Source organism: Dipodomys spectabilis, unplaced genomic scaffold (genome assembly GCF_019054845.1).
Source record: "Dipodomys spectabilis isolate Male_0828 unplaced genomic scaffold, ASM1905484v1 ptg000096l, whole genome shotgun sequence".
In the NCBI taxonomy this organism is placed as follows: domain Eukaryota; kingdom Metazoa; phylum Chordata; class Mammalia; order Rodentia; family Heteromyidae; genus Dipodomys; species Dipodomys spectabilis.
The window spans coordinates 4,689,126-4,761,214 of record NW_024870773.1 but is presented as its reverse complement, the minus strand read 5'-3'; the positions used below and the strand labels follow the sequence as shown (position 1 = coordinate 4,761,214).

The window sequence follows — 72,089 nt, the reverse complement described above, 5'->3', positions numbered from 1 at the left end:
AAGAGCTGAGGGGCAGCTCCCAAGCCCAGAGTTCAGGCCCCACGACCGGACCAAAAAAAAAAAAAAAAAGAGCCAGAGTACTCAATGAACCTATGTGCAAAGTGAACTAGGGGGATGAGACAGATGAAGGCAGGGACAGAATGATGGAAGGGGGTACACATAAGAGGGCATGTTAAATTGAAACCCCTTGATCAAATTATATGAAGAAAGCAATAAAGACTATATATATATACTGAAAGGCCGGGCAAGGGTGGCTCAGGCCTGTAATACTACTCTGGAGGCTGAGGTCTGAGGATCGGTTTGAAGCCAACCAGCCAGGGCAGGAGAAGTCCCTGAGACACTTATCTCAGATAAATTACCAAAAAAAAAAAGCTGAAAGTGGAGCTGTGGGGTCAAGTGGTAGGGTGCCAGCCCTGAGCAAAAGAAGCTCAGTCAACCACAGAGATCTACGTGGTGTGACCCTGCACGAAGTGACTCGGCTGTTTGAGAATCGGTCTAGATAGATCTTCCGAGACTGAGGAACTGTACCTACCACACGCAAGCTCTGGGCCACGCCAAAGAGAGAGAGAAGGAGGAGGAGGGGAGAGGGGACAGGGGAGGAGACTGACTCAAAGCAGCAACCAAGCTTAGAACGTCTGCAGGACGACTGGCTGCAAACCGGTTACCAAAAACATCGTGCTCCAAAGGGCCAGAGGAAGACGCAAGAACCGGAGTCCTCCTCCTGAGGGCCGGGAAGGCAGGGCGGCGCCTACCCGGCCGGTAACGACACTCGCTAGGAGAGCACCGCGGGAGAGAGGGCCGCTGACCAGGACCGCAGAGGACTCCCGCCCGGGAGCTCGGCTCGGAGCGCCGCCCGCGCCCGCCCGCCCGTCCGCGCCCGCGCCCGCCCGCCCGCGCCCGCGCCCGCCCGCCCGCCCGCCCGTCCGTCCGCGCCCGCCCGCGCGGCCCCGCCTGGGCCCTTCCCCTCCCGCCGCGGGCCGGGCCTCGCGCCCTCACCTGGGACCTCGCTTCCCGGAGGCTGCTCGTCCCTCCCGAGGTCCGCGGCCGCGGGTCCCGCGCTACTGACAAGCCTGAAAACAGGGCGGTGGACTCGACCTCTCCCAGAGCACAGGGACCAGCGGGTCAGCAGACCCACGCCGCGAGCCGCCATGGCAGCAGACAACGCGGACCCCAGAGGTCGGCGAACTTCCGCGCAGGCGCTGTGAGACTGGGGGCGGGGTTGGGGGGGAAATGACAGGAAGCAGCATGGGTCAAACTAGGCGAAAGACGTTCCATTTCTGAAACGAGAGAAGGCATTCGAAGTTTAGAACGGTAATCCTTCACCTCCGCCTCACAAAAGAGGAAAGTTTCCATCACGTTCTATGAATGATCATCTTTACGGAGTTCGGCTTACTTGTTCAGTTCAATAATTTTACAGAAGGAAAAATAAAAAGAATGAGTGCTATGAGTACAGAAGATGAGTTTAGGACACCGTGATCTTTTGAAAATGGTGCCATCCTTGTGGGCTTGCATCACCTAAATATGTATATGACTGGCTCAGCTTTGTTTGTTTGTTTGTTTTGATGTAGTTGCTCCACAGGTTGATGGCTGGGTTTGGAATATGTCAGTTTCCCAACACCTCAGCCCCAGCCATTTCTACCTGTTTCTAAGGAGTAGAATAACTGATAGGACTACATCCCTTGGACCACATTCCTTCACTCAACCTCATAAAACAGGAAAGAGTCAACAAAATGCCATAAATGTCATTGGGAGGGAAAAAAAGAACAAAGCTTAAAAATCCAAAGTAAAGATTTCTAAAGGGCCTCAAACACAGTATATTTAAGATTACTCCATGTTATTATTATGTCACATTAAGATATGTCAATCATTAATGCTTAAGATTACTCCATGTTATTAATATTGTCATATTATTTACAATAGTGAAGTTGTTTGAGGGTATAATGTATTAATACAGTGGTTTCTGGGATACAGAGTATAACACATAGAGGGCTGGGAAGGTGGCTCAGTGGTAGAGTGCTTGCCTTGCATGCATGAGGCCTGGGTTCAATTCCTCAGCACCACATAAGCAGAAAAAGCCAGAAGTGGTGCTGTGGCTCAAGTGGTAGAGCGCTAGGCCTTGAGCTGAAGAGCTGAGGGACAGCGCCCAGGCCCAGACTTCAGGCTCCACGACTGACCAAAAAAAACAAACAAACAAACAGAGTATAACACATAGAATATGTTTTTGTTTACATTGTTGATAGGTATTTCATTGAGATGCCATAAAAATATTTCTAATGCAGATTACCCATTTTAATTGGTTTGTCTTTTTAATGATTGAGTTTTAAGAGTCGTTCATATATTCTGGATAAAAGATACTTACCAAATATAGATTGGCAAATACTTAATCCTATATAGTTTATCCATTATTTTCTTCTTGCCTAACCCAAATTTGTAAAGATTTACTCCTATATATTTCTTTAAGATTTTTTTAATACTTTAATATACATTTACATCTTCAGCCCAACCTGAGCTCACTTTTTGTATATAGAGGTCGGGCCCAAACTTCTCTCTTTACATGTGGATCTCTTATTATCCAGCACCATTTATTAGGAAAAATTCCTCTTTCTTCATTGAATAGTACTGGCATCCTTGTCAATGTCAGTGATTACAAATATCAGGATTTATTTGGGGGTTCTCAATTCTACTGCAATGATCTTAAAGTCCACTCTATGCTAATTTCACCTTGCCTTCATTGCTGTGGCTTAGTAGTAAGCTTTCAAATTGGGAGGTAAAAGTTCTCCAACTTAGTGCTTTTTCAACATTGGCTATTGTAGGTCCCTGAATTTCTAGAGGAATTTTGGAGTCAGCTTGTCAGTTGTGAATAAAAGACAGCTAGTATTATGAAAGGGATTGTATTGAATCTCTAGATTATTTGAGGAGTATTTTCAGCTTACATCAAGTATCCTACAGCTTACTGACTTGCTTATTAGTTCATGTATATGGTACATGAATGGGTGTGTGTATGAGTGTGCATGTACTCAAGTGTCAGTACCAGGGTTTGAATACAAGACCTCATGGCTCTTGCTTGTCTCTGTCACTCATAGCTGGCTCTCTACCACTTGAGCCATGCCTCCAACCTGGCATGTTATTGGTAATTTTGGAGATGAAGTCTCATAGGTTTTTCTTCCTCCAGTATAGCTAGGATTACATGTATGAGGCACCAGTGGCAGGCCATTTATTAGTTCTAATGGTTTGGATTTGGGGAAGGGGGAACAGATTCCTTAGGATTTCCAAGTACAAGATCATGTCATCTGAAAACAAAGATAGTAGTTTGTCTTTTTGGTGGCACTGTGGTTTTAACTCAGGACTTTGCATTTATTAGGCAGATGATTTTTCACTTGAGCTACGCCTCCAGTTCTTCTGCCTTATTCTTATTTTTCTTGAGCCAGTCATGAGACTTGAACTTATGACCTGGGTGCTGTCCCTGAGCTTTTATGCTTAAGGGTAGCACTCTACCACTTGAGCCACAATTCTACTTCCAGATTTTTGGTGACTTTCCTGCTCAGCCCCCTGAGTAGCTAGGATTACAGACACGAGCCACCTTGCCTTAGTTATTTGTAGGGTCTCTGATGGTGCTCAGCTTGCCTAGTCCAATATCCTCTTACATTTCCCTGGTAGCTGGATTATAAGTATGTACCCATGTCCAACTTTCTGTTAGTTGAGATGTAGTCTCCTGAACTTTTTAAAAATATTTCTTCTGAACTTTTTGCCTGAGCTGATATGAAACTTTGATCCGTCCAGTTACTGCCTCCCAAGAATCCAAGATACAAAAGTGAGCCACTAACTTTGTTATTGTTGTTGGTTTGGCTTGATTTGGTTTGGTTTTTGAGACGTGGTATTGTTATATACCCGAGGCTGGCCTGGAACTCATCATCCTTGTGCCTTATCCTGTTCCTAAGAACAGATTTCAGGTGAGAACCACCACACAGTGCAATTGAAATAACAAAACTATTGCAAATAATTTTTTTCCAAGATAGACATAAGAGGGCCAAGAAACTAATCAGGACACCATGTAATAACAAAGACAAAGAGTGGAATTAAGCAGCTGCAAGCTAAAAACATCAGAGATGGCAGCAAACCAGCTGCTTGCTGCAGAGGGAGTGGTGCATGGCCCTGCCAACACCTTGGCTTTGCACTTTTAGCCTCCACATCTGTAAGACAGCATGTTTCTCTTGCTTCAGGCCACTCCATCTGTGATCCTTTGCCTAGGACACTAAACCATTTGTCCTATCCTTAGACTTACTAAGAACATTGTGACAGCTGATCATATTTGTCAATCAAATTCTCTGTATTTCCCACCTGAGCTCATCTGTCTGGGAGATGTCTGGGAGATGCTCTGTCACTACGTGAATGACAGTTCAGTTTCTCTGTGTATCGGAAAGTGTATACGGATATTCTCCAAGTCATTGGCCATGGCTATCTCTGTAGAGGGAATATTGAGGCTGAGGGCATATAGAAATGAGATTTTCAATTTATTGAGTTAAATAAATAGATACACTTTGTCATTAAAAAGAAAAGGAATCTGGGCATGAGTAACCAGAGCAAAAAAGGACTGGAAGTATGGCTTAAATGATAGAGTGACTTCCTGAGTTCAAACTTCAGCATAGAGGAAGGAAGGAAGGAAGGAAGGAAGGAAGGAAGGAAGGAAGGAAGGAAGGAAGGAAGGAAGGAAGGAAGGAAGGAAGGGAGAGAGGGAGGGAGGGAGGGAGGGAGGGAGGGAGGGAGGGAAGGAGGGAGGGAGGGAGGGAAGGAGGGAGGGAGGGAAGCAAAAGAATCCTATTGTAGATTTAAAACTAATTTAAAACATGGAAAATTCTTGGGTTGTTCTTCTATTCCATTTGCTCTAGTAAATTGGGAATGTGCATGATGTAAGACTCATGTGATCTCATAGCCAATCATGCCACTGGGATTATCATTGGTCCTCACTCTCACTCACAGAAATGTCCCAGTTTGGATGACAAACAACATGACAACATAACTACTGGACCTTTGGAGCCTTGGTTTCTGCCTGAGTCACTAGGAGGGATTTTCATGTTTAAAGCTGAATGTATAATGAGAGCATCTCAGCCCGCAGGAGTTACTGGGTATTTTTTTTTTTCTAAAGGGAAGCAAGCAAGCATAATGGCTGAGGCTTTTGAAAGGCATGAGCTGTCAAATTTGGGGGTATTGTGCCTTTTCTCTTTAAAAATCATGGAAAAGAAATAGGTGCCTCTTACAAATTAGTTTACTGATGGAACACCAACTTCAATATTCATTGTTAGAGTTACTAAATAAAACACATAAAGACTAGGGGCACTGTATGACACACACACACACACACACACACACACACACACACACACACACATACACACATACACACACACACATAACATTTGCTTGAATTTCCCTTCTAAGGGAAGATGAAGAAAGCACTGGCAGACTTGGTTGACTCTGAAGACGAAACAAAATAGTTGGACCCAAAACAACTATGGGGTGGGGGAAAGGGGGAGTGTTTACAACTTTTGTATCTTATGAGTGTTTTGATGCCATTAACCATATTACAATGGTAAATTTTATTTTAAAGACTTAAAATGCTTCTTACTTAAAAGATTAAAATGGGCCGGGCACTGGTGGTTCATGCCTATAAGCCTAGCTCTTACAAGGCTGAGATCTGAGGATCATAGTTCAAAGTAAGCCCAGATAAGAAAGTCTGTGAGACTCTTTTTTTTTTTTTTTTTTTTTTTATTTGAAAACATACTGTACAGAGGGGTTACAATTACATGGGCAGGAAAATGCATACATTTCTTACCAAGCATTGCAGCCTCCTCCTTTGTTTACCCTTCACCTCCCTTCCCAGCCTCCCCCCTCCCCCCCACCCAATCATACCCCCCCTCCCTCCCCCCCACCGACATTGTAAAGCTGGTTTTGACATGACATTTTGTACTTCTCATTGTTGCAACAGGTCCACCTGAATCCTTAAACGACTTGTTTGTCCCCGTCTCCTCCACATGTCATTGAACCACCTGAAAACTGGAAGTGGAGCTGTGGCTCAAAGTGGTAGAGCACTGGCCTTGAGTGACAAAGCTCAGGGACTGGGGACAGGCTCTGAGCTCAAGCCCTACAACTGAGGGGAAAAATATAAAATGCCTTCTGCTCTGTAGTTTGATTAAGGGGAGATCCATTGATTAACTAGCTAGTTATCAGGGAAGGTAGACAGACTTACCATTCGTTATTTGCTTGTCTGTACTTTTAAAATCTATTATATGTATGTTCTGCCTTCAGATGCAAAAAAGTTAGCTCCTCTAAACACTTTAGAATGTCTATATAACTTGGTTAATAACTTATTATATACAATTTTTTGTGTGTTCCAGTCCCAAGGCTTGAACTCAAGGCTTAGGTGTTGTCTCTGAGCTTTTGGGTTCACTGTTCTCCCACTTGAATCATACAGTTCAACTTCTGGCATTTTGATAATTAATTGGAGATCAGAGTTACATAGACCTTCCTGCTTGAGATGGCTTCAAACCACAATCCTCAGAACTCAAGCCTCCTGAGTAGCTAGAATTATAGGTGTGAGCCACTGATACCTGGCTAACTTATTGTATATAACTTAAAAAGTAGTTGGCCAGGAACATAGTTCAGAGAGGGAACATGTACTTAGTATGTACAAGGCCCTGGATTCCACCTGTAGCACTGAATGGATGAATGAATGCATGAACAAACAAATAAATAAATGTATGGTCAAATTATTATAAATCATGTAAAAATGTGCAGTTATATATTTAAAATTTATTATAATTTCACCTAACATTTACATATTTTAGGGTGTAAAAAATTATCTCTAAGTACTTGTATCAAGTGGATTCAGTTCAACAGGTCAGTTTATGAGTACAATATATGTTAATTCAGTGTTACCCCTTCCATAGTGCTCCCCCATCTCTCCCACCCCACCCATCACTAGGTACTTGGTTTCATTTTCCCATATACTCATTGGATATTAGTATTGCATTCAACTACCCTTTCTTTCTCCATTGGTCTAACCCTCCTTTCCCAGTATCCCCCACCCTCCCTACTTCTGGACAACACGTATTTCAACTTCCTGAAACTAACGGCAAGTTAGTTATTCAAAGGAGTTATACCACTGGACCATTCATATCTCTACTTTTGTATTCTTATGATTTCGCTATAGCAGTTCTTCAACTGCTACTTGAGCTATGTAGTTCTAGGCAGACATGCAAAGGCTGAGCATCCTAAATATAAAAATTTTAAACATGACAAAATCTGAAATTTTTCTAGCACCAACATGGTGTCACCAGTGGAAAATTCCATGCCTACCCTCATGTAATGAGTCTCAGTCAAATAGGTACATTGAAAGTATGAGTACAATTACCTTCAAGCTATTTATATGATGTTTACACAAGACATAAACTAGTTTTGACTTAGACCTGGGTCTCCTTCTCATTGTATCTCATTATGTATAAATACTCTGAATTAGAAAGGGTTCCAAAATCCAGAACAATTCTGGTCCCAGGCATTTCAGGAAAGGAATAGAGCACAGGTAAAGGTAACCTATACTTTTCAAAACAGAAGCTTAGTTTTAAATCATATTTTCTCTCATTTGATCTTTATGAGTGGATTGTAGGAGCTGAAATAAAATGTATGATATATACATTCATCATCTGACACACCACTTGGATAATGGAGTCCCGGTGCTCATTGTGCAATTTCTTCTGTTTACATTTCTAAAGTCTGAGCCTCTTAGCTTCCGCAGCAGTTCAGGCCTGAATACTGTGGTGATTAATAACTTAAGTATCACTGTGTCAATCCTAACCACTCACTAAAAGTCAGTCTGAAGTTGGATGGAAAGACAAGGTACAAAGAAAATTGCCAAAGTGATTTCTCATAGTTGTAGCAAGCAGATTGTGCCATTTCTTTAGAAGTCATTATGAATCATTCATCAGTTCATATATGTAGACAGGCACTGATAACTCATGAGGGTTTGCTTTTTTAAAATCTATTTACTTGTTGGTGGTACTGGTGTTTGAACTCAGGGCTTCATGCTTCATATGTATGTACTTTGATTTGACGTTTTTGTTGAAGGATACTAAGTCATTTGGAGTTGCGCTAAGTCCGTGATCTGGCTACTCCTTAGCAGAGTACTGTATGTTCAGTTGTCCCTTTCTCATCTGCTGGGAGTACACTCAAAGATCTTCAGCAGATAATTGCAACTGCCATAGCACACCGTGTCTTCTCCTGTATGCACACAACTATGATACACTTTTACCTTTTCACTTAAGGAAATGCTTTTCACTTTCTCTTAGAAATATCCAAATCATCAGACCCATGGCTTGTGCTCTCTGGGGCCTTTAAGCAAAATGAGGATCGGATGAGCTCAAGCATTGCAATGCCGCATTCGTCGATCTGAACACGATTACAGTTGCTAGTAAGTGACTAGCAGGTGGGTAGTATACACAGACTAGACACTGGACAAAAGAAGGGTAGACAAAAGATAGCTGGACAAAAGAATGATTTACATCCTGCAGAGAAAGTGGTGGGACACATGGCAGGAGAGCATGACATTCCATTACACATTACATTCACATTTTAAAAGATGGAAAATAGAATTTAATTTTTCAAAATGAATAATTTCTACTAAAGCAATCACTCAGACCCTCATATACAGGTTGGCAGAGCCCAATATCAGTTCTTATAGGTATATCTGTGTCACAATAATAATCTCAAGAGGAAGATTTTTCCATCTAAACAGTTAACAAACCAATGGAGAAGGAAGAAGAATTAATGCATCTGATCTTTTCTCACACCTGCCCATTTGTTACTGCTGTTTCTATCATGGACACATTGAGGCGCTGTTGAGCATTGGTAGTTTTCCACAGAACAATGTGCTCTTGTCCAAAGCTAGGTGAGTCACAGGAGGCTGCTGGAGTCCACTGTCCTAATACAAATAACTTACATTTATTTTGAACTTACTATGTGCTATTTCTGTGTCTGGCACATTTATTTTTAACTTACTATGTTGCAGTTCCTAGTATTTCCATATCTAGGAAATCTATCCTAATTAGAGGTACACATAAATGTTAACATAAATGAAGATTTAACACCATAATATAAGAAAAATTGGAACAATCAAAATACAACATAGGCATGGGAAAGAAAGAGTTAAGTTATAACCCATCCATATATCAAAATATAATAGTTATATTGATTAAGTGATTTATATTAGCCAGTCAATCGTGCTAAGCATTTTGTTTCTTGGTTCAGTTTAGCCCCACAAGACCTTAGTCTTACAAGTACAAACAATCATATGTTCTAGTCTGAGATAAAACATCCTGGGGCTGGGAAGGTGGCTCAGTGGTAGAGCGCTTGCCTTGCATGCCTGAGGTCCTGGGTTCAATTCCTCAGCACCACATAAGCAAAAAGAAAAAAGCAGGAAATGGCGCTGTGGCTTGAGTGGTAGAGCACTAGCCTTGAGCTGAAGAGCTGAAGGACAGCACCCAGGCCCAGAGTTCAGGCTCCACGACTGGACCCAAACAAACAAACAAAAAATCCTAATATTTTCTGCCCCACTAAGGGAGATGCTGAGGCTGAGAATGTAGCTCAGTTGTAGAACATTTGTCTTGCATGGGTGAGATGCCAGGTTCAATACCCAGAACTGAAGAAAGAAAAGAAAGAAAGAAAGAAAAAAGAAAGAAAGAAAGAAAGGAAGGAAGGAAGAAAGAAAGAAAGAAAGAAAGAAAGAAAGAAAGAAAGAAAGAAAGAAAGAAAGAAAGAAAGAAAGAAAGAAAGAAAGAAAGAAAGAGAAAGAGAGAGCTGCTGCAGATTAAGATACTTTTCTTGTCAGTGGTGAAGCATACTCTGATTATTAGACATATTAAAATGTGAGGGAAAAAAACAACAACTAGGCACTGGTGGCTCATGCCTGTAATCCTAGCTACTCAGGAAGCGGAGCTTTAAAGGATCATGGTTTGAAGCCAGCTTGGACAGGAAAGGCTGTGAGACTCTTCTCTCTAATAAACTACTCAGAAAAAGCTGGAAGTGGCGCTTTGGCTCAAGTGATAGAATGCTAGCCTTGAGCACAAAGAGGCTCAGGGACAGTGCCCAGGCCCTGCGTTCAAGCCCCAGGATTCGGGGAGAAAAAAGTGAAAAAAAGGGTTTTATCTTAGAGCTGATGAGACCATTCATTATGATATAATATTTAAAGTGTTTTAAATTATGATATAAACTCATTTGTATTATCACTTCTCATTTTGTGGGTGAGAGAGTTGAGGCACACAGAAACTACCTAACTTGTCAAAGAACAAAAAGACTGAAAACTCCAGGCAGTATTGTAGTCTGGGGGTGTCCACAATCTCAGCCTTTAGAGACAGGATAATCCTCTCACTGCAGAATGGAATGAGGGCTTTTGGATAGGACATATCTGTTAGGACCAAAGAAACTCTTCTAATCAAGAAATTAAACAGAACTCTGCCCTATAGAGGGTTGTTCACTGGAAAGGTTTTGTGTTTTCTTCATGTCCCTAAAAGATGGCTTATGTTAATTGATGTTACTGACAAATTTTCTTTTCTCTGTCATTCTTATTTCTAAGTTGTTTCTGCTATTTGGGAAATATAAAGATCCATTGGATTTAAAGTCAGGCACTGGTGCTGAGCACTGGTAGCTCATGCCTGTAATCCTAGTACTCGGGAGGCTGAAATCTAAGGATTGCAGTTCAAAGCCAGCCTAGGCAGAAAAGTCTATGAAACTCTTATCTCCAATTAACCAGCAAAAAAGTCCTAAGTGGAGGTGTGGCTCAAGTGCTAGAGACCCAGTCTTGAGGGTAAAACAGGGGATGTGATCAGGCCTTGAGTTCAAGCCCAGTACCAGTAATAATAATAATAATACCAAATAATAGTTAATAATGATGATGATAATGATAATAATAATAATAATAAAGCAAGGTGCTCATGCTTGCAGGTATGTTTGAAAGTGTGGACATTGGCTTTTGGAATATGATATCCATATACTTACAGTTTGACTATGTCTATTCCAAGCTAAGTTTTCTCTTTCTGGAATATGCAGGATTCTAAAACTGGACCAGGGAGCTGACTCTTCCCACACATTTGGACTTCAGGACAGATATTTGTAAACCTAAACAGATAGCCTCTTTGGTGTGCTGACATATAATAGTGGCTCAGAGGCCCATCAACACGTGCGTGAGTACAAGCAAGGCCATTCTGTTTGCTTTGCTGAAAAGGTGGTTTTATCATCTCACCTAACCTAGCAATTGCTAAAATTAAGCACTGTTTCTTGTGGAGAATGGATGCATATATTCTGTTTACTTGTTTATTTTTTACTTTGATTAATTTTACTGGTTCATTCACAATAATTTTTAACTGTGATCTCATTTTGGAATAACAAGTTCTTGAACTTAGACCCTAATAAACTGGAGAACTGGAGGACATAGCCACCAGCACAGAATTACTCACGTATATCTTTGCCACATTAATAGTAATTAATATAATTGATAAGCTTTTTCTTTTTGTCTTTTGCTTTTTCTCCTGTCTTCCTTGCTTACTTGTTTTCTTCCTCCTTCCCCTTCCTTCTTTCTTTTTTCTTTCTTTTCTTCCTTCCTTCCTTCCTTCCTTCCTTCCTTCCTTCCTTCCTTCCTTCCTTCCTTCCTTCCTTCCTTCCTCCCTCCCTCCCTCCTTCCCTCTCTTTCTCTCTCTCTCTCTCTCCCTCTCTCTCTTCCTTTTTCTTTTTTATTTCTTTTTCTTTCCTTCTTTTCAGGGACTCCACCACTTAAACTTCACCCCAGTCCTTTTTCTGCTCTTTCTGTTTGTGTTTCAGATAGGATTTCTGTCTAGCCTAGGACCACAATCCTTTTACTTTGGCCTCCTGAGTAGCTGGGATTATAGGTGTGGGCCACCATGGCTGCTTTAAAGAAAGGAAGAAAGGATGGAAGGAGCATGTTTCCTTTACCATGTGTCTTTCTGCTCAGAGCCACTGGCTCCCTCAGGAAAAGCTATGCCACCCAGGAGTAATGAGATTGTTCCTGGACATGGAAAAGCCTGGCAGGCTGCATGGGGCCTGACATATGGAAATAATCTCATCCCACTTCTTTGGATAGGCCCAGCCACTTCTACTCAGTGTGTGGCATCCCATTTGGGCTGGGAAAAGAGAAGACTGCCTAAGCAGCCTCATGAAAGGGCCCAAAGGCATTAAAAACAGAGTTTGAGCGAAGCAACAGCTAGCTTCTGCCTATAATGCTATTAACTTTGGAGTCTGAGGTCCAGTGGCTCTGAGTGTGAGGCCAACTTGGACAGAATAAACCATAAGATTCCATCTCCAAAACTAACTAGCAAAAAGTGAGACTGGAAGCGAGGTTCAAGCATCAAAGAACCAGACTAGCAAATGTGAGCCTGTGAGTTCAGACCTTGATATTCGATGAGGTACACGCTTGCCTGATCTATTTTCTAAAAGTGAGCACAAAGAAAACTCTTTTATTTATTTATTTTATTGATCTTTTTCATTTGGCATTTGAGGAAAGAGAAGCACAAAAGTCCCTGTCAGCATGTACATTTTAGACTCAGGCCTGTCAGACAGATACTTTGGCTAAGTAAAAGACACTTTGCTAAATCCTACTGTGCCCAGCACTGGCAACTTTCATATGATCTCTCAAGTTGAATATTCCACAGTCTTCCTAGGAGGTGGGCCTGCCTGTTCACCACTGGCAGGACCCAGTGTGAGAAGGACTAACAACCTTTCTGCTGTAGTTATTTTGGGGATAAAATCTTGCTCTTTTTGCTCAGATCTGGCTTAGAATTGTGATCACAGTGCAAAAGACTAGAGGTATGCATGACTCACATGGTAGAGCATCTGCCTAGCAAACATGAGGCCAAGTTCAAAGAAAAGTCCAGACTTGGTGGCTTTTGCTTGTAATCCTGGGTCCTCAGGAGACTGAGATAGAAAGATCATGGTTTGATGCCAGGCCAGGCAAAGAAAAGTTTATAAGACCTTATATCAGTCTATAAAAGTTGGGTATAGTAGCCCACACTTGTCTTCCCAAATATATGGGAAGCATAAATGGGAGGATGGTAGTCTGGTCTAGCCTGATAAAATGTGAAAACCTACTCAAAAAATAACAAGAAAAAGGGCCAGGTGTATGGCTCACAGGGTTTGAACTCTGGGCCTGAGCGCTGTCCCTGCACTCTTCAGCTCAAGGCTAGCATTCTACCGCTTGAGCCACAGCACCACTTCTGGTTTTCTAGTGGTTTATTGGAGATAAGAGTCTCACGGACTTTCTTGCCCGGGCTGGCTTTGAACTGCGATCCTCAGATCTCAGCCTGCTGAGTAGCTAGGATTATAGGCATGAGCCACCGGTGGCCAGCTATGACACTCTTTTTTAAATTTTCGTATTTCATTTTTTAATTTTATTGTAGAGGTGAAGTATGAGGGGTTATAGTTGCATAAGTCAGGTAATGAGTACATTTCTTTTTGAACAGTATTACTCCCTCCCTCATTTTCTCCAGTGTTTCTCCTCCCGATCCCTCTTCTCCTCAAGTTATATAGCTCATTTTCAATATAGCATCTAGTGTGTATAATTGGTTCACCCTTTGTCCCACCATTTCTGTGTTTCCCCTCCACCTCCCCAAATCAGATAAACTTATCTACAAGACAAAGGGTACAGAAACTTAAAAAAAAAACAGTAACAAAAAGGAGTAAATCAAAGAAAAAGGAAAAAAAAAACCTGCAAACAGTACAATAAAAAAACCTCTTGTTTCCATTTTGGAGTTTATTTTGATAAGCATCATTTTATATGATCATATGAACATAACTCGTGAGCTCTTGTGATCCTCTCCTAAGAATATCCTCCTTTGGTCTCACTGTGTGAATGTTTAGAGTCCTGTTTAACTTATCACATCCAAGTGTAATTATTTGTCTTTTACTTTCCATTAGGTTTACTTATAGATTTATAGGCACATTCTGATTATTATGAATGAGGGAAACCATGCACTCTTTGTTTCTTTGGGTCTGGCTTATTTCACTTAATATAATTTTTCCAAGTCTTTCCATTTCCTTACCAATAGGGCAATGCTATTCTTTCTGATGGAAGCATAGAATTCCATTGTGTATACATACCACATTTTCTTGATCCATTCATCTACTGAGGGGCATCTGGGTTGATTCCATATATTAGCTATAGTAAACAATTCTGCAATGAACATAGTTGTGCTAGTGACTTTATTGTGGCCTGGTTTGTGATCATTTGGATAAATGCCCAAGAGTGGGATTGCTGGGTCATAGGGAAGCTCTATGTTTAGTCTTTTGAGGAAACTCTATACTGCTTTCCAGAGTGGTTGAACAAGTTTACATTCCCACCAATAGTGTCATAGCCACATCCCTGCCAACATCTGTTATTGTTGGTTTTCTTGATAATGGCCATTCTAACTGGAGTGAGGTGGAACCTCACTGCTGTTTTGATATGCATTTCTTTTGTGGCCAGAAATATCGAACTTCTCTTCATGTGTCTATTGGCCATTCATATTTCTTCTTCAGAGAAGTCTCTCTTTATGTCTTTAGTACACTTATTAATTGGGTTGTTGTTTCTTTGAAGATTTATTTTTGGGAGTTTAATTTTTTGAGCTTAAAGTATATTTTAGATATAAGGTCCTTGTCTGATTCCATGACACTCTTACTGTCAATAAACTACCAAAAAAAAAAAAAAAAAAGGCAGAAGTGGACTTGTGGCTCAAGTGGTAGAGTGCTAACCTTAAACAAAAAAGTTCAGGGACATTGCCCAAGCCGGGAATTCAAGCCCTAAGACTGGCACTAAAAATGGAAAAGAAAAGAAAAAAACTTTGACCTTTCTCACAGAGACTTGGAATATCTCCCCCAAACCTCTACAAACTATGTAGGACATTCAGCAATTCATTAGGTGGGTATTTCCTTGAAAATGTCCTGCTTCTTATCAGTTTCAGGTATTTTTCCAAGAACTCAAGGGAGATTCATAGTGGAATATCCAGTTCCCATGGTCAAAATGAAACCATAAAGCTTATGATGCAATAAAGCGCGTGTAATTTAAAAAAAAAAAAAAAGGAAACAGGAAGTTTGGTATCTTTAAAGGAAAAACCACAAAGATGGGGCTGTCGCCTGCTGGGCTGCTTACCGGGTTTCTCCACGCAAGGAGTTGGGGTTGCCAACATTCACTAGACATTTGCTAGAGACGGCCCTGTTCCATGGAAAGCAAAACCCCACCACTGTCAAGCTGATAACTATTTCCCCCGCAGTGAAGAGGTCAAACTTCATGCCACTTTAAAAAAAAAAAGAATTTCTCACTCTTTTCTACAATTAAGCATTGAAATAGTACACATGCTTACTGAGTAAGGAAAGTAGAGTGCAAATCACACCGCTCAGAAAATAAACCTGGTATCTGTGTGTTACGGAACACTTAAAATCCACTTAAACCACAAGGAGCAGAGGGGCGAGGGGAGACAGAAACATTATGTAATTGGTTAGACTTACGGAAATAAATAACTTTACACGTATTTAGTTTTGTTGGTCCCCAAATTTGCACTCAGGGCCTCATACTGGCTAGGGTGCTCTATCATTTGAGCCACAACTGTAACCTACAAGATTCCTTTACATCACTTTTTTTTTTTTGTCAGTTCTGGGCCTGGGTGCTGTCCTAGGTCTCTTCAGCTCAAGGCACTTGAACCACAGTACCACTCTGGCTTTCTGGTGGTTAACTGGAGGTAAGAGTCTCGTGGACTTTCCTGCCTGGGCTGGCTTTGAACCATGATCCTCAGATATCAGCCTCCTAAGTAGCTAGAATTACAAACGTGAGCCACCAGCACCTGGCTAAGAAAAGGTCTCAGAAGTGATTTAATCTAGTAACTTCTCCTTGTAAGAGATGAGATGGGTCCAGGAGTGACTTAGGTTCCTATTGCTAATATGTAATGGAATCAGACCCACCATCAGCCTTTGGACCCACAAATTCTATTATTATTCTCACACGTGACTTCTCATAGAAAAAAAGTGATGTAAAGCCAGGTGCCAGTGGCTCATGCCTGTAATCCTAGCTATTTAGGAGGCTGAGATCTGAGAATCACCATTCAAAGCCATCTAGGGAGAAATGTCCATGAGACTCTTATTTCCAATTAACTACCAGAAAACCAAAAGAGGAGCTGCGGCTCAAAGTGGTAGAGTGCTAGCCTTGAGTCAGAGTTCAGTGACTGTGCCCAGGTCCTGAGTTCAAGCCCCACAACTGACAAGGGGAAAAAAAAAAGACATTTTTTGCCTCAACAATCTGTCCACATCAAGGAATTACAAAATTGAAGAAGCATCTATGTAAATGACAAATCCTAGTCATTGAGAGTGACTTTTGACCTACACTACTGACAGGAATCTACAGATAGCATTATCTTTCTTTCTATGAAGCTCATGTCCTCAGAATGTTCAAGAGCATGTCTCCATATCCTCCTTACTTCCTTGAGAAACTGCTCTTACATGTATTTCTTGATTTGTCCACTATCTCTCCATGACTAAGATAGAGACCATCAAGTTTTGTATATGGTTGGTCCCTAGAACTTAGCACTATGACAGGCATGTAATTCACACTCAAATATGTTTTTGAATGGATGAGTGACTGAGTCAGGTTTTTTTAACCAAATAAAAGAACATTTATTTGAAAGTTTTAAAAAAAGGCTGTGAAAATAAGTAGAAAAATCCTTCCATCTGGAGAGGGAAATATAAGAGGAGTCCCCCAGTTGTTATTTTTAATGGCACAGTGGTAATTCCTTTCTTCTTGCTTACAAAAACAATTTTGAAAGCAGGCACCAGAGTTAAAGATAATGAAATCACACTGACTGTGCATTATAAAGAAATTCAGAATAGTGACAGCATTGTTGCTAATCTGTATGTCAGGACTGGGAATAAATTTCATAATCTCTATTTTCCATGAAACATGAACATGAGTTGTTTTTGTAATTAGATGGACGTTTTTAAAAAAAGAATTGGAACTCTTGATGTATTCCTAATTTGATATTACTCTGGAATAGAGTCTAAAGCTCCTCAGTCTTTAACTGGAACCAAGACAATACACTTCATTATTCTAGCTTTCCCCTGTCCCTAAGGAGGTCTGTTCTCCAACACTCTGCTCTGTGAATCTTGGATCTGAAAGGTGAGAGACTGTGGAGCTGACTGAACAGCAGTTTCCTGAGCCAGAACCAGCATGACATTGGTTTCAAGTAAGCAAAGCCAAGATGGGGAGAATAATCTGCTATTAAAGTTAACAGCTATCAGAGGAAGAGGCTGGTGCGTGATTTCTTGGTCCATAGCGGCCCATGGGTGAAATATGTCTATAGCAAATCCCAGAGCATTTTAGTCTTTTGAATGAATGGCTTGGCACCTGTTAAGCCCAAGAATAGAGTAAAGCAACAGTTAATGAATCTTGAAAGCAATGGATGAGTTAGGATGATGGCTTTGTGTGTATTATCTGAGGGATCTTGGACAAATTACTTACCTCTCAATGTCAGATTCCTCAGATGTGATTTACTTATAACAACTTTCAGGGTTATTATTACTGTATTAGTTATAACAACTACCCAGTAAATTGAACCAGTGACAGATTTAATAATTGATTTCACTTTTCTCCTATTAGAAAAGTACACACATTGATATTATAAAACACAAAATGAAAACAAGATTGTTATTCCTTTCTCCCATATGAACAAGGAAACCAAGGCTTCAAGAGTTTCAGTAACTTCAGCAACATGGTCCAACACTAGAGAAGCAGAGATTTGAATCCTAACATACTCCTTTCATTTAACAAGGAATAGTTGCCTCACACTTTATAAGATCCTAGTTTCAGGAGCCCCTATATCTACTAAAAGAAGTTTTGCCAGGTTATAATTAGGAGGCAGGCAAAAAGCAAACAACAACCATAACAACAAAAACCAAGCAGGCAGTCAAAAACAAGCCAGGGCCAGCACTCAGGCCCTGAGTTCAAGTCCCAGGACCTAGACAAGGGTTATTAACTATGAAAAAGGAGGATATGGTGTAAAGACAGAACTTGTAATTTAGAATGTGGCAGAAGTACCAGAAAATTTAATAAGCACTGCCTGTAGGCAATGCAGGGTGGTAAGTGTTTAACAATCATCTCTCTGAAAAATTTGTATGGATTTGTAGTATTTGCTGTTTATTGTGATATAAATATTTCCACAGTGGCATGATTCAAACTCCCAGTGTGATACCACTGGATGAGGTGTATAGAAGCATATAGATACCATAGTGATTGTGTTTAGTCATTATGTCCTAAGAAATAGTAAAAGATAATTTAATAGTCAGGAAGTGGTGAGTATTTAGTGTTTATTACTTTTGTGGTGTGTGTGTGTGTGTGTGTGTGTGTGTGTGTATGTGTGTGTGTGTGTGTGTGTGTGTGTGTGCAGGTCCTGGGGTTTGAACTCTGGGTCTGGGTGTTAGCCCTGAGCTTTTCTTGCTCAATGCTAATACTTTACCACTTGAGCCACAGTTCCACTTGCCACTTTTTTTTCCAGGTGTGGGGGCCGAAGTTTATTGGAGATAAGAGTATCTAGGCTAGCTTTGAACTTTGATCCTAAAATCTCAGCTTCCTGAGTAGCTAGAATTACAGGCATGTACTAATAGGTATTTTATTTCCTTGTATTTTAGGCACTTTTATTCTTTAACAATGGCCAGGTAACTCTCACAGGGCCTGGGAAGTTTTGTTTTTCTCCCTCGTAGCATGCAAACGTTTTATTTTTAATTGAAAACACTATTGTCTTTGTGAATTATTCAGCGACTACAAATGGTTTGATAATGAGGCTTCTGCAGGTAGACTCCTTGTGAGATATACAGAACAACTTTGGGAAGCTGAAACTTCATCAGCCCTGAAGTCCATTTCCAGTGTTGCATTCATCTCCCCTTTGCATTCAAGGTGACTCCTGTAAACTTAGTAGCATTTTGTAGTTGTTTGTCTCTTCTCACATTCCAAGACTCTGAGAACATAGTCTGCATCCTTATTACTAACCTCTTGACATTATTTTTTCATTTTTGGAATTTCTTTTTAAAAATTTTACCTTATTGTAAAGATGCGGTACAGAGGGGTTATAGTTACCTGAGTAAGTTAGTGAGAACATTTCATATCGAGCATTGTTACCTCTTCCCTTGTTGTTCTCCCACTATCCCTTCCCTCCCCCCCTACCCTCACTCCTCCCCCCTTCCCAAAGTTGTAAAGTTCATTTCCAGTATACGATCTTGTGGGTATCATTGTTGGAATGGGTCATCCTGGGCCCTTGTTTCAGCATTTTGTTATTTCCCTTCCCCTCCCCAAGTTAGACAAATGTATATACCAGATGCAGGGCACCAAAGTCAAGTACAGTGACAACAAGGGATATACCATAGGGAGAAGAATATACAAAGGAAAAAAATCACATAGTACATTTAAAACAACAATAAAGAAAGATCTCTTGTGTCCATATCTTGGGGTTCATTTCACTTAGCATCATCTTATATGGTCATATGCACATAGCTTTTGACTTTTTCTGCTCATTTGTTAAAATTATCCTAGATATATACTAATTACTGCAAATGAAGGAAAACATAAGACCTATAGTTCTTTGGATCTGACTTACTTCACTTCATATGATTTTTTCCAAGTCTTTCTACTTCCTAACAAATGAGTGGTGTCATTCTCTCTGATGGAAGCATAGAATTCCATTCTATCTATCTATCTATCTATCTATCTATCTATCTATCTATCTATCTATCTATATCTATCTATATATGTACATATATCATATTTTCTTGATCCACTCATCTACTCAGGGGTATCTGGGTTGGTTCTATATCTTAGCTATGGTAAATAATGCTGTGATAAGTTTTAGTATGGCCTTATTTGTGATCATTTGGGTAAATGCCCAGAAGTGGGATTGCTGGGTCATGAGGGAGCTCTATGTGTAGTCTTTTGAGGAACCTCCATACTGCTTTCCAGATTGGTTGAACAAATTTACACTCCCACCAACAATGCAGTAAGGTTTCCTTCTGTCCACATCCCCTCCAGCATCTGCTGTTAATAGAGTTCTTGATTATAGTCATTCTAACTGGGGTGAGGTGGAATCTCAATGTTGTTTGGATTTGCATTTCTTTTATGGCTAGAGAGGGTGAGCATTTCTTCATGTGTGTATTGGCCATTCTTATTTCCTCTTCAGAGAAGTTTCTCTTTAAGTCTTTAGCCCACTTATTAATGGGGCGGTTGTTTCTTTGAGTACTTCTTGTTGGAGGACTTAATTTTTTGGGTTCCAGGTATATTTTAGATATGAGGCCCTTGTCTGTTGTATGGCTAGTGAAGAACTTCTCCCAGTCTTTGGGCTTTCTGCTGATCTTGCTAGCTATGTCCTTTGCCATGCAGAAGCTCTGCAGTTTCATGCAATCCCATTTGTCCAACCTTTCTTTGATTTGTTATATTTCTGGGTCTTTATTAAGAAAATTTCAGCCTGTGCCAAGGAGACCTAGGGCTTCTCCTATTCCTTTCTGTCATATTTTCAAGCTGTCTGCTTTTACTTTGAGATCTTTGATCCATTTGGAGTTGATTCTAGTGCATGATGATATATAAGGATCTAATTTTAGTTTTCTACAGATGTTAAACCAATTTTGCCAGCACCATTTACTGAAGAGGCTGTCTTTCTTCTAGTCTATTTTTTTTTGTTCCCTTATCAAAGATTAGGTGGCTATAGGTTTGTGGGTTCATTTCTGGGTCTTCAATTCTATTCCATTGTTCCTCAGGCAGGTCTGTTCTTGTGCCAGTACCAAGCTGTTTTGATTACTATGGCTTTGTAGCAGAGTTTGAAGTCTGGTATTGATATTCCTCCAGCACTGTTCTTTCTGCTAAGGATTGTTTTTTGCTATCCATGGTCTTTTATTGTTCCATATGAACGTTTGGATTGCTTCCTCTGTTTCATTAAAGAATGAAGTTGGGATATTGATGGGTATTACATTGAATTTGCAGATAGCCTTTGGCAGTATTGCCATTTTTTTGGGGGAGGGTCCAGTTGTGGGGCCTGAACTCTGGGCCTGAGCACTGTCCCTCAGCTCTTCAGCTCAAGGCTAGTGCTCTACCACTTGAGCCACAGCATCACCTCCGGCTTTTTTTCTTTTTGCTTATGTGGTACTGGGGAATCGAACCCAGGGCCTCATGCATGCAAGGCAAGCACTCTACCACTGAGCCAACTTCCAAGCCCCAGTACTGCCATTTTTATGATGTTAATCCCCCCAATCCAGGAGCTTGGGAGGTTTTTTTCCACTTCCTTAGTTCTGCTTTAATTTCCTTTTTCAGGTTTTTAAAGTTTTTCATCACAGAGGTCCTTCACTTCTTTAGTTAATTCCTAGGTTTTTTTTGTGGGGCTATTACACAAGGAGTTGCTTTCCTGATTTCAGCTGCGCTCTCTGAGAAGTTTTAACACTGCCTCCCAGGAGCTGTACCATGCACTGTGCATGCATAGCACATACAGGCAATTGTTTGCTCATGTTCATGATTACATAGATGTGGACTCCAATCTGTATTTATTAGACACTTTGCTTCTTTAAACTTACACGAATCCTATCTGAAAATGGAAATCAGACCTCTGGGAGTCAGAGAAGAAAGATAATCCATCTAAGGACACTAGCAGAGTAGGTAAATTCCAAATGCAAATGCCATGAATGTTATTTTAATACATTTGGAGTCTGTAATGATGCTTCATGAGGCATCATTATGCTTCATGAAATGAATCAATCAAAATATCTCAGTTCGATGAAAAAAGTCTGATAGACATTCATAGTTTTTATTTTTATTTTTTTGTTGGTTTTGGGGCTTGAACTCTGGGCTTGGGTGCTATCCCTGCGCTCTGAAGAGCGAGAGCTCTACTGCTTGAGTCATAGCTCCACTTCCAGTTTTCTAGAGGTTAGCTGGAGATAAGAGTCTCACGGACTTTTCTGGCAGCACCGGCTTTAAGCTGTGAACCTCAGATCTCAGCCTCCTCAGTAGCTTAGGATTACAGTGAGCCACCGACTCCCGGCCATAATTTTTATTTTTAAAGAGGGAAAGAGGCAATCTTTTTACCTACATTGATGAGATGGAATTTGTTGACAGTTTGTTTTCAGTACTATAAGATAATCCACATGGTTAAAATGAGTCCCCTTTCAAGTTCAAGTGTTTTACAATGTGGTAGAATAAAAACTGTAAGAAGTGATTGTCCAGGAGGGTTCTTCATGAACTCCTGTGAATGGGATTAGGACCCATATAGAGGAAGCATACACCCTTAGGCTTGCTTGCCTTTCTGTGTTCCATGGTGTGAAGATACTGCCTTCCTCCCCTAGAGGGCATGGCATCGAGGAAACAGAGCAGTCTCTTCCCAGACACTTAGCTTGCTGGTCTGGTATCTTGATGCCTGACTTCTCAGCCTCGGGAACTGTGTGAACAAATCCTCTTCCTTTATCGATTACACAGCCTCAGGCCTTTCGGTATAGCAGTTCAAAATGGATTTTTTTCAAGACAAAAAAGTTTAGTATAAAACATATTGCATGTGACTACCGTCATTTTGATAGTGCATACTAAAAATTATTGTTTTTGAATGGTATGATATCCTAGTCTATCCCCTCCCCTCTTTCTTTTCAGTGGAACTAAGGAGTGAACACAGGGCCTAGTGCTTGCTAGGCAAGTGCTCTATCACTTGAACCATGTTCCCAGGCCTTTTTGCTTTTAGTTTGTTTTCAGATAGGGTCTCACGCTGGGGCCAGAGAATACAGACAGGTGAGTAGGTGAGTCAAAGGACAGTGAGAAGCAGATAAAATTGCACGTGGGAAATCTCCACAAATCTGTTTCACATTGGACTCCAGGATTAAGATATGCTACAGAAGGACTTTCCATCTCAGAGGTGGAACAAAGAAGCCCAGAGCTCATTCTAGTTTCTGTTTTCAAAGTGTGGGCTAAGGAACTCAAAATTGGGGAAGAAACAACATTTAGCAAATACAATTTAAACACATACACACACACACACACACAGAGCGAGGGAAGGGGTGACACTGTTCACAAAAAAATGTGCTCATAAAAAAAAATGTGCTCATTACCTGACTTACATAATTGTAACCCCTCTATAGCTCACCTTTATAGTAAAACTAGAAATATAAAGCATTAAAAAAACAACTTACATACAGCACAATGCATTTGAAGCTCTTTGAAGGCCTAACTTCTAGCTTTCTGCACACAAAAACAAGATGATCTCCATTCATGTCCAGCCCCGGTATACATACAGCCTTTCCATTTAAACAACAGTTGTAGGTGAGTCCATTTAGGAATTCCCCTTCTCTACCCAAGGCTTACAGGGGACTTCTCCCCCTCCTATCCCATGTGAAGATTCCACCTCTGCCTGGGGCCCCATGGCCTTTGTTTGGTTGCTGTTTTCACTTTTCACAATAATGGTGAAAAGGTGAGCAGTACAGTGACAGTCCCATAGGGGAGAAAAGGGTGAAGGGAAGAAGATGGTCAGAGAAGACTGCCCCTTCCATGTTTGCTCACTCCTCTCCTACAGTGAATCCTGGGAGAGGAGAAAAGGGGAGATGTTAGCAGGCCAGAAAGTAGCTTTGTATACTGATGAGCTATGAATGTATTGTACCTACTCAGCTCTTCCTTCCCAAAGGAAGACAGTTGGGGTCTGAGGCTCCAGGGCCTGTTGCCTTTTCAGAATTTAAATTTTGCTCCACAAATCTCCATAGATCTTCCAAATCTGTGCTGAGAAGTGAAGGGAGACTGAGTGAGTAAGTCTCCCATCAACCTCAGAGCTACCCAGCACATTACTCCTGGTGATGTGCCTCAGGTGCTAGGGGAGACAGCCTTGTACCTCCACCTCTGTAAGCTGCTTCATGCACGGGCTTCATAGAATCCAGCCTCGTGACTCGGACAATATATAGACATTCTTCATGTTAAAGCTTTATCGTTTAAAAACACTAAGTATGAGAAAGTTCCGTCATTTTAAATCTATGCACAGCATAAGAAACCTACATTTCTCAATGAAAGAAAAAGAAAATCTAGGGGATTAGAAAAAGCCAGTTTCAGTTGCTTAAAATTGGTCAATGTGATCATTGTTAATTTACTTATGTGTGTGTGTGTACACTCTTGTTATCTGAGGGTGATTGTCGAAAGCATGAAAAAGGTTGTAACAAACATCTTTTAAATATATAACTTTCACAGTAAAATCATATAGAAAAAGTTATGCTTACAAAATAAGATTGAGGGGCTGGGGAGGTGGCTCAGTGGTAGAGTGCTTGCCTTGCATGCATGAGGCCCTGGATTCCATTCCCCAGCACCACATAAGCAAAAAGAAAAAAGCCGGAAGTGGCGCTGTGGCTCAAGTGGTAGAGCGCTAGCCTTGAGCTAAAAGAGCTGAGGACAGCGCCTAGGCCCAGAGTTCAGGCCCCACGACCGGACCCCCCAAAAAAAAAACAAAACAAAAAAAACAAAATAAGATTGAATCCCTTCCCTTCTTTTTTTGGTGTGGTACTGGGGCTTGAACTTGGGATCTGGGCATTATTCCTCAGTTTTTTTCCACTAAAGGCTGGTGCTCTGCCACTTGAGCCACACTTCCACTTCTGGCTTTTTGGTGGTTAATTAGAGACAAGAGTCTTCAGACTTTCTGCCAAGGCTGGCTTCAAACTGCAATCCTCATACCTCATAGGAGTAGAGACTTGAACCACCAGTGTCCAGCTAAGAGAGTTCTAGTAATTATTCAATAATTTTCCTTCTCCCCTTGGATGTGCACACTGGTTTAGAGCATTCTCACTGGCATATTTAACACTCAGTTTTGGCTGAGTGTGATGGCACTGTAGTCATGGTTACTTGAGAGGCAAAGACAGGTGTTTAAGATTAGCTGAGCATGCTAAAATACCTTGCCTAGCATGCTCCCAAAAGGACAGGATTGCTTTTATATACAATTGGTATCCAACCTGTATACAGTCATTTTCCCATGGAAAATGGAACAAGTCCCCAAACATTTCTCTTTTCAGTTGCTCTCTACTTTCAGTCCAATCTTTGTCAGATTTTAAACGTGTTTAAAGTGCACATGCATCCCACCAGATGAAATCTCTTCGTGTGTAAGTCAGGAGCAGCTATAAAACCAGCCGTTGCAACAGCTCCTTAAAGCGCAGCTATATTTGGGAGACCTCTAGATGGGAAGGAAAGCTAATGCTTGGTTCTCAGAAGATTAGGTGTGGTTTCAGTGACCTCACTCCAGGAGGGCGGGGAGAGGCGTGGTTCTCCAGTTCTATTTTTAAAATGTTTATAAAGCCCAGGGAGATAGAGGAGAGAGAGACATCTGTCACGTTACGGTTAGAAGTAACAACCGGTGCTAACCTGGTTCCCAGCGGAAAAACACGGAAGGATTTCGATACTTCCACTTCAGCTTAGATTGGGGAACCAAATCCCACCGAGTGGGCGTCCGTCCAACTGGGCTTCTCCAGCCAGCGTGGGCGCTGGCTACCCCTGCCTAGTCGGTCTGCTCCGAGACCAGAAGGGTCAAGGCTCTCAGCGCGGCGCGTGCGATGGCATGGCCCGGGATGATCCAAAGTCTCACTGTCCTCCCCTAGCGTTACCATAGCAACAATGGCATTCTTGAGGTCCTACGGGCTTGCTTTCGTGCAAGATAAAAATCCTCTGACGGGGACCCTCCCTCTCATCCCAGCTAGCTGGCCATTCTCATCTGACTAACTTGGATCAGAAGAGCAATTTCACGTTGCACACAAAGAGCTCGCTCCTGTAATCTTAACGACTCAGGAGGCAGAGAGCTCAGAATCATGGTTCGAAGTCAGCCCAGGTAGGAAAGTCCCTGAGACTCATCTCCAATTAATCATCAAAAAAAAAAAAAAAGCCAGAAGTGAGTTTTGCTTAAGGCCCTGAGTTCAAGCCCCCAGGAAACGGACACACGGACACACACACACACACACACACACACACACACACGCACACACGTCAAATACAGTTTTAAACCCACTGAGGGAAAACGTGCATGCATTAGCTTCCCGGCCCAGCCTGGGAGGGTCCAATGTGGCAGGTCGGTAGGATGGAGAGCATGGGTCTCCCTGACCTTACTTCTAGTTTTCTGGGCTGCCTCACAAAATACCTGGCTCCTAATAGGCCGTGGATAGGCGAGGGAAAGGTGGGGGCCTTTATCTTCCGTAAAACTTTCCTATTTCAGAAGGAAAATCCCAGACGATCGATGGGTAGGAAAGGTTATGGAGCGATCGGTGCAGATAATGGGGGAGGCTCCACACACAAAACAATCACCTGGGACAGGACAAAGAACCAGGCAGGGCAGCGGACCACCTCCAGGCTCCGGGCCCGCCCTGAGGCTATCTCCCCCGGGCTGGAGTCCGAGCCGGCTGACCGCAGACACTGCCCTGAACCGACCCCTGAGCGCGATCGGTCCCTCGGCACTACCGGTGATTATCACATGCGCTTCCGGGAAGCGCAGAAGCCCCCTTCCAGGGCAGGTAGCTGGGCTCGGAGAGCGGGCGACACCGGGGGCCCCCCCAGGACGAGGGGCGCGCGGAACCGGGCCCTCCGCGCTCGGGACGCTGGAGCAGGCCCGAGGGTGTGGGCAGCCTAGGATTCTCCATCTTCCTGCCGGACTAGAGAACAGCACGGCCACCCTTTCCAGCCTCCGTCCCTGGGACGCCCAGATGCCCCGGCCCCAGCCTCGTTTTCCCGAGACCCTTTCCACTTCCACTTTGCAAAGCCCGCGGGTCTGGACCCCGGAACCCTGCCCACTCCGCGCCAGTCGCTGGCCGTCAGCCCCGCCCACGTCCAGCCGGCCCCGCCCATCCCGGAGCGCCACTCTCATCCCATTCCGCCCACACCTTATCTGCATGTGCCCCGCCCCGGCCACGCCCACGTGCCCCGCCCCCTTGGGCCGTGCTGGGCGCCCGGAGGGCTCGGAGGTCTCGGAGGGGGGGAGACCGGGGGGGGGGGGGGACGGAATTTCCCAGCGGGGCTCTCTGGCTTTCCTTGCAACCCGGCGGTCTCTTTCTGTTTACGGAGAGAAAGAGGAAATGGAAAAGGCGGGGAGGCGGTGGCTGGCGTCCTCTGCGCCGCCCCTGGGCCGGATTAGACGCCGTGAGTCAGGGGCCGGCGAGCAGGGCTCGTGCGCGCGGGCGGCCCGCTGCGCACTCGTCCACCCGGGTCCGGACCGTGCGCCTCGCTCCAGGGCCGGCCGCCCTGGCTCCCGCTCCCTCGGGCTCGAGGCTCCCAGCGTGCCCGGCTCCCGCAGGCCGGCCACCAGTTGCGCACCCGGCCCGTCCAGGGGACGCGGCCGACGCGCTGGACCCGCGGGGGCGCACGGAGGCCGCAGGTAACCGAGTGTGGGGCGTATTTTGGATTTCGCCTTTTTCCTGGATATTCGGGGGGGGGGGGGAGCGGTTCCCACGTAGAAATAAAGGAAAAGTTTCCTCCGCAAAGGAGAGGGCTCGGCACGGGGACGGGTGGGGATGCGGCGGCGGCCGCCGGCGCCGGGCGCCCGCAGCGCGCGGGCACCGCTGGAAAGCACCTTGCGCAAGGGGCTCACGAGGTGCGGCTCCGCCCCCTTCCTCCGCCTTCCCGGATCCCGGGGCCGCCGGGTAGTGCCAGGCTGGGCAGCGTGCGGGGACGCGGGGATCCGCGCTGCCTTTTCCAGCCGAGACTCGGTGAGTGCCCCGAGAGGGGGGGTGGTGGTGGTCTGTCCGGAGGACCTGGCTGCTTGCTCTCCGCCCAGATGATGGGTGCGTTTATCTTAGGCAACTGAACCCCCGTTGGGGTTGGGTCCTGGGATCAAGTGGACTGCTAGGGTTGCATGGGGGATAGTCACAGATTTTGATCCAGCAGTGGAAGAAGTTGCTCTTGATGGAAGCAGAGGGAAAAACAAGCTAATAGGTGGACGCACTTGCTTGATACCGCGGAGGGTAGAGTCGTATTTGCCTAGTAGAATAGAATCCAGTTCCAGTTGACGCTCTAACTGCACGGATTGAGATTGTGTGCGGCAAATTCTGACCAACGATCCTTAAGGACTATGGCCTGTAAGAAAACAGCCTAGTAGAGGCATCTAGAAAGTTTGAAACAGTGGCTTTGCTTCTACACTGCCAGAATGCAGCATTCTGGGCCTTTTCAATGATAAAATTCGGTAAGAGATGTGCCCCCATGGCCAATGTACTATTTTGACAAAATAACAATAAAAATTGACCTTTTAAATGAGAACTAACACGAGGTATGCCCTGTTGTGTCAAGCAGAACTATAGGTTTGACTGTGTCTGAACAGTTTTGTGTTTCTAAAATTGACATGTTTCTGTACTGTTAGGAAGTTGAAATTTTTACTGTGAATTGTGTCCAAGCCTATCTTCCTAAAAGTCTTTATTGCTGAGCTGGAATGCCTTCACCATGTACACTTCTAGGTGATACTGATGTTGTCAGTTCATAAACTATTAGCATTTGTCTGCTTAATCAAGGCGGGAAAGTACTGAGGATTTTTGTAGGAGTGTTTAACTGCCTGACCTGTTGTCAAGGTTGCTGGGTCTCACTGGATCTGTGTGACTGAAGCCTTTGATTGCTAAGAAATCAAGCAAAGTCTGAAAAGAGTCTCAGTGACAAATGCTCTTCTACTTCCTACCCTGCCTTCCCTCTGGCTCCACATCCCTCTCTTCTAGTCTTGGGGAGAGTGGGTGTGTCTTACTTCTTCCTGTTACTCACACATGCTTGAGATTTTCTGTAGGATTTAAATGTCAAAGCTGGCCTTTCTGTTGAAGTTCTTTTGAGCTAGGTGAAGTTCAATTGCCTAGACCTTTTGTCTTTCTTTTTCTTGAGTCGTTAGCACTGGGAGCTTCTTTTTCTATCAGATTCTGAGTTTAAGTCAGTCCACAAGCCTTTGGTTTTTTCAGCCACTGGAGGCTATAGACTATTGTTGTTTGAACTTCTGTTTTTCTTAGCTGATTCTAGAAGTAGAAACTGCAACTAAATGGCTCTGTGAAAGCAAAGTGTTGGTCCTTTAACCTAAGAAGTTCCCTTCTTAACGCCACAGATGCCAAGCACTTGAATCACAGTCTCCCACAAACATGCACAAGATATCTGAGAGGGAGCTGTCAAATTTTCTAGATTAAGTATTATGATAAGAACTCATCAAAGTGGTTCAGAAGTTTCTGCCTTTCTTCCTTCCTTTTTTCTTTGTCTCTTAGCTACATCCCACTCAGAGAAAGGAGACCAAGGCAGTACTTGCATAGCCATGGCTGGAACTCAGAAAATGAAAACAGCCACAGATGGCTGTTGATTTACTGTGTAGCTAAGGGGGGATGAGGGGGCTTTGCAAAGAGGTGAGATAATTGCCTAGCAGCATGCAGGCAGTAGCCGGGGACAATGAGATGAGATGTGACTGCAAACAGTCTTGAGACTAGAGGAATATTAGGTTGTAGGATGGAAGACAGACAGCTTGCCTCAGATACAATTTATATATCTGAAAGGGACCCTAGGTACCATTTATATATCTGAAAGTGACCTTCAGGTACCATAATGATAACCTGAATTAATTGGTTCTTTTGTCAAATGAAATACATTTAGCTAGGCAGCAAGTGGCCCCTTACCAGGGTAGAGCACTTCCTGGAGCTTTGAACTGAAACTCCTACATGATGGATGTGCATGGGATTGGCAGAGTGTTGCATGTGTTAATTCTTGTGATTTTTTTTTTTTTTGTTGTTGTTGTTATTTGCTTTGATGATGCTGGGGATGGAACCCAGGGGCTCCTGCATGCTAGAAAAATGCTGTACCTCTGCTGATCTATATGCTTAGCCCAGCTTGTGTTTTTAGGAACCTGAGATATCTTTCAGAGTAGGGCTGGGAACTCAGTGGTTAAATTTAGAGATGCTTTGAAATTCTCTTAGACCTTGTCTTTTCTGCTTTGGAATGGAGTTGAGTTGTGCTGAGATCAGAGGAATGATGTCACCTTTTACCTACTTTACCTTCTTCTTATCTACTGCTTCCTGAATGTGGCACTGGATTGTGCAGAAGAGCCAAAATACAATTTGGGCTAATACAGTCACTTGATCTTAATCTGGGACTTACTTATCATAGTCTTGGCTTTTCTATCAAAACTTACAGTGGTTCATTAGTGTAGATAGTAAGTTGGCTTCTGGGACTTTGATGATCTGGTCTTAGGAGAGGACAACTGAAGCACCGAAGACATTAAGAAAGATTAAGAAATCTCCTTTCCCAGAGCTGCTTTCCCAGTCAGTCTGCTGCCTTCATTTCTTTTTGGAAGTGTATGTGTGTGTGTGGGTGTGTGGGGGGAACTGTTTAATTCATTTGCATCAGAATGGATTGAAACTTGACCTCATATTCTTAGATTTGCTGAGATTAAAATCCATTTGAAGTTGGATGCTGGTTGCTCATGCCTGTAATCATAGCTATTTTGGAGGCTGAGATCTGGTGATCACAGTGGAAGCCATCCAGGGTAGGAAAGGTCTGTGAAACTCTCATCTTCAGTAAAACTACTCAGAAAAAGCCAGAAGTGGCACTGTGGCTCACGTGGTAGAGTGCTAGCCCTGAGTACAAAGAGGCTCAGGGACAGTACCCAGGCTCTTGAGTTCAAGCCCCAGGACTGGCAGACAAACAAACAAACAAACAAAAACCATTTAAAATATATTGCTAGGCTGATATACTCTTTCTCCTGTCTGTCTTCTCTCTCCTGTCCTCTCTCTCTTTCTGGTTTTAATTTTATTTTCTTACTTCCTGAATTTAGTCCGGTGATTCTTTCTTTTTAAAGTCACCTGAGGCACAAAAGCCATAATGATTTGTGCCAGGGTGTGACTTTGGGAAGCACCTAAAGTATATTAGATTGGAAGTTGGGAAGAGCTGGGCTGCTCTTCAGGGTGTTTATGTTTAGTGAAAGTTTGTTTGTAGTAGCTCCCTCTGAGCTGATGCCACAGTGAGCAAGCTCTCAGATTTCCCCCAGCCAAGGGAGCCAGGGCTAAAGATTATCTAACGTCCCTTTCAAATGGATACTGCTCTCCACTTGAATTTACAACTGCTGTTGACAAGGAGATACCATTTTATAAACAAAAGAATAGGGGAGCCTGTTCCCAACCTTTTCATGGCCTACTGGTGTCTGATGCAAATACATATTTAGTAAACTAAGTGTATCTTCTTTTTGTAGACTCTCCAGGAAACGCCACAGTGATGGAGTACATGAGCACTGGAAGTGACAATAAGGAAGAAATTGATTTATTAATCGAACATTTAAATGTGTCCGATGTAGTAGACATCATGGAAAATCTCTACACAAGTGAAGAGCCCGCGGTTTATGAGCCTAGTCTGATGACCATGTGTCCGGACAGGAATGAAAATGAGGAGCGTTCAGAATCTGTCTTGCTCAGTGGCCAAGAAGGGCCTTGGTTGTCATCTGTCAGATATGGAACTGTGGAGGATTTACTGGCTTTTGCAAACCATATATCCAATACCTCAAAGCGTTTCTGTAGACACCGACCACAAGAATCTGGAATTTTATTAAATATGGTATGTGTTTTTGTTCTGATCAGCTGAATGCTGCCTGTTCAGGCATTTGAACATGGTTTAGGCTGGCTTTTAGGCCTGCTTCTAAAATGTGTAATTTTTGCTAAGAATCACTTCTGTGTTTAAAATGCCAAAAATCTTCATGAAAAATTCCATTCAAAGACTCTTGATCATAATTTAGCTTTAGTTCTGCAAATAACTAATTAAGAGTGTGAGGTAAGCACCCTACATATACCTCTAGCCCTTAAAAATGAATTTTAATTGGCTGGGCACTGGTGGCGCATGCCTGTAACCTTAGCTACTCAGGAGGCTGAGATCTGAGGATTGAGGTTCAAAGCCAGCCCAGACAGGAAAGTCCGTGAGAGTCTTATCTCTAGTTAACCACCAGAAAACCAGAAGTGGTGCTGTGGTTCAAGTGGTAGAGTGCTTGCTTTGAGCTGAAGAGCTCAGGGACAGTGCTCAAGCCCCACGATTGACGACGACAACAACAAAAAGAATGAATTTTAATTAGATGAATATATGTTATATTACAATATAATTATATAGAACCATGAAATGTTTTATAAGATTATATTATTTGTAAGATTATATTATATATTGTTGATATAAAATACATTAGTATATATTATTGAAGATCTATTTTTCACCAGTCCTGGGGCTTGAACTCAGGGCCTAGATGCTGTCCCTTAGCATTTCACTTAAGGATGGCATTCTACCACTTGAACCACAGCTCTACTTCTGGCTATTGGTGATTAATTGGAGATAAGTGTCTTATGGGCTTTCCTGCCTGAGCTGCCTTCAAACCTCTAGCCTCATATTTCAGCCTTTTGAATAGCTAAAATTACAGGTTTGAGCCACTGGCACCCAGCATATTTTTATAGAAAAGAAAAGCTTAATATGAATCCTTTAAAGGAGAAAGGAATAAACACTGTATCTTAAAAGTCTGGATTATTTGTTCCTTCTTTCTTCAGAAATATAATAACAATATTGACTGAATTTAATCCTTGAAGAAATGTTGTTTGTAGGTGGTTAAATAGCTAATCCTCAGGTTGACTCTTTAATTGGCTTTGAGTGCCACATGATGTAATTACTTAGTCATTCCAAGTATGCAGATTAATCCAAAACACTGGGTTGCTACCGTAGTCAATGGGGTGGTGTGTTTAGGTATGCCAGACCCTCCCCTTTAATATGTCAGAGGTGAACACAGGTGCTAGCTAAAGGTGATCTAATTTCATAAAAAGAACTGTTGGCAAAGGAGTAGGTGGTGATTTGTAAAGCGTGCTTGTTGATGAAAGTGATTCTTGGCTTTGGTGTGTCCAAATGGCAGAATGGCCCTTGCTAGGGAGTCCTTGCTAAATGAACCGAGTACTTTAATTATTTTGTTGTGTTGCATTCCACATTCATTTAATGAAAAACAACACAGTAATTTAGGCCAGCTATCTCTTGAGCTGTTTTGTTAGAAGGCAACTGTGTATGGCTCACTGTGGAGCAAGATGGCACTTTGCATTATTGTTGTATGGCTTCCATTGGTCGGATTCTACAACTGCATCTAGTGGTTTGCCTTCAGAATAGTACTTCCTTTTACTAGTGGGAAGTAATGGTTTGTGCTTAGAGCTGTACCTGATTTTTTTTTTTTCTTTTTAGCTGAAGAAGAGCTAAATAGGGCTGGAATGAGGCTCAGTGGTAGAGAGCATGCTTAGTCGGGGCAAGACCCTGAGCTTTAACCTCCATCACTGAAATAGGCCAAATATTGCTGGAGGACTGTGGTTCAAAGTAATGTACCCATGTACAATGACAGAATTTTCTTGTATTTCCTTTATGTATTTGTTGAATGAAAACATTTAGAATAAACAAATTATCTTTGCCAAACATCCCGGGTTGTATAAATGAGCAAATTGTGTATGAGAAAGAAAATTTAATAATTGGAAACACCACAAAGGCAGGAATCTTGAAAACTTTAAATAATAAGTAAATACACACATTATTCTAGAAATGATGAGGGGCTGGGTGTGATGGAGCATGCCTGTAATCTCAGCTACTGGGGAGGTAGGGTTAGGAAGATTGTGGTTTAAGGCCAGCCAGGTTAAAGTTAGTAAGAAACCCTATGTGAAAAACAAACCACTAAGCAAAAGGGTTGGGTGTGAGGTTCAAGTGGGAAAGTACTTGCCTAGCATGCACTGTGCCCCAAGTTTAGTCGCCAGTACTGCAAAAAAGAAGCAGAAGGAGAAAGAAGATGATCAGTTAAAAATAGTAAAATATAAAGCAAGAAGATTGAACAACAGAATGGATTAAGAGGAGGATTTTATCATGTGTATATAATGGTTAACTTTCCTGCCTCTGACATTAAATATGGCCTACATCCTTGTGATAGGTGATCCATAGCTCTGTGTTTCATCAATAATGTCCTATGCACTGATACTTGTCATCTCTGACCCTACCCATTCTAGGACGAGATGGTAACAGGGCTTGCTTTTCATTTCCTGTCCTCTTCTGTGGACCCATTCTTTGGTCAAGATCATGTTATCTTCCTCCTCCTGTCTCCCTGTCTAACCTTTTTCCCTTCTTGCTGTCATTTGCTGTTCCCTTTCCTGCTTTATTAGAGAATCACCCACCATCTAGATTGGTTCCAAGGTAAAAGCTATCTGTAAAGTATACCTACATAGAGATGGAAAACTTCCATTCAAACAGTCATCATTCAGCTGCTAGACATGGTTGGCACTCTCACAGTAAGGGTTTTAGGTGTTAGGAAAGGGAGTTTGGAATGGTCTGTGCTGCAGGGAGCTCACTGTGTGGTGCATGCCAGAGACAAGTGAACAAGCAGTTTTCACACAGTGTGCTCCATCTCAGTACAGCTACACCCTGATTGTTCTGGGAAAGCTTGGGCAAGATGTCTCCCATGGCCCTGAGTATGGGAAGGGGTATGGGAGAAAGTTAGCATGGGAACAGGCTTCCAGGAACAATTGGTACCTAAGCCAAGGTCTGAAGTATTCAGTCAGCTAGACGAAGTGGAGAGTGTCTCAGATGGAGAGAACAGCATATGCAAGGGCCTGGGGGCATTAGAGATCTGGTGTTTTTAAACAGCCAACAACCACAGTGCTGCAGAGTTAATTAGTCAGGGTGGAGAACCAGGAATTGTAAAAATATCCCAAAGAGCAGAGGCATATTGAATGGTACTCTGTGTGTGTGTGTGAGCGCACGGCACACGTGCGTCTGGGCATGTGCTATTTTCCTAATATAATATTTGTTAACGATTCCACTGACATCCAGAAAGACCCAGGGAAGGAACGTCGGGAGACTAACCTAGGAATTGCTGTGTGTTACAGCACAAAGTTATTTTTAAATGATTGTTTCATAATCTGTCCTGGAGATGAATAATCCAAGATGTGTTTCAGAGTTAAAGGACCCCAAAGGACTCATAGAAACTGGTATGAGATGCTGAGTGATGTTCCTTGGGGTTCAGTCATAGAGTCAAGGATTCTCAGGGTTGGAGACCTTTGAAAATACTTCAGTCCAGTCCTCTGTCTGATGTTTGGATAACTCAACTAATCATCTCTTAGAATGGGTAGAACATTTTTGAAGAGATCATTCCATACTGGGTCATTCAGTCATATTTGTTGAATTCTGTTGAGAAACTTCTTCTTTATATAGGACTAAAATCAATCTCTGACTTCCTCCTTGCTGTTCTACCTAGTCCTACTCTTAGGCTGGAAACAAAAAGTCTATAATGGTGAGTAATAGTAAGGAAGGCTGTGACCTCTTCATTAAAGTGCCTGGGTATGTAACTTGCCTCTGATTGACATATAGGGCTAGTTATTTCATCCCTTCATGTCTTAGTTTACCTACCAGTAAACATTATAGCACTTACCTCCTTAGGCTGCTGTTTGATACAGAGAGCAAGTCCATGTGACCTACTGGTATACAAGGAATATTCAATGAATGCAGACTCTTGTGGTGGTAATATACAGTTGTTGTTTTTTTCCCTACAACAGTCCTTTCAGTATTTTAAAACCTGCATGGTCTTCAGATCTCTCTTCTTCCATATCACTTCTAAGTTTGTCTGCTACTACTTACACATAGCAGTGCCATTTCAACTCAGGCCTCTGCCATCAGTCTGTTACAGCACCCTGTAAGACTTGAAAATGAGGTCCATTAGTTGCATAGTAGGGTTGAGCTCTGTTTGCCTTTGTTCTAGACAAATGGCCTTGAATATAGCCCAGCATCACATCTGTTTCACACCAGTGGTATCCTGTATCCAGGATAGTTTAGTATAGCTGGCAGACACCTGGGTGAGGAAGACTGCTTACAGGCCTGCACGTAAGAGGCCTTTGGTTAAGTTGAAGCATTAGCAGAGATAAATAGCATGGAGTGCTGTCTGATTGCTTGGTGGAGCCACTAGAAAGGACATTTAAAAGGAAACAGATCCACCTGGGGAAGGTTGAAGTCTAGAGAAAGAACCAGGAGCTCTGCAGAGCTATACTCTGTTGGGACTCACACAGCACCAGGTGAGTTCAGAGCCTGTCATCAGGGTAGTGGTGGGAAACACAGGGTGCATGTAGCAGGATCCCTAGACACAAGGTATAAACTGGGGGCAAAGTGACTGGCAGGGGACAAGGCTCAGGTGTGCTCACTGCCCTGTAAATGCAAGCTTGTAATAACGAGGTTTTCATCATAGCTCAAACTGATTATAGCCTGTGGAGCACCATAGGCTCTTATGCAAAGACTGAAAACTAGTCTTTGGTGTTTAACAGACCTGAGTTCAAATCCTGTCTCTGGTACTGACTAGTGTGAGTTGCTTAACCTTTTGAAGTTGGTTTCCTCATCTATGAAGTGGAGATTAAAATAGTCCTTACCTCAGAGGATGGTCACAGACTTTGATGAGCTAAAAGTCTGAGTACAAGGTTTGGTTTCTTAAGTATCTCTTGTTATGTGACTATTAATATCTTCCATCCTCTTGGGGCAGAACTAGAGGGCAAAAATGAGTTATAGAAGATTTAGTTTGGACAGAAGTAAAACGTGGATCAAGGTGAGTTTAGACCCAGGCTGCAGTGAAATTAGATCTGTTTATACATAACAATAGGAGCCACCAGTGAGCGCAAAGTGAATGGTTCTGTCTGAATGAGGAAGGAACTACATTCTGGAATCCTCAGGACGCTGCAGAAAGAGGGCTCTAGCACTGGAGGTGACAGCTGTGGAGTGATGGTGTTCCACACATCTGTACCCTTTCTGTACTTACCTGTATCCCCTCTCGGGCCCTCTACAGGGTCCCACACAGCAGAAGCACTCAGGAAATATTTCAACTTAATGACTTGGCATTTCTAAACATTAATACTTATTCTCTGCTTCATTCACTGACTAATGGCTCATGTTTATGGGGTGTGTGGCTAAAATTAGCAATAATGCAGGCTGAGTGAATAACCCTTCCAGTTACTGGGACTATGCCATTAATGGCCAGGGAGAAATCCTAGGAATCTGTAGCTGAATCAGGTGTTCATTCTTCTCCCCTGGGGTGGATTTGGGGTTTTCCACACTCCCCTTGGGCTGCTTCTATGCTTGAAATAGCTTAATGACTTGTCAGAATTTCATAATTCTTGAATTCATAATCTGAAGCCATAATACTGCTCATTATATTTAGAGAGAAAACTGATACCTTGGGAGACTAGTTATTCCTTGACAGTTTTTAAAGGACTATGTTCCAGGTTATATTCCCCATGAACCATCAGATTCATTTGTTTTTCTTTTAAGTATGATTTTTTTTTAAAATTTAAAACTTGAGTTCTACTATGTGTATGTGTGGGGTGGGATTCATGTGCATGTGTATGCCCTGATACTAGGATTTAAACTCAGGGCCTGGGTGCTGCTGTCTCTTAGTTTATTTGCTCAATGCTAACATTCTACCATTTGAGCCACAGCTCCACTTCTGGCTTTTGGGTGGTTAATTGGAGATAAGAGTCTCACAGACTTTGCTACCCAGGCTGTCTTTGAACCTCGATCCTCAAATCTCAGCTGCCTGAGGAGCTTGGATTACAAGTGTGAGCCGCCTGTGTCTGGCTTGAGTTCTACTTTCTCTGCTGTAAAATATGTAAATCTTAAGTGTCTAATCTGATGATCTTTACCAAGTACACACATTTTTATAGTATACATTGCTATCAGGATACAACTTGTCATGTTTTAGTTGACTAGTTTAATTTTATTTGTTTCATTTTTTTTCTCTGAGTTGACTTCTGTTTTTGCTGTTGTTTTTTGTTTTTCCTCCTGTGCAGAGAATCAGACCCATCCATCTAGCACCCAATTACATCCAAGCCCCAAGTTCATCATTTCTTTTATTTATTTATTTATTTTTTTGCGTCCGGTCGTGGAGCCTGAACTCTGGGCCTGGGCGCTGTCCCTCAGCTCTTCAGCTCAAGGATAGCGCTCTACCACTTGAGCCACAGTGCCACTTCCGGCTTTTTTCTTTTTCCTTATGTGGTGCTGAGGAATCAAACCCAGGGCCTCAGGCATGCAAGGCAAGCGCTCTACCACTGAGCCACCTTCCCAGCCCCAAGTTCATCATTTCTGAAAGCTTTAGTTCTAAGTATCTGCTTCCCCACAAACCTCTCAGGTGTCAGAGACCCTGGTTCTTTCTTGTTCATGGCTGCATACTCAGCACCAAACCCAGTGCCAGGCATGCATTAGGCACATAGGAAATATCACATGAGTAAGTCAAAGATAAATAAATAATTCTGCTCTTTGTTTATGTAGCATTGCCAACTCATGGTGGTAGCATCTCACATTGTTTTCCATAATCCTCTGCGGTTCTCAGTGAGTTTCCATGCTCTCTGACCTGTTTGTGCTTTGTGTGTGAGTAAGGGCCATGCAGACAAACAGGTTAGCGCATCTTAATAGAAGCAAGTCAACCTGCCTGTGCAGTTGCAACCTTTGTTTTCAGTCTTTGAATCACGCTAGTCATTCTCCTTAAGTACATACTCACGTTCTATTTGGCAATTAATTACTCATGAGTACTGGGAAATAAGACCAGGTCCAACCAGAGATCTGTGTCTGTTACATGCTTTCTCTGTCTTAATCAAGTCTAAATATAGTCTGTAGAGTGTCAGAATTAGACATAGGGCTATTAATTTTAAGTGCTGTGTGTCAAGAGGCTTCTGAAATAACCTGCTTCTGTTGAGTGGGCCTTAGAAAAGGAAAACTTTGTGGACAGTCTCATCGTCCTGTCTTTGTATTTTCTCATAGGTGATCACTCCCCAGAATGGACGCTACCAAATAGACTCTGATGTTCTCCTCATCCCGTGGAAGCTGACTTACAGGAACATTGGTTCTGATTTCATTCCTCGGGGAGCCTTTGGGAAAGTGTACTTAGCCCAAGACATAAAGACTAAGAAAAGAATGGCGTGTAAACTGGTATGTGTATTCATACTGCTTGTGTGACTTTCTGGCTTTCATTCACATTGACCAAGGCTGTGTTCCTTAGACTGAATCTTACCACACTTTCCTACATCAAGACATTGGATTGTTGTCTTCTGGATTTGGTGGCTACCTGGGGCCTTTTGGCTCCTACATCTCTGCTTAGAAGCCAAGTTATTTAATGTATTTATCTAGGTTCTGGGGCTTGAACTCAGGACCTGGGCTCTGGCCCTTAGTCTTTTCACTGAAGTTTAGTGCTCTACCACTTGAGCCACAGCTTCACTCTGGCTTTTTGGTGGTCAATTGGATATAAGAGTCTCTTGAACTTTCTTGCCCCACCTGGCTTCAAACTCGTATCCTGATATCACAGCCCCCCTCTCTTTCTCTCTCTCTCTCTCTCTCTCTCTTTCTCTCTCTCTCTCTCTTTCTCTCTCTCTCTCTCTTGTCAGTTTTGGGGGCCTGAACTCAGGGCCTGGGCACTGTCCCTCAGCTCTTCAGCTCAAGGCTAGCACTCTACCACTTGAGCCACAGCGCCACTTCCAGCTTTTTCTGCTTATGTGGTCCTGAGGAATTGAACCCCAGGGCCGCATGCATGCATGCACTCTACCACTGAGCCACCTTCCCATCCCCCTATCACAGCCTTTTGAGTAGCTAGAATTACAGGCATGAGCCACTGGCACTCAGCTAGGAATGCATTGGTGTCTATAACAGCTTGGATGACATCTTCACTCAGAGAGGAGTTCTGCAATGGAAGAGTAAAACTGTGTGCTTTTGTCTTGTCTGCTAGATAGGGGATCAGCTGAGAAGCAGAGATTTTAAAAACTACAGATTTAAAGGGCTGAATATACCTATTACTGAGAAGACTGGACCACTTCTCACTATACATAAACCAGAGTGCTGCCATTTTGGAAAACCACTCTGCAGAATCTCCCTACTTTGAGCATGCACAGAGCGTGCAAGCTGAGTGTGCCCACATCATGTGACCCAGTAATTGCCCTCCGTCGCTCCACCCAACAGAGACATGTTCATATGATCATCAGGCTCTCCTATATTTCTATTAGCACTCTTTGAGGAATCTCAAACTCAGAAACTCCCAGATACTGAGCAGTAGAATATTTGCATTCTGAAATACTGGACAACAAAGCAAATCAGTGATACAGCTGTATTAGTGTGGATGCATTTCACAACCATTTTGTTCATCTAAAACAGCCAACACAAAATAAGATCTCTTGTAGGAATTGGGTGCTAGTAGCTCACATCTATAATCTCAGCTCTCCTGGAGACTAAGATCTGAGGACTTGGGTTTGAAGACAAACCAGGCAGAAGAATATTTGAAATTCCATGTCCAATTAATTAACAAAAAGCTGAGCTAGAAGTGTGGCTCAAGTGGTAGAATGTGAACTAGGAGCAAGCAAGTTGAGTGAGAGCCAGAGTTCCTGAGTTCAAGCCTTGGAATCATCTCCCCCTTCCCCAAATATGTAGAATATTTCATGTACATAAAGGAAAGAGATAAGCTAGGTGTTGAGATAGTGGAGAGCAGTGACTGTCAGGAATCAAAGAGGGATTTATAGGATACTAATAGAGTTCTATATTTTTATTTGGATAAGGACTGTGTTCAGTTGAAAACTCATTGAGGGCTGGGAGGGTGTCTCAATGGTAGAATGCTTACCTTGCATGCATGAGGCCCTAGGTTCGATTCCTCAGCACCACCTAAGCAGAAAAAGCCAGAAGTGATGCTATGACTCAAGTGGTAGAACACTAGCCTTGAGCTGAATTGTTGAGAGACAGCGCCCAGACCCAGAGTTCAGGGCCCATGACTGACAAAAACAAAAAAGAAAAAAAGAAAACTGATTGAGTTCAATAGTTGCCATTTGTACAATTTTAATGTATGTTTGTTTTACTTTAATAAGAGTAAAGTAAATTAATTACTTTAATTAAAAATTAAAACATACTTTTTCCCATGGTGCTGAGAATAGTACCTAGGGCCTCATTCATCCACACAGGGCTCTATCACTAGTCATCTTCATATTCCTAGTACCAACATATCCTTTTGATTTAACAAAAACTAAAATAAGATATAGATACTATATTTCCATCTTATCACAATGAAAGGAACACCAAGGGGTAATGTACACCATTTCCTCAGCTATAAGGGAAGCAGAGATTAGGAGAATCTTAGTCGAGGTTATCCAGGTAAAACTTTAAAGCCCTGTTGAAAAATACTTAGAGCAAAAAGGCTTAAGGTCATGGTATAGCACCTGCCTGAGTTCTTGAGTTCAAATCCTATCCTATAAAAACATAAACAAAAACAAACTTACAATAAGGCTGTTGAAACTTACATGCTCAAACATGTAAAAAAAACTTGAAGGCACTCTTAGAACCATATTGCCTGGTTTTCAATTTTACCCCCTCCCCAACCCCCCCTCCAAAAAAAAGCATGGGGAATGGCTTTGTGGATTTGTTTTTCCCACAGCACTTATATTTAATATTTCAGGCACATTTTGTTGTCTTAAGAAATAAAAACATATAGATAATGAAAACCCCCCAAATCTCACAAGTATGTAGGCTAATGAACAAAATCCTTTCCTTATTATATCTTTCAGAAAATTTCCGTGCATATACATGTGTGTACTTTAAAACTTTTTTTTTTTTTAACAAATGAGCATGTATAATCTGAACCTCTGAATGTTGCTTTATTTTAACTTAGCACTATATTTTGGAGACATTTCCAAATCCTTATGCAATGAAAGAGCTACTTGTTCCTTATTAATAACTAATTTTCCGTGGAAGGATGGCGAGTGCTTATTTTAAATGCGTAACTGAAGTGAACTGTATGACCAAAGCCTTTATATTATCTCAAACACATATTGAAAAATAGCAATCTAAAGCCTAAGTTCCATAGAATTTATGTGAATCAGAAATGGGAGATTTTCTCTCCTTTTGATCTATTTGCAATTTTCAAATCTTGGTTGAATTTCTGTACCCTAAATGAAAATAGTACTTCATTGTTTTGTAATGTTCCTGTTTTGAATTTTATACCTAAAGCTGAGGCTGATCTGAGGTAAATATTATAACATTTGAAGTAGTTCAAAGTCTCCTTGGAGGGTGTCTATTTGCCTTCTGGTTTATAGATTCACCAATCTTCTGTATTTTTCCTCTCTCCACTTTTCCTGAGATCAAGAATCTTGCTTTTGTGTTCTAGATCCCTGTAGATCAGTTTAAGCCATCTGATGTGGAAATCCAGGCTTGCTTCAGACATGAGAACATTGCTGAGTTGTATGGTGCTGTCCTGTGGGGCGACACTGTCCATCTCTTTATGGAAGCTGGAGAGGGAGGATCTGTCCTAGAGAAGCTGGAGAGCTGTGGACCCATGAGAGAATTTGAAATTATTTGGGTGGCAAAGCATGTTCTCAAAGGACTTGATTTTCTGCACTCCAAGAAAGTGATTCATCATGATATTAAACGTAAGTATCTAGGGGTTGTATACCACTTGGGTTTAAAGAGCCATATTATCAGGGGGTGGGGTGGGGCACATGGACTCTTCCTTCAACCTGAAGACCTCAGTAGAAGGTAAGACAGCTAGCTCTTTTGGAACTCAATTCACCTTGCTCCTTTATGGTGCTGAGACAAGTCTGAGGGCCAAGCTAGGCTGTTAGAGCTCTCCAAGTCAGAGGTAGTGCAGACTCGAGCACATGTCTATTAAGTCCACTGCCTGTGCCCTTAGGATCAAAGGCTTCCAAAACAGTAATTTAGAGTCAGGAGTGTGACTCCGTGGAAATACAGTTATTTAACATGTATAAGGCCTACGTTCCATCCCCAGCATCTTAAAATACACACACACACACACACACACACACACACGTGTGTGCGCACACACACACAATTAAAAAGGTAATTTGCTTAACATGTACAGTGTATGGTCATTTGGTTTTATTTTCTTTTGCTTTTGGTGCTAGTCCTGGGGCTTGAATTCAGGGACTCTAATTCTTGCTTGGCTTTTTTGCTCACCATTTGAACCCCCAACTCCACTTTCAGCTTTTTGGTGGTTAATGGGAGGTAAGAGTGGTTAATTGGAGATGGGAGTCTCACGGATTTTTCTTCCCAGGCTGGCTTCGAATCATGCTTTTCAAATGTCAGCTTCCTGAGGGGCTAGGATTACAGTCATGCCACTGACACCCAGCTACAGTCATACACTTTTGAGGAACAAGTAGCTTTTTAAGTTTGAAGGTTACTTTGGCAGTAATCCATTAAATAAGCCCTTTCTGACTGTCTCCTAGAATGAAGACTTGATTCAATATCCAGCACTAAATTGAACTAGCCCAACTTTTGATGGGAAAGAAATAGGTGTTTTAGTTTGTTTTAGAGAGGTACTTGTTACCTTATGTGTGCATGCTTATATGTGTCTTCAAATTTGAAGCCGCAGCTCTTGAGCACTGTTACTGTCTTCTATCATTTATGTTTGCCTTGGCAGATTCTTGCCAATGGCAAGATGCATCTCTTTTGGAAATAGCACACCCATTGCACTGGGGATGTATTTCCCTCTGTTCTGACTTGGGACTCATTATTGTTTTCATTGATGATTTCATTTTATGTGTGGGTATATAAATAATCATATGCTAACAATTTCTCCTTGCAGCTAGCAACATTGTTTTCATGTCTACCAAAGCTGTTTTGGTGGATTTTGGCCTAAGTGTTCAAATGACTGGAGATATCTATTTTCCCAAGGACCTCCGAGGAACAGAGGTAATTATGTTCATGGGAAATGTTAGCGTCGTTTTGAGAGTGAAAAAAGTATGTTCTAGAATTGCTGTGGGGAAGAAGGACAAAGAAAGGGAGGGAAAGTATTGCATTGAGTCATTGCTGTCATTAGAAGAAATTTAATGAGCACTTGCTGGATGTGCTATTGTTTCTAATTCATGGTAGTAGTTATAATGTAAAATGTTCCATTATCAACATTTAGAAACAATCTGATGTTAATATACATGTCCTGATTGGAAAGCTAGATGAGGCAAATATTCCAAAATACTTTGAGCTCCTAAAGCTGACGTACTTCCTTTTGGCTCCAGACATTTTCAAATAAAGGATACTCAACTTGCATTTTCACAATTCAGCTTTTCAAACAACCACAGAATTATAATTTAACTTTATAGTAGTGAGTTTTACACTTCTTATGAGTTAAATTATTTAATCCTCCTAACAGCTGTGTAATTAGTGAATGCTGTCATTAGAGCAGATATCATTGTTATTGTTCTTTTTTTTACATTAATCAAATAAGCTTGAAGAGATGAAAGCAAAATGTCTGAAGTTACTCAAGTATGGGCACATCTCAGACTTGAACCCTATAATTTCCAAATCTAAAGTTTGAATGCTATGTAACTTTTTAACATGGCTAATATACTATTAAAATATTACTTGGCTGATACTATGAAGTTTTAGTTCAATTAAAGCTATCATCAATGTGGTCTCCTGGTCAACCATATTTACTGAGGACTGACCACTGAGTCCTGTCTTCATCCAGAGATGCTATAATAAAATTACATTAAAACCATTTTTAAAAGCTATAAAACAGTCATGAGCACAAGCACAGTTTATCTGAAGGTGTTAAATAGCTGTAACATTTAACGCATGTGTGAATGAATGGTAAAGAAAAAAAAAACCATTCCTGAATCTAAATGAGCTTCTGGGAAATGCTTTCATGGGCTCTCCAGTTACATATGTAATTTAATAGGCTCAGTATCAGGCTGAATTATTGATTTACTTAGCAAATATCTATTGAGCATCTGCCTTGAGATAAGCTGGTGTGAGTGCCAGGGAGCTTTTCTGAGGCTGATAGGACTTTACGGGTCCCCACTGTTTGATGAGAAGATCTATTTAACTTAACTAATATTTTAGAAAGCTATTCTATGAAATGAAATCTAGGAAATAAAATCTTCAGAACTAAACATACTGATGTGAATGTCACATGGTATTTCAGTACAATTCATGCATATTGTGTAATCAGGTTAAACCTGTCTTCTCCAACACATCTCACTTCTTTATGGTGACAATTCAAACTTCTTTTTTCTAGCTTTTGTGAGATATACAGTATAGAACATACCAGACCTTCTTACTCCCTACATAACTGCAACTTGGAGCCCATTGATCAGCCTGTCCCCAGCCCTTCCCCAAGCTGGCTTCTAAATTGACCTGAATTGTTGAGAGATCAACAAGGAAGTTGAGATCTTAGTAGGCTTTGATGTGGCTGAGGATAAGTGGCCTCTCTGGCTGCTCTCCACCAACACTATACCACCATAGCCTCCCAGGCCCCATGGCCTTCTCTCCCCTGGAGGTACCCAAAGGGAATGGAGAAGGGGCTTCTGGTTGCATGGCAGATTCAGGGTCACCTCGTTAGTCTTGGAGTCCAACCAGTGAATGACCTTTAGTAGCTAGTATATATGTAATACTCACTGAATTGCAGTGAAAAAAAATTCAAGATCTTCCTTTCAAGCTTGATTCTGGAAGCCTTTTCTTAACTTCTGAGTGGCAGATGGGATTCTTGTGTGACTGATTTTTCTGACATCATTCCTGAGACCTACCTGGAGAAGACTCTTGATTGTCATCTTTGAGATATTCTGAAGAGAAAACGCAGACATTTTCTTTTTTAAAGAGTTGTTTTGTCCCCAGACCTTAAGAATCCTTTGCCAAAATACAAAATCTAATCAGACTTTATGCTTATGGTATGTTTTCTTTGGAAACTGTCTCGGTACATTTTGGCATCAATCAGGAATTTAGTGTGGCATTCCAGCCTTTTCCTGGAGCCAGTGTAAGAAATAAACTACATATGGAAAGATGGAAAGTACCTTTTGATTCCTGGCAGTGTGGTCAAATTGAATATTTTGTAAATGCCAGAGAAATACATGTTCCTTTCTGGGATTCTCTACCAGGATTCTTGGATGTAGAATAATAGCATATTTCATGTCTGAATTGTATTCAGTTCAGGTATTATAGCTGAAGTACTAATATCAAGAACTCTTTGCATGAAGGGAAGAGCTGGCTTTGGTGTTTATAAACTCTGTCCATCATCTTGCATTTGCTCTTGGAAGTTGGATGTGAAGCATGGTAATGGTTATAAAGACCCAATCAAAGCTCTCAACATGCTGAAAGAGCAAATAAGATAGAATTAGCCAGTCAACAACACAGATTTGCTTTCCATCAGAACTTGATACTTGGCTATTGTTGTAGCCCAAGTCTGTTTCTGAGCTCTGACATATAGCTTACAAATACTGATCACTGAAAATCAATCTATATCACTCTCTCTATTCATGTTTAAAACAATATATTGTAACCATGCATATCAAGCGGTTAACATGATATGTTTATTTACTTACATTGTGACATGGTGCAGAGAAAGAATAAATAGTGCATATAAATAACAAATGAGAATTGCTTCTGTAGTGTGGTCTTTTGAAAAAATTCTTACTTTCAAGTCTGGTTTTACCATCTGTAAATTAACATATAATATCACATATACATGTATACACAGACATTACCTTTTCCTGGGAAATGTGTAGTGAGATGAAGTCTTCTTGTCCCAGTGCCCATGTCTGAGGGGATGAATATTCTACCAGATTCTATCAGTGCCTATCCATGCCTCTAGGTAGCCAGCTTGAAGGGGGTTTAGTCATCAAGCCCCACATTCTCTGGCCTGGCTGTTATGGCGCTTGGTCAGCTTGAGGAAGCAGGAGTTCTGGGCTGAATGCCTGAGGGCCAGCGTACGGGACACCAGGCCGGATCCCAGTGGATGGGTCACCAGGCTGGATCCCAGTGGCAGTCTAGATGTGAGTCACATGGAACCTTCAAAGCCACCTGTGCACAGCTACAGCCCATTAGACTTAATCCTTTTTGCTCAATCCTTGCCCTCTAGGGGTGGGCAGGAAGAACTAAGCATTCTCTAGCATACACACACATAGACTTTTCTCTCCCTCCCTCTCCCCACCACTCCTGTCCTTGTTCTCTTTTATATGATTGGCTGTAAGAGCAGTTAATATGCGGTCCACTCTTCTGGCAAATTTTTAAGTATTTAACACATTGCTGTTGACCATGGGGTACAAAGCTCTAAGTTTATTTACTGTTTTAACCATGTGACTCTATGTATTAAGAAAGACCTCAGGATTCAGGTGCTGTGTCTTGGCTCCAGGCAGAGTTTGTGAACACAGCTCAGTTCAGCTGTGGGCTGAGAGCCAAAGGAGGCCTGCCCGGAAGTGAGTTTTAAAAGAACTTGAGCAGGCTTAGGGTGGGGAAACTGGGCAATTTCCCCAGTTTTTTGTCAGCTACTTCTTTACTAATTTACTCAGAAATGTATTCCGGGAACCCTACCGCCTTTCCTCATAGTCACATGACCACCTGTAAACTTTTTTTTTTTTTTAAAGTTGAATTAAGCTTGAGAAACCTTTATCTGAAAAGCTTGGGGTCAGAAGTGTTTCAGATTTTGGAATACTTGCTTGTGTATAACGAGCAAGATCTTGGGAAGGGAACCCAAGTCTCAAGCACAAAATTAACTTGTGCTCTGTGTACTGTATATAGAGCCTTGAAGATTGTTTTAGATGGTATTTTTAGTGCACTAGCATTTTTACTGTGACCTGCGACATGATGAAGTTCAAGTATGGAAGTTTCCCCTTGTGCCAACTTGCTCAGAAAGCTTCAGATTTGGGAGCATTCTAGATTTGGTATCTTTAGACTAGAAATGTTCAACCTATACAGTTAATTAGGATATTAACTATTCAGTGTTGGGGCCAGCCATAAAACACAGGTTGTTGGTCACTATAGTTTGTTCTTTATCTTTTTCTTTCTTTCTTTTTGATACTGATCCAGCAGCTTGAACTCAGGGCTTGGACTCTGTTCCTTAGTTTTTTTTGGATTTTTGTTGTTGTTGTTTTGTTTAGTTTGTTTTGTTTTCCTGAAGGCTATCATTCTACCACTTGAGCCATAGCTCTACTTCTGGCTTTTTTGGTAGTTAACTGGAGATAAGGGTCTCAGGGACTTTCCTCCCTGGTCTGGCTTTGAGCCATCTCAGCTTCCTGAGAATTACGGGCACTGGCCCTATCTTTTTAGTTTAGCAATTAATACTTCTTAGAGAAACTATTCATAAAAAATAATCAATGCTTATTCATCCTTGACACATGAAACCAGATATAACATACCACTGTTAAGATGGCGAGTGTTCACTACTTAATCCCTGTACTACATGATAGGTAGAGATAAGAGGGAATTCACAGAAACAGGTTAGGACCACTTTTGCAGCATTTGTCAAGTTCTTCCCTTCTGAGCAATTGATGTTAATACCCTGCAGGATCTGGCCACCTTTGGCACTGGAGCTAAATAGAGATTTGACAATGAGATGATGGGGAGATGAAGAAGTATAGTCAGTCACAGTGTCCTTTAAATAGTAAAGGAGTTAATGTTTTAATTGAAAGATGAACTATACATGATCAATATTTGCAGCACTTGTGGGCATCCCAGGTGAGTTCCTGGCCCAAGGTACTTGGCCATGCTGCTAGATCAGCTTCGGGTTCAGCCTATAGAAAGAGTGTTCCTTGTCAGACTTCAGAGACTCTTGCTCTAGCAAGTGTCTCCTGGCTCCTTAGTTTAAGGGAACCCAGCAATGACATCCTCTTCCAAAGGGATGAGGCATGCAATGAATATGGTAGAGATGAATGAGTCATTATCTAGGATTGTCTTGTACCCAGGCCAATGGTATTTCCCACATCTCTTTCAGATTTACATGAGTCCAGAGGTGATCCTGTGTAGGGGCCATTCTACAAAAGCCGACATCTACAGCCTGGGGGCCACACTCATCCACATGCAGACAGGCACCCCGCCCTGGGTGAAGCGCTACCCTCGCTCTGCCTATCCCTCCTACCTGTACATAGTAAGTGCAGGGCAGTGCGGGTGGTGGTGAGTTCCACCTGCAGGTGGAGGGGGCAGCTTCACCTCCTTCAATTCCCACTCCTGAATGCAATAGTGATTTGTGAGAGCTAGCTACAGATTCTTTCTTTGGAGGAAGAAGCTCCATTTTTTTTAATTCCTGCTGATTCTGGGGCTTGAACTCTGGGTCTGGGTGCTGTTGTTGAGTTTTTTGTTCGTTTGTTTGTTTGTTTTTGCCCAAGGCTGGTGCTCTACCACTTTAGCTACAACTTTACTTCTGGCTTTTTGTGGTTAATTGGAAATGAGAGGCTCATGGACTTTCCTGTCCAGGATGGCTTTGAACTATGATCTTCAGATCTCAGCCTCTTGGGTAGTTAGTATTACAGATGTGAGCCACCAGCACCCAGCTTGGAAGCTCCATTCTTGCAAAAAAAAGCTGTTGTAATTGGAATGTGCATTGGACATAAATTATATACTAGTTTTTTATACTGTTATATAAAGATAAAATAACACTTGCTCACATCAGAATAGTATAAATCTGCCAGCCAAGGAAGTTATATATACGCTTCAACACTTGATTTTTTTTCTAGTACTGAGGCTTGAATTCAGGGCCTGAGCGTTGTCCCTAAGCTTTTTTTGCACTAGGCTAGCACTCTACCACTTGAGCCACAATTCTGTGTCTAACTTCTTGGTGGTTAATTGGAGAGAAGAGTCTCATGGACTTTCCTGCCTAGGCTGGCTTTGAACTTTGGTGCTCAGATCTCAGCCTGATGAGTAGTTAGGATTATAGGCGTGAGCCACTGGTACCAGGCTCCCACCCCTAGATTGCTGATTTTCACAGCAGCCTGGTTTATAGTGGAACAGGCATGCATTTCCCATTTTACCATGAAGAATTCAGAAGCAGACATTTCTTCAGTGACCTGTGGCCACCCCCGAGGAAGCTATTACTGCTTATTCAAACCCAGCATGCACTTTTTTAAGGATCTGAACTGTATCCACTGCAGATCATGGGGGCAGAGGAAATTACTCTCCAGGTGTGAAAAGTTTGCTGCTTAAGGGCCCATTTCTTTACCATTGTTGCTAAGAGAGATGGTTTGTTGGTAGATCCACAAGCAAGCGCCTCCATTACAAGACATTGCTAATGACTGCAGTCCGGGCATGAGAGAGCTGATTGAAGCCGCCCTAGAAAGGAATCCCAAACACCGCCCAAGAGCCTCAGATCTACTGCGACACGAAGCCCTGAACCCCCCCAGAGAAGATCAGCCGCGCTGTCAGAGTCTGGACTCTGCCCTCTTTGAGCGGAAGAGACTCCTGAGCAGGAAGGAGCTGGAGCTGCCTGAGAACATTGCTGGTAGGACACCCTGTTGGATGCAGTGCCCCTGTCTCTATCCCCCTGTCTACCTCAATCCTCAGATGTAGTTCAGGGGGAGTAATGAAAGAGTACCACACACTGTAGCCTGTAGCCTGTACCTGTATGCTGAGGCAGGAGGAATGCTTGAGTCCCAAAGTTCAGCCTGGGCAACCCCCTGTCAAACACACACACACACACACACACACACACGCACGCACGCACGCACGCGCACACACACACACACACACACACACACACACACACACACACACACACGAATGACTTCTTGAGTCCTTTTGAGTCCCGTGCATTGTTTGGAAAACTCACCAGAAAACCTTAAGAATATTGTTTTAAATTAGTTTATTTTCCACCAAATTTCCAGGTTTCTCAAAGCAAGTATAAGTAACATGGTTATTAGAGATGGTTCCTTTTTTTTTTTAATGCAATAGAAAATACCATTTGGCTTTAAAATAAACCAAGCATGACAGCTCTGCTGTCAGTCAAGTGTGAGGTTCTGTTCTGTTCAGTTATGGCAAGCCCCTCCAGCCAGTGGTTGGAAACCCCTGCAGGCACTGCTCAACACCAAGTGCTGATGCAAGTCAGCTTGCATCATTGTCATTTCTTTATCCCTTTGCCGGCAGTGAGAGAGAGGTTCCCAAGTAAGGAAGTCACTGCCTGAAGAAGGGTTCCATGGTTGTTACCTCGCAGTCCTTTTTGGTTAAGCCATGCAGGTCTAAACCCAAGTGTCCACCGTGGAATGCTTGTTGGCATTTCTCTGTACTGATTTTTTCTGATTTCAGAGAAAACCACTTGGGCTACTGGAAAATATGCCAGGATTTCTTTCTAACACATTTCTTGTCTTCCTGCCTGGTTTATTGGCATTCCGTAAGTAAGCCCAAAGTGTGTTCCAAGATCACCCCTGATCATACTAGAACCAGGGCAATGTCTAATTAGGCCCCAGAGGATGACTTCTTTGCTGAAGAAGCAATATTATTTGACATGTTTCCCTGGCATTTATTTCATATATTAATGTTCCCTTCCTAGATTCCTCATGCACGGGAAGCACCGAGGAGTCTGAGATGCTCAAGCGACAGCGTTCTCTCTACATAGACCTTGGAGCCCTGGCTGGCTACTTCAATCTTGTTCGGGGTCCACCAACACTGGAATATGGCTGACAGATGGCATTGTTTGCTCCAAACAGAAGCATCATTAGCCTCTGGATGCTGGGGCTACAGACTACCCAGTGGCTCCAGACAGTGAATTATACTCTATCAGGCGTCACAGTGTGGGCTGCAATCACACATGAATGGGACTCCAACTGGCCCTGTGTGTCTTACTTGTGAAGCTACTCTGGTTTCCTCTGCCAGTTCTAAAGGTTCTCATTTCCCAGGTGGCGGGACTCAAGAAAAGATGGAGAGTCTATACAAGGATCATTTCTGGTGACTGCTACCATTCACTATGCACTTTGCTTGACATTTTCAGAATATCAACCATAAGGACATTAGCTTAAAATTACTATACTTATTTAAGATAGAATGTTCATTTAATTCAAAATTATGGTTTTGTGTATATTGGTGTATATATTATGTTTAACTTTGAGCCTCATTGATAGATTCTAGTATAAATTAAAGTCATTGTATTTAGAGTAAATAGAACAAGTTGAGTATTTAGCAATATGCTTAAACTAGTGTCTTAACCATGGCTGATCAAGTAGGTGCCATCAGACAGCAGGTCACTAGTGAGTTTCTGTTATGTTCCTATGGAAACACTTTGTACTGTACATGCTATGCTTAAAACATTTAAAACGTGATGTTTTGAATGTGAATAAAACTGTGTAAACCACATAATCTCTGTACATCCCAAAGGATGCGAAATGTGACCTTTAAGAAAATGGAAACTATTATAAATTCTTGGTGATGCTACTTTTGTAATTCATATGGCTATTTTCTTTAAAGCATTTGTATATTTATTAAAATAGCATACTATGTATGTTTTATGTCAAATGCCTTCTTGAATCTTTCTTATATATTTTTAACATTGTAAAGTATTTCTAAAGTATGTTTTTACATTATGCAAATGAAACCCAATGCTTTCATCCAATGTGATTGGTCAGATTTACTGAATAAATTCAGTTCTTTTTCTTAATTATCAGAGTGTGATTCTCAGCTAGGATTGGGTTGGGTCACCTGATTGGAGGGAGCAATGTAATACAGTAGTTAATTAGGAGCTTTGCAAATCCAGTGTTCTTCTTCATTATAAAGCCATTGCTTTTTGACTGGCATGCATTGTAACTTCTGGTGCATTGAAGTAGAGAAGAGAATTGCGAGTCATTGCTTTAGGGCAATTGGGGTTTTGTTTTCTATCTTGTAGTGCATTTGCACTGCCTTGGAATATCTGCTTGCATGTTTTTTACTTATTCGTGTTTGGCAGATTAATAACTAACTTGCCTTTGGAGCAAGGCAGATTGGAATCCATATACTAAAATCTAAGGAACACTTAAAAAACAAGTCTGCTCCTTTATTTGCTGAGTGAATAGGATTCAGTATCTTGACATATGTAATATGGGACACATTTCCCCCTGTGTTCTAGTCAGATTTCTGTCACTGTGACAAAATACCTGAGACAAGTCAACTCTTAAGGTGGAGTTCCTTCTGGCTCATTATTTCAGAGGTTTCATTTCATGGTCATATAGCTCTGTGACTCAATCCATGTGGTCATGTGGGCCTGTGGTGAGGCAGCCCATCATTTAGGAGTGCATCACAGGAAAAGCTGTTCACCTCCTGATGGTCAGGAAACTCTCTTATTAGACCCCTCTTTCTAAGTGTTCTACCATCTCCCAATAGTGCCCCAGATGGAGAAACCTCACTGGGGGACATTTCAGATCCAAACTACGGCATATCTACACAACACATACATGTGATATGCATTGTTTTTTTAACAGAGGGAAACTGAAGCATAGATAAGTTTATGTTTAAAGTCACAAAGCAGGTAAAGAGATGGAGAACCTAAGCCTTGATGACTCAAGAATTCAGGCTCTTCTTTAGACTGTCCTGCTCCTAGTGAGAGACATCCAGTGCAGAGGACCCTGTGGGATTCAGTTCCTAGGGCTGAGGTGCTATATTATGGAGTTGATGAAGCTTCTCCCTCTGTGTGTGCTCACAGGCCCTGTGGCTTATCTAACCCCCAGATAAAGCTTGAAAAAACCTGGGTAAAGATGTACAACACTTAATAATTTTTATGTAATACTTAGGCAAATGATCAGAATTTAAGTTCCATTTAACAAGGTCCATTTGGAGTGGAGAAAAATTATTTTCAGATATACTGGAGCTCTGGTGGGGAGATCTGGGGTGTCTCTAAGAGTGGGTCTGCTGCGGTTGTGGTGACTGAGGAAGTGGTCATGAGAAGAGTTATGAGGGGAAGTTCGCAGCTGAGACCCATGCATCAAGGACTTGCAAACTATTCACCTTGGAGGCTATGGTTTTCAGCGTGAGATGGGTCACCAGAAAGACTTAAGAAGGCCCCAAAGAGTTCTGAGCAAATCCATTTGCATTTCTTCCTGAGAAGATGGGCAATAGCACTATGTGAGTTAAACGGACCTAGGACAGTCCAGTCCTGTAACCAACTTCTGTTCACCTTGGTGTTTAAGTTCCAGGCCCACGCTTCTGGTTGTGCGGTGGCATAGGAGAGCACTGTGGAAGGTAGATGAGGCCTTTCAACCTCAAGCCTTGCAGCCTGTCACAGCTCAACTCATTGATAGATTTATAGTTGAATGTGCTTGCTGGAGGTCACATAGTCAATCTAGAGCCTTTTCTTCGGATCTTTTCCTCTGTGTTGGCCTCAAGGTCTGTGAAATTACCAGAAGCAGAAGACGAAGACTGTTCAGAATTTGCTAGACCTAATGGGAAGTCACCCAGCTTTGCAAAGGGGGTTCCCATCTGTAGATTAGCAAATGCCTTATGTACTTTGAGCTTCCACTGAATCTCTTTCCCCTCCCCCCTCCCCCCCTCCCGCCCCCACAGCCCTCATATCACTGGACTACAAGAGCTGGTAAGAACTGAGTTCTAGTTAACAAAGCTCATTTGGAACAGAGAAAAACCATTCTTTAGAAAAATGTAGGACCTCTTGTGGAAAGATCAGGGAATATTTGCAGAGTGGGTCCCACGCCAGTGGGGCTTAAAAGAGATTCTGGATTTCTTCCCAGGTTACTGTCTTCCTGTCTGACAGTCAGAGGAGTTTGATATTTCATTGATAGCTAGTGCCTATCTGTAGGCAACTCAGTATGAACGGCAGTGTTAACTGGAGACCTCAAGGGATTTTTTTGTATGTCTTAATATGATTATGAATGACTGTTGCTTGATGCCAGGTTCCATGGCAAGGCCAATATGCCCAGCAGGAGACTGAAATGGCTAATGGACAGTGGAAACTGTGGGACCACTCTAGGAAACAACCACCACCACCACCATAACAACGACCAATTATGCTAGGCCCTACAGGGACACAGGAGGAGAAAGTTCTGGACTCTCTTCTTCAATCCCAGCAGAAAAGAAGCATGTTGTAGAGTTGTTAGAAGGTACTTGGTTATAAGTTGTATCTCCATCTGTTTCCAAAAAGGCTGAGAGCTGGTGTTTATTGTGTTTCATTCATTTCACTTCACTTTTGATGTAATTTAATTTATTTGCTTTTGCAGTCTTCAGAACAGAGCTCAAGGCCTTGAGCTTGCTAGGAAAGTGCTCTACTACTGAGCCACACCTCCAATCCTAGAGGATGGAGCTTTCTAAATGTGTTGAGAAATGTGTATAAGAAAATGGCCATTACAATAGCATGAATGGGCATTAACAACATGTTCATAAAAGTCACTTTGCACTAGAGAGAAGAACAACTTATTGTTAGGAAAATGGAGGAGAAGGAAAAAGGAATAGGCCAAACTCGATCATCAACAGGCGAAGACTGTTCATTGAGTAACAGCAAGGGGCACAGCCCTTCCCACGGGTTTGGAGGTTGTGACAGGGAGCTAGAACAAGAGCTGGGTTTTTAGAGGAGGTCTGAGCAAGGAGGCAGAGGTAAATGAAAAAGCCATTAGGTCAAGGAAGGTGGGGACCTCTCAGTTGGGCCCACAATGGGATGTTTACAGCTGGGCTTGGGTGGATTGTCCTGCCAGCACATCAAAGGAGTTCACATATACCTGGGATTTTGCCTGGAGTCTGTATGGGATTGGGACAATAGGGTGGGGGTCAATCCTTTGCTCATAGTCTATCTTGAACATGTTTGTATTGCTGTGTCCAACTCCCTTGAGGAGGGAAAGGTGTGCAGATCAGCATATGAGGAAGAGAAAAAATCGGGTTCCCACTCTGAGGGTCAAAGGCCAGAGCTTCTGTATGGCAAAGGACATAGCTAGCAAGATCAATAGAAAGCCCACAGACTAGGAGAAGATCTTCACTAGCCATACAATGGACAACGGTCTCATATCTAAAATATACTTAGAACTCAAAAAATTAAGTCCTCCAACAAGAAATACTCAAAGAAACAACCACCCCATTAATAAGTGGGCTAAAGACTTAAAGAGAAACTTCTCTGAAGAGGAAATAAGAATGGCCAATAAACACATAAAGAAATGCTCACCCTCTCTAGCCATAAAAGAAATGCAAATCAAAACAACATGGAGATTCCACCTCACGCCAGTTAGAATGACTATAATCAAGAACTCTAATAACAACAGATGCTGGAGGGGATGTGGCCAAAAGGGAACCCTACTGTACTGTCAGTGGGAGTGTAAACTTATTCAACCACTCTGGAAAGCAGTATGGAGGTTCCTCAAAAGACTACATATAGAACTCCCTTATGACCCAGCAATCCCACTTCTGGGCATTTACCAAAATGATCACAAAAAAGTCCATACTAAAGCTACCAGCACAACTATGCTTATTGCAGCATTATTTACCATAGCTAAGATAGGTAACCAACCCAGATGCCCCTCAGTAGGTGAATGGATAGAGAAAATGTGATATCTCTGTATCTATCTATCTATCTATCTATCTATCTATCTATCTATCTATCTATCTATCTATCTATCTATCTATCTACACACAATGGAACTCTATGCTTCCATCAGAAAGGATAACTCTGCCCCATTTGTAAGGAAATGGAAAAACTTGGAAAAAATCACATTAAGTGAAGTAAGCCAGACCCAAAGAAATATGGATCCCATGGTTTCTCTTATTTGCAATGATCTGTATGATTAGTCTAATAATTAGGATAATCTTAGCAGATGAGCAGAACTGACAATAAAAAAAGGTCTCCATCCCAGCAGCAGCAGCTGCCTTTCCCAAGCTGACCAGTTAGACCTCAGCATGAGAATCCATTTTGCTGATAAGAACTCTTAATTATCATCCTCAGGGATTGAGTACTTAACCCATTCAGAGATAACTGCTTCACCACAGATGAAAGAACCAGAGTTGTTAAAGCAGGTTGGGCTCCCTGACTTCCTAGAAGGCAGTAATTTAAAATTCATTAAATTAACTCATTAATGAAAGGATCTTATTTTCTAAATTAATGAGATCTTGATAATTCTCATGGCCAGAATTAACTACAGACACAATTCAATGCCTAACCAGCTCAGAGCATTCTTTCTTCATAGCTCCATTAAGAGGTATTGATCTAATGTTGTCATGAGTTGACCTAGGATGTAAATTATATTTTAGGACTAACACTAAGATTTAGAAGACACCTGGAATTGTTCTGTGAGTGCTGAGTACTGTTATGATTTTCTTTAATTAACTAATGCCAGATGTTCTGGGAAGCTTATTATATTCCAGCTTCCCCTTATCCATAGAATGTAAAATTTCAGGGAGCATTTTATTGTGATGTGTCTCCATAGAGGTCCCAATAAACCCAAATCTACTTGACTCTTTAGCCTAGTGAATATTTTTTCCAAGTCATCAAGGGAGATAATAAGAAAGAAGAATATTTCCCACAAAAGAAGGGGTAATGGAAAGTACCAAGGGCTTGGAGATAGGAGTGGATTTCATTTTGCTTTTCATAAGCCCATAGAACTGACCGCAGTTGGAGAGAGGTTTTAAGATAGCAACAGTGTCCTGTGAACATTTAGGCTTGTATGAAAAGGACATAGCATAATCTACACACACACACACACACACACACACACACACACACACACACACACACACACACACACACACACACACACATCTTCCTAGATGTCTTTTCTGGACATAGGACATAGGAAGCCTCTAGAATCTCTTACAACCTCTGGGTGCACTTATGTGTGAGACTTTGCCAGGGTAAGTAAGGAAGGACATAGCAATTGCTTTACCTTAATTAAGTTATTTAGAAAAGCTAGGAAGAGCGAGAATTAAAAAACGCAGATTTGCTTCTTGAAAATCAAAGTTCCTTATTTGGTCTGGCCAGTAAGCAAGAGTACAGATTTAGCATGCTGCCAAAACCTTGGCATCAGCTTCTCCCCAGCTCTCCAGCATTGCTCCCCAGAAGCAATTGCCATAGTCAAAGTTAGACTATGAACATACAGATAGGCAATTCTATACCGCGTTTTTTCCCCCAGTCCTGGGGCTTGAACTCAGGACTTGGGCACTGTCTCCGCGCCTCTTTGTGCTCAAGGCTAGTACTCTATCAATTGAGCCACAGTACCAGTTCTGGCTTTTTCTGAGTCATTTATTGAAGATAAGAGGTTCATAGACTTTCCTGCCCTGGCTGGCTTCAAAAAGCAATCCTCAGATCTCAACCTCCTGAGAAGCTAGGCTTACAGGCATGAGCCACTGGCGCCTGGCTATACCATCTTTCTTTGTAAATAATAGTAGAAATACAATTCACACATACATTTATGTCTTATTCCTTACCTCATATTTCCCAAAGATTACAGATAGTTTATGAAGAGCTTAACATGAGCCCTGCTTTAGCCTTTTTTCAACCACTTCTGCCATGAGGTAGAAGGTTGTAACTTAACTTTCCTTGTATCTTTCATTCTTCTTCTGGAAACAGAAAGGAACAACAAGATGACCTTTTAATTTATATCTAGCCATTGACCAATTTCCTAGGACAAAAGAATCTAATAGCAATGCTTGAGGTCATATTTATACGTTCACATGAACAATGCCCTTGACTTCAGGCTTTGCCAGCAGAACATGTTCCTATTTGCAGCTCAGTATTTCCTTTTCAGTGTCTAAGGCCTGCAAAGTCCTAGGGCAGAAGCAAGGCAGTGGTGTGTACTTATGTTTGATTTTGGGGGTGGGGAAGTGCTAGGATCTCTCTGGCTAGATAACAAGCAATACATCGTGTCTAAAGCTGACATCATGAGGTATGATCCAGTTGGATGAGAATGTTCTGTGACATAAAGGATGCAGGGAAAAAGAACCTCTACACCTGGAGGCAAAAATCAATGTGATATCCAAAGAGAAAAAAACATCAGCTTTTGCTTCAAGAAAATCAAGTCAAGGGCTTTTCAATGAAGCCAACAACAACCAAAGATGTTGCTAAACCAGCTGTGTTCCCAAGAATCCTGGGAGGCAGTGGTGGACAGATGCAGTCATATCCAATGAACTGATTCTGTATGACATACTTTTTTTCACTCCATAGTGGACTGTTGTACTATTTCTGTTTAGGGTGAATAGAATCTCAGTGCATTGTGGATTCTGCAAAAGAATGCAGAGTGTTCAAGAGTAAAGTCCTTCCAAATTAACCCTGAGCATGCAGGTGATGAATGCATTGGGAATATTGTCTCCCTCATTCTTTGCCTTGGTAACTCAGGCTCTGAAAGGAGAGAGGGAAGCAGTCAACAGTCCTGCAATCAAGACTTACCAAGACTATTGAATTATAAGTGTTTAAAATGTGGCTTGGACCATTGTCTTATGAGATACCAAGAAGGGAACAATCTCAGGGGAAGCAGGTTGTTTATCGAGTGCTTGATTAATAGCAGCCATTTTTTTATATGCCAGCAAAACAAGGAACTGAGATTTTGAGAGTTGACCAGTGAAGTGGAATGCATGTCAGACTTGAGATTTAAAGGCAGGTGCATTGTCAGACTCCAAACAAAGTCTAGGACCTTCCCAATAAATTCTACTTCTTCACTATAAAATAACTGGAGGGAAAGAGAAAGCAATTTCCTACTAAAGCTTATGAAATTAAGAATCCAAATACTATGACAGTTTTATTATTCCAATTTCTAGAAAAGAAGTTATTCAATTATAACATTTTTAAAAAATTTTTCTTTTGGGTCCGGTCGTGGGGCCTGAACTCTGGGCCTGAGCACTGTCCCTCAGCTCTTCAGCTCAAGGCTAGCGCTCTACCACTTGAGCCACAGCGCCACTTCCGGCTTTTTTCTTTTTGCTTATGTGGTGCTGAGGAATCGAACCCAGAGCCTCATGCATGCAAAGCAAGCATTTTACCACTGAGCCATCTTCCCACCCCCCCAATTATAACATTTTAATTGACTATACTTTCTTTTTTAATAGACATATAACTGTGTGGAATGTGTTCTTTATTTTTGAATAGTTAACCATTTCAATGGCTAAGAAGACCAGGACCCATTAAAATAGGAACCAAGTTATAGGACACGATTAAGGATATACTTGTGTGGCGTAGACTGCTGGGTGAGCGTATGCAGACTATAAAGTCAAACAATAGGACTACAACAACTTGGAACTAAGAAGGGTCTGAACATTACCATCTTTTGATTTTATTCTGGGCTTCCTAGAAAACAGCATTGAAGCAGAATTGAAGTGCAAAATTTTGTTGGAGTTACCGTTCCCAAGTGGGAGTAAATGATGATATAGTAGGGGAGAGGAATTTAGGTTGAAGAGGAGAGATAAAAAGCAGGAGCTGTATTACTGAACTGCTTACAGCTCCAGGGAAACACTCAGAAGACTGCTTGGGCACAAAGAATATCTTTGGATAGGCCATGCAAAGCATAGTGTTTTGAAACACCCCCACATGCACTAAAGAGGAAAGGGGAGAGGAATGACTTTCTCTCCCTCCCTTGTCTTTTTTTTGTCACTGGGCACAGGCTTCCCATGAGCTGAACTCTTCTACCCTTCTGGATTGTGTCAACAGGCACCTTAGGGCAGTTACTGGGAAAGCTAGTTTCCAGGATTACAGTTTTGTGCTTCATCCAAATGTAGGGGTGAGGGAAAGAACCAGAACCTCCTGGGCCTTCTCAAGCCTGGGAACCGCTGGAGAGGTAGAAGCATCAGCCGTTGGAGTCCAGGGAATGAAAGGTGCTACATAGAATTGAATCTTGGAGTACCAGTGGAAAAGAGATAGGACACTCAAAGTAGGGTAATTTCAGAAAAAAATATTCACGAAGCTACCCTTTCTGGAGATAGTCAGGTAAGGGATCCATGGAGAATTATTTGATGCCCAAAGCAGAGTTTTGAGCAATTTCAGGCTGTGCGGATTCAGGCTAGAGAGCAACTGGGAACAATGAATGGCATTTGGTCATGGAACATTGCCAACTCAGGGAAATGTCACAAAAAAATCTTAAGAAAATAATCAAAGCCAGAGAATGTCTACTGGTGTGTATTTGTGTGTGTGTGTGTGTGTGTGTGTGTGTGTGTGTGTGTGTGTGTATTTGTTCCTGTGGATTGAAGTCTATTAAGATACTTCATACCAGTCAGCATCTCAAGGATCAGAGCTAAGTAGAAAAAACAGTAGAGTAGATTTTGAGGGCTACCTGGGAGACAGCTCAGCCTTTCAGAGAGTGTGTGAAAGTACTGGGGTCTGAACTTAAGGCTTGGGTGCTATCCCTGAGCTTTTTGCTCAAGGCTGATGACTTCTTGAGCCACACCTCCACTTCTGACTTTTTGCTGGTTAATTGGGGATAAGAGACTCATAGACATTCCTGCCTAGGATGGTTTCAAGCCAAGATCCTCAGATCTTAGCCTCCTGAGTAGCTAGGGTTATAGACATGAACCACTGGCACCCAAATTCTGCTTCCATTTTTAAGAAATGAGATGAAGATGAAGTTGCGTGCTCAAGGTTATTGAACAGAAGAGTTCCCTTTGCAGGGTGCAGCTTGTTTGAATAGTCCTGTGGTAAAAGCTTTGTCCTCAGCTTGTGATACTAATGAGAGGTGGTAGAACTTCGGAATTAGGTCCTACTAGAAGGAACTCAGGTTACTTAGGACTTGCCCTTCAAGGTGCTATTGGGACTTCAGTCCTTCCTTTCTTTCTATTTGCTTCCTGGCTACCATGAAGTAAGCAGACTTCCTCTGTTTCCACGGTGTACTGGCCCACGACAGGCTCAGAGCAACAGGGCTATACAATCACGGCGGGGGACCTCTGAAACCATGAGCCCAAGCTAGCTTTCCCTCAAAAGTTGATTATTACTGGGTGTTGGTGGATCTCACCTGTAATCTTAGCTACTTGGGAGGCTAAAATCTGAGGATAAGAGTTCAAAGCCAGACTGGGCAGAAAAGTGTGAGACTCTTATCTCCAAGTAACCAGCAAAAAAAGCTGGGAGTGGAGATGTGACTCAATTGGTAGAGAGCCAGCCTTGATTGAAAAAGGCACAAAGCTCAGGCCCTGAGTTCAAGCCCCAGTACCAGCACACATGCAAACACACACACACACACACACACACACACACACACACACACACACACACACACACACACACTGTTGATTATTTCAGGTATTTTGCTACAGCAATTGAAATCTGAGTCACACAGGTTGTGCAGGGGCGTGGCTAGGCAGAGAGGGGAGAAGAGGGCACATAACTGCCAGGAACAGAAATGAGCAAGGTGAGTTGGCAGGGCATGGAGAGGGTAACCCTGAATACAAAGAAGCTGAAGGACTGTGGGTAATACTGGGAAGTGGGTGAGGCCATGCTTTCCAGGGCCTGGAAATAAAGCAGGTCACTGGTGCCTTGTGAGTCAGGAGAACACTTGCTGTTAATATTTTGAAATAGAAACAGTATAAAGTGAGATTGACTTAGGTCGAACCAGATTAAGAAAAAAAAAAAGGCTGGGAGGAAGGAGATTTAAGGAGTCTGGCTGGAAAGCTGCTAAACAAATACAGAACATAGTTGTACAAGTGTTTTTTATTGTATCCTCATATAATCTTTTAGATAAATGCCCAATAGTGGTAGTCTGGTTCACAGGGTAGTTTTATATTTAGGTTTTGTTTTTTTAAAGAAATCTCCAAACTTGTCTTCAGTTCCATAAACAATGTGATAAGATACCTTTTGCCCTACATCCCTGCAAGCATTTGTCCTGATTCTAGGGCTTGAACTCAGGGCTAGGTTTTGGCCCTGAACTGTATGTATGTGTGTATGTATGTATGTATGTATAGATATGTGTGTATATATGTACGTACGTATTTATTTTGTTCAAGTCTAGAGCTCTACCGCTTGAATCACTGATCCACTTCCAGTTTTTTTGGGGGGAGGCTGCTTAATTGGAGATAAGAGTTCTATGGACTTTCCTGCCCAGGCTGGCTTGAATCTCAAGCCACAGATCTCAGCCTCCCGAGTAGCTGGGATTGTAGGTATGAGCCATGCTTCTGGATGGTATTTGTATTCTGGATGATGGTTATTCTAATTGGGGTGAGATGAACACTCAGAGTTGTTTTGATTTGTAAGGAAATTGATTCTTATTAGAGCTTTCTGCAAATTATTCTCCAAACTTATTCAAGGCTTACTTTTAACAACTGAGTATGTTTCTTCTTGTATAATGTTTTTGGAGCTATGGAAATATTTTATTCATTCTTTGTCAGCTCAGAACATCACTGGAAAATACTACTGAGTGTAGGAAAAAAATGAAAAGTCCCTTTCCTCATAGATCAGATGTGTGCTGTCTGTGAAGTTGGGCATACCACAGCAACTCATTTTGAGAGGTGAATCCTAAGCTTTGAAATTCAGAGGATCAGGCTGGAGGTTTGTATTCAGCTCTGTGCTACTTATATTTTCTAACTTCCAGAGTTTTTTATTTTTTTTAATGAGGTTTGAGATGAGGTTAATTGAGGTCTTCATCAGACACAAACAGCTGGAATCAGCTTTTAACAATGTACCATACATACCACTATACTCTGAAATTATTCCCTTAAAGGTCAGTGCATGGAATTATAAAGGCCTTTAATTATTAATAGTTAAAACAAAGGCAAGTAATGTTTATCGGAGAAAGTAAAATGAAACTTTGAAGAAAAATGTGGAGAAATGACAATGGCTATACACTGCCGGAAGAGCAACATGTAATACCTACCCTCAAAATTTGGCAGCTTATACTAAAGAAATATTAAGTAATAACAATGCCATATATTTTCTACCATAATTTACCTGATTGTTATAGAAGAGAAGAAACACTTAGGAACCAGGCACAGTAGTACATATGTACTATAAGCCCAACACTTGGGAAGCTGAGCCAGGAGGATCCTAAGTTGGAAACCAGTTAGGGTTCTTATTGAATTTGAGGCTAGCCCAGGATACACAGAGAGACCTTTATCTCAAAAATTAAAGTGAAATAACAACAACAAAATAAAACAACACATAAAACCCAAAACCTTTGAATATATTTATCAAACTAAAAACATAAAAAAAGAATCTACAGTGAATTTTCTGGAGGAGATATAGAATATAAAGGAAGTTTCTGAGTCAGGCAATGATGGTTTACACCTATAATCCTAGGTACTCAAGAGGCTGAGATCTGAGGATTGTAGTTTGAAGCCAACTGGGGCCAGAAAGTACCTAACACTCTTATTTCCAATTAACTACTGAAAAGCTGGAAGTGGAGCATTAACCTTGAGCAAAACCTGCTCAAGGCCTGAATTCAAGTCCCATGACCAACTCTCTCTCTCTCTCTCTCACACACACACACATACAAGGAAGTTTCTGGAAGTAAATTTGAAAGCTTGCTGGCTCAATTTTAGAGAAACAAAAAATATGAGTTGTATTGGAAATTCTGGAATTTGTTGTAAAATAAAATTTAAGAGAATCTCTGCTATACTATAATCTTTTCTTACCTACTTATGTAAAAGAAGCTTTAAATTCCAATAACATAAACTATTCTTCAGTCAATACTGAATAGAGATTGCCAAAATTGAGCATACTGCCTTATTGCAGATAATATTGAAAAGACTAGTATTCTCAGTCATGGATAGATTTTCAGGAGTTATAGCTGAAAAACAAAGTAATTTATTATTTTTTACTGAACAAATAAACCTACATAGTTTTCTCTCTCTCAGAAATTCAGTAGTGCAATAATGTCAATTAAGTTGTTTCCCCTTTCCTTTCTATACTATTATATTTACTGTTTGTACTAGTATCAGTATGAATTTCAAGTTCAGCAAGGATATTTTCTTGTTTGTGCTTCTAAAACTATTGCTTGTTTAATTTTCTGATTGAAGGAAAATTTTATTTGTCATAGAAAGTAAAAAGGTGTTAAAAATTATTTGATAGGTGGGTGCCAGTGGCTCATCATGCTTGTAATCCTAGCTACTCAGGAGGCTGATATCTGAGGATCACAGATCAAAGCCATCCTGGGCAGGAAAGTCTATAAACCCTTATATCCAATTAACTACCAAAATGTCTAGAAGTAGAACTGTGGTTCAAGTGGTAGAACTCTAGCATTGGGCAAAAACGGTGAGAGACAGTACTTAGGCCCTAAGTTCAAACCCAGGAATGGCACGCATACACACAAGAAAATAATCTGGTCTAGGGGTGAATTACCTCATGGGTGACACTGTAATAGTGTTCTTCTTGAATATTACAAAGAGGTCTTTTTCTGGTAAGGTATTCAGGAAATTGAATAATTTCTTAACACCTGACCAAGGTCTGGGGATGGAACTTTGTTCCTAGTAAGTTTTACTCAGATTCTAGGAGATTACAGTGTGACTTACAAAACTCATATAAAATGAGGACTTTAACAAGTGTGTGTGTGTGTGTGTGTGTGTGTGTGTGTGTGTGTGTGTGTGAGAGAGCGAGAGAGAGAGAGAGAGAGAGAGGGAGAGGGAGAGGGAGAGGGAGAGGGAGAGGGAGAGGGAGTGGGAGAGGGAGAGAGAGGAGAAAGAGACTGAGGTTAGGGCTGGGAAGGTGGCTCAGTGGTACAGCGCTTGCCTTGCATGCATGAGGCCCTGGGTTCAATTCCTCAGCCCCACATAAGCAGGAAAAAAAAAAGCCGGAAGTGGCGCTGTGGCTCAAGTGGTAGAGTGCTAGCCTTGAGCTGAAGAGCTGAGGGACAGCGCTCAGGCCCAGAGTTCAGGCCCCATGACCGGACCCTCCACCCCCCCAAAAAAAAGAGACTGAGATTATTGGGACTTGAACTCAAGGGCTCTGTGTTCTAGCTATGATTACAGATGTAAGCCATTGGCACCTAGCAGGACTGAGAGTTTTAAAATATGCTAAAAAAGGACCAAGGATGAGATAGTTTATTATTCTAATATTTCAGGATTATTGATAAACTTTAACCCCGGTTCTACACAGCCATGGGTTGTGCACAGCCTGGTTAGTGAGAAATTACACACCATGAAAAGAAAGCATTTCCTTAATGAACAAATTTGAAGAGGAAGCATATGGTCAAGAAAGACATGAAACTAACAAGAGTCACTATGAGTAGAAAAATAATATAAATGAAAATAAACAATAGTCCCCAAGTTTTTTGAGAGTAGTCCACACACATTTCAGCTATCTGAAGACCAAAGAAGAAAAATGAGAGCAATGATTTATGGCACTGGTTACACTATGGATCCATCACATCTGACTGAAAATAGCCCAATTACTTAAGCAGGGCATTATTTGTTTCCTTCTGCTTCTGCATTTACTGATGGTAATTATGAACGGACCTGGATGACTAAAAAAAGACCTGAGAAAAAGAGAAGTCCTTGAACACACTTGGTGTGAATTCTCAGTAGATTTTTGGTGTGTGCTCTGTTAATTTCTCACCAGACTTTCTCCCATTAAGACTCAAATTCTTTGCAGAAACAAATGCCATCCAGTCTACCAAGACTCTTTTTTTGGTGCAAAATGTAATGATTTGTCATTTCTCATACTATGCTGGGTCCAAGGCAAGTCTGGTAGTAGAGATGGTTGAGAAACGTGAATCAATCAGATGTGGCCTTGTTTATTTTATTTTTTATGTTTTTTTGGTCGGTTGTGGGGCTCGAACTCTGGGCCTGGGCGCTGTCCCTCAGCTCTTCAGCTCAAGATGAGCACTCTACCACTTGAGCCACAGCGCCACTTCTGGTGGTTAATTGGAGATAAGAGTCTCACCGGACCTTCCTGCCCAGGCTGGCTTTGAACCATGATCCTCAAATCTCAGCCTCCTGAGTAGCTAGGATTACAGACGTGAGCCACTCAGTGTGTACTCAGACGTGAGTACTCAGTGTGGCCTTGTTTTTACTTTTGTTGTTGTTGCTTTTGTTATTGTTATCCTTTTTTTTTGGTGCTGATACTAGGTCTTGAACTCAGAGCCTCTCATTCTCAGTTGGCTTTTTCAGTGAAGACTGCCTATAGCTTGAGCACAGCTCTACTTCTGGCTTTGCAATAGTTAATTGGAGATAAGAGTCATATGGACTTTTCTGCCCAGGCTGACTTCAAATAGTGATATCAGACCTCTGTCTTAAAGAGCTATGATTACAGGCATGAGCCACTGGCTTGTAATTTGATGCTTTTTTTTTTTAAGGTGCTTTAAAAGTTATTTTTTAAGTTTTTTGTTTCATTTTTAACTGACACATAATAACTCTACTTTTTTATATGTGATGTTTATATACGTGTACAATGATACATTGTGCAATGATCAGACTTGGGGTTAATCATTTCAAACCCTAGTCATTTCTTTGTGCTGAGAGCATTAAAAAAATCCTCTTCTAGATATTTTGAAATATGCATCATTATTAGCTGTATTCACCATATTATGCAATGGAATACTACAATATACGTCTCATTCCAGTGTAGCTTTGTAGCCATTGAGCAACATTTCCATCCCTCCCAACTCTGAATCCTACAGAGCATTTGGCACTAATATGCTACCCTTTCCTTCTACTAGATTAACCCTCTTAGATCCCACCTGGAAAAGTGAGATCATGTGGAATTTGTCTTTCTGCACCCAGCTGGTGTCCTCCAACTTCATCCATATTTTTGCAAATGTCAGTGTTAAATCTTTAATGTAATGCTACTGCTCAGGAGACCAGTTTGGGATTTGGGTGTGGGCTGAGAAAAACAAATCAGAATTGGAACAAAGAAAAGATAGAGCAAGTCATGGAAAGCAGAATATTCAGTTAGCCTCCCCAACGAATTCCAGTGTGTATGGCAACACCCAAAGAGAGTTGTGACTTCTGTACCTTTATTGATAAACGGAGCTCCTAGTAATAGCAGCAAAATGATTGAGTGAATTATGGTACATCTACTTAATGAATTTTATGTTCTCCACATAGAGTAAACATTTGTAAAGGGACTCATGATACATTATTATAGTTAGAGTCGACTCAAAGGAAAACTCTCTTGCTATTATCATAACATGAAAACTACCTCACTTATGTGGTCCAAGCTCAGCCTTGAAAGCTGCCTTTGCATCCTTTCTCTCTAGCCTTCTCCTAGGCTGCTTCTTCTATCTAGAACAGTCCTTACACATGGTCCACCCAAATCCTCTAATGCTTCACATCTTGGTTTGGACCTTTCTTCAATAAGAGAAGCCATTTCTAACCACTCACCCAATCCACCATGGGGACTATAGAACTTTGTACTTCCTGCCCTGTGTTATGACTGCAAAATTACTTCTGATCCTATGCCACAGGCTCCTGTGGCATAGTAGTATTGCATCCCCAGTCCTGAATTAAATTCTTCACACACACAATGGCATAGTAAATACTGGATATATAATTTCTAGTATAGAGTGAAAAAAATTATCAACCAGATGTGTGATATCACTTTTTTTTCTAGTAAAGAAGTCCCTTTTAAGCAAAGAAAGAACATACTATACAACCAAACTTTAGCATTTCCACCACCCATTGCAGACAGACATGTATTATTTTAGCAATGACCAAGAATCACTTTGTTATTTTTTTTTCAAAAATGCAACAAAAAGAGGAAACTACCTGAATTCAGTATTGCCGTTGAGCAGAGTATGTCAAGCATAGTGCCCATAACAGTGCTTTGAGAGAAGAAAAATAAAGACGAGGGTAATCCCTGGGTAGAGGAAGTTAACATTTCTATAAACTATCCATCTACAGGCCACAGCAGAGGAGAATGAGAGCAGAAATGAAACAAGCTGGCCCAGCTGCTGCCCAATGGGGGAAGTGGAACAGGAAGGGGCCACCCCTGACTGAACGCAGAGCCTTCAGGAGAGCCTGTGGGTAGGAAAGAGCAGGGAGGGAGAGCACATGGATGAATGGATGCCCCACACTGGGAAGGTATGCTGGAAAATAGATGGAAGTGGTAGAAATCATCTGGAGGGTTGAGAAAGGCCAGCTGTAGATAACTCCTCTGGGGTCCAACATGGCCTTAGGTTCGGTGCATCTGGGACAGGAGGCAGCAAGCAGAGGGATTTCCAGGAAGCCCAGTGGTAGTGGAGTGGAGTGTGCATTTCTGCTGGGGGATGGGGATAAGGGGCTGGCAGGTCACAGGGCCCTAGAAAAAGAGACATTCGCTGAAGGATGTGCACAGACCAAGGGAAGGGAATGTCAGTTTATCAGGAAACAAATTGGAGCTGTCCAAAGGAAAGGTGTCAAAGGTGAAGGAAACTTAGGAGTTGGGCAAAGATGAAGAAATCTCCCCACGTGATGAAACTCAGCTGAAAGTTGACTTGCATGTGACTAACCCACAGAGCAAGGGATACAGCCAGGGCCTCGGGGAGGAGCGAGGGTGGCGGATATGAGAACGTGTTTGTTGTGCTGGAAGAAACTGGGTGGAGGTGTGTGTCAGGGACAACTGGCTTATGAAGAGAGGCTGAGGCAATAATGGAAGAGCAATCTTAAAGTAACAGTAACCACAGCACAGTACAGGGAGCATGGGGGAGTTGGTGTAGGATCAATGGGAGAGCGTGGGGGAGCACTGGCTGGTGTTCTCAGGCCAAGGTGGCTACTTGCTGGGCTCCAAGGGACTCCATGAGAAGGAATCATTGACGATCTCAGTCCAGCAGCTCCCTTCCCCGAGTGCCCACCCTGGCGCTTCTCATGTTGCCTCTGTCTGATTGGCTTCTGTATGTGGCAGAAGCCAGAGGCAAGAACATTCTTGCTTGGAGATTTGAACCTTGACTATTACAAGACCCAAGGTGGTTCCCCTAGTAGTTCTTTCTGCCCGCCATTAAGTTGAACTGAGACTTCAATGAAACAAAATGACCTCCCTCCCTTTTTGTGCAGGTCCTAGGGCTTGAACTCAGGGCCTAGGTGCAATCCCTGAGCTCTTTTTTTTTTTTTTTTTCACCCAGATTAGCTCTCTACCACTTGAGCCAGAGCTCTACTCCTGGCTTTGTTTTTTTGTTTTTGTTTTGTTAATTAATTGGAGATAAGAGTCTTGTGGACTTTCCTGCCCGGGCTGTCTTCCAACCTAGATCGTCAGATCTTAGTCTCCTGAGTAGCCAGCATTACAGGCCTGAGCCACTGTTGCCTAGCTCAAGGCATCATTTCTTACACAGTCATTGATACAATTGACAGGAGAACTTGAGTTAAGACTGTAAGATGGACTGTCAGTGTATGCGGCTCACCACAGGCCTGTTTCCAGAGAGGTGATAACAAACAAGCAGATGGGACACCTCTTTCCTACATCTCAACAGTGCCTCGCAACAGCAATCCAACTGGGTATTTGCCAAGACTTGGTGTATCCTTCCAGACAAGGGTTACCTCAGGGGTAAATGCTTATCACGTTCCTAGTTCACACATAGGAAATGAAGAAACATGTGGTTGGTTACGTGCACAAAGGCACGCAGACAGATGGACACACATAGAAACACACGCATACACACAGTATAAAACTTGGCAGTTCAGGAATAGCGTTGCCTGACTTATGGGAATACTGCTCATTAAGGACAGAGCCTCAAGCTGATGCTCAGAGGGTAAGGGGTGTTGATAGGAGCTGGCTGCCACTCGATCTCTGATTCCTCTTTCCTCAAGCTCAGCTCCATCTCTTTCTTATTGTCAAACATTTTCTTGAATCTGTGGGTTGATAAACTTCCCCTTTAGGAGCTAATCTAGTTTGAGTGTATATCTCAGCATCAAATCCAGGCACCTAGACTAGTGAAATCTCAGTGTATAGGCATTTGCTAAGAAGCAGCTGGCAGTAGGAAGAAGAGAGGCAGGCCCAGACTGCTAGAATCTGGTACTTACGACACATGAATTCTTGCCTTGGCTTCCCAGGACTGTCCCCGTGAATGTTGTCATAAGTGCCAGTGGGGAGCTTTAAATGGAAGATTCTGAGATTAAAGGGGAAGATTGGGACAAGATGAGGAAAGAGGAGTGGAACAAAGACAGCAGGTCAGGGCCCCGGGGAAGCCATCGTATCTGGACCTTGATTCCAGTGACTGAGACCGAGTCTGACAGCAGGATTGCTTGTCATTTAGAGGAAGATTTAGCAGATTCAGGGGACAGTCAGAGACACTCAGCATTTGTGACCCCTAGGATCCTCTGATTGTGACATGTAGTGAGAATTAATGCTTCATTTCTGCAGGATGAGGACCTAGGTGTGCTCTGTAAAAGACATTTCAATGGTAATGTGATGAGTCATAGGGCTGAAAATAGTGACCGTAAGTGTGTGTGTATTAGTGTATGTATATGAGTGTGTGTGTGTGTGTGTGTGTGTGTGTGTGTGTGTGTGTGTGTGCGTGCCAGCCCTGGGTATCTTAAACTTAGAACTCAGGTCCTGGCACTGTCCCTAAGCTCTTTTGTTCAAAACTAGTGCTCTACCACTTTGAGCCACTGTACCACTTCTGGTTTTCTGGTGATTAATTGGAGATGAGAGCCTCACAGACTTTCCTGCTGGTGCTGGCTTTGAACTGTAATCCTCAGATCTCAGCCTCTTGCATAGTTAGAATTACAGGCATGAACCACTGGCTCCTGGCAACATCAGAGGTATTTATGGTGAAAAAGTAGGATGAAGGTTGGCTCAAATTCTCCTTAGGATACGTGTTTCCCATTGTTCTCTCAGTTAGTACATTTAATCACTCTTGTCACAATTTAAAAGACTTTTACTTTATTTTATTTATTTATTTATTTTTTTTGCCAGTCATGGGACTTGAACTCGGAGCCTGGGTGCTGTCCCTGAGCCTCTTTGTGCTTAGGCTAGTACTGTACCATTTGAGCCACAGCGCCACTTCTGGATTTTTCTGAGTAGTTTATTGGGGATAAGAGCCTTATGGACTTTTCTGCCCAGGATAGCTTCAAACCACAAACCTCAGATCTCAGCCTCCTGAGTCAATAGAATTACCAGGTTGAGCCAATGGTTCCTGGCCTCTTGTTATATTTTTATCAAGTGGTCTCAGTGACTTAGACTGACCTGCTTGTTAAACTTTGGTCACTGGATATCCCTTCAAAGAAAGAATAGACTTTGGCACATGTTCTTTTCAAAACAGATGTCCATTCTTGACATAAGTAAAACTTTTTTTTTTTGGTCAGTCCCGGGGCTTGAACTCAGGGCCTGGGCACTGTCCCTGAGCTTCTTTTGCTCAAGGCTAGCACTCTTCCACTTGAGCTACAGTGCCACTTCTGGCTTTTTCTGTGTATGTGGTACTGAAGAATCAAACCTGGGGCTTCATGCATGTTAGGCAAGCACTCTATCACTAAGCCACATTCCCAGCCCATAAGTTAAACTTTTAAACAAAACGTGTGCCAAGGGGATGCATTTTCTTCTTCTTTTTTTTTTAATTTAATTTAATTTTTTTTGTAGGGATGCATTTTCTTAAGTGTTTGC

General features: G+C 42.0%; 2 protein-coding genes across 3 annotated transcripts in view; one reads left to right on the top strand and one right to left on the bottom strand.

The window, feature by feature from the left end:
• The window catches only part of LOC122113267 (mitochondrial poly(A) polymerase), a 23,221-nt gene extending 22,045 nt beyond the window's left edge, over positions 1–1,176 (bottom strand). The window contains exon 1 of the mRNA XM_042686251.1: positions 997–1,176. Coding sequence (XP_042542185.1) covers positions 997–1,150 — 154 coding nt within the window. The 5' untranslated portion in view covers positions 1,151–1,176. The remainder of the gene's footprint in view (positions 1–996) is intronic.
• A 25,944-nt stretch (positions 1,177–27,120) lies between these two features.
• On the top strand, positions 27,121–52,379 carry Map3k8 (mitogen-activated protein kinase kinase kinase 8). Of its 2 annotated transcripts, none has more exons than XM_042686173.1 (8): positions 27,121–27,407; positions 31,227–31,585; positions 38,810–38,977; positions 42,183–42,444; positions 43,617–43,723; positions 48,735–48,887; positions 49,988–50,234; positions 51,279–52,379. In XM_042686173.1, exons 2-8 carry the CDS (start codon positions 31,250–31,252, stop codon positions 51,407–51,409), a joined length of 1,404 nt encoding a protein of 467 aa, XP_042542107.1. In that variant the 5' UTR covers positions 27,121–27,407; positions 31,227–31,249; the 3' UTR covers positions 51,410–52,379. The 2 variants fall into 2 exon arrangements, with proteins under 2 accessions (XP_042542107.1, XP_042542106.1); XM_042686172.1 differs by lacking the exon at positions 27,121–27,407 and adding an exon at positions 27,646–27,738.
• The last annotated feature ends 19,710 nt before the right edge of the window (positions 52,380–72,089 follow it).

Bases quoted from the DNA above. Each gene is read 5' to 3' on its own strand.
- Map3k8 (XM_042686173.1), top strand. From the start codon at position 31,250: ATGGAGTACATGAGCACTGGAAGTGACAATAAGGAAGAAATTGATTTA. The intron at 43,724-48,734 runs GTAATTATGTTC...CATCTCTTTCAG, and splicing joins AGGACCTCCGAGGAACAGAG to ATTTACATGAGTCCAGAGGT. The intron at 48,888-49,987 runs GTAAGTGCAGGG...GTTTGTTGGTAG, and splicing joins ATCCCTCCTACCTGTACATA to ATCCACAAGCAAGCGCCTCC.